The sequence below is a fragment of the Triplophysa dalaica genome, chromosome 4 (assembly GCF_015846415.1).
Source record: "Triplophysa dalaica isolate WHDGS20190420 chromosome 4, ASM1584641v1, whole genome shotgun sequence".
In the NCBI taxonomy this organism is placed as follows: Eukaryota; Metazoa; Chordata; class Actinopteri; order Cypriniformes; family Nemacheilidae; genus Triplophysa; species Triplophysa dalaica.
The window spans coordinates 13,866,740-13,938,828 of NC_079545.1; the positions used below are offsets into that span (position 1 = coordinate 13,866,740).

At 37.5% G+C, this 72,089-nt stretch overlaps 5 protein-coding genes across 8 annotated transcripts in view; 4 read left to right on the plus strand and 1 right to left on the minus strand.

Annotated features, from left to right (window-relative positions):
• Positions 1–2,840: 2,840 nt before the first annotated feature.
• hk2 (hexokinase 2) lies at positions 2,841–41,368 on the minus strand. The gene is made up of 18 exons (XM_056745435.1): positions 41,150–41,368; positions 32,196–32,358; positions 28,272–28,420; positions 26,203–26,322; positions 26,014–26,109; positions 22,749–22,848; positions 17,721–17,904; positions 15,592–15,753; positions 14,876–15,109; positions 12,329–12,633; positions 11,824–11,972; positions 11,313–11,432; positions 11,127–11,222; positions 9,301–9,400; positions 8,829–9,012; positions 7,572–7,727; positions 5,895–6,131; positions 2,841–5,338 (listed from the first exon to the last, which is right to left on the minus strand). Exons 1-18 carry the CDS (start codon positions 41,210–41,212, stop codon positions 5,197–5,199), a joined length of 2,760 nt encoding a protein of 919 aa, XP_056601413.1. The 5' UTR covers positions 41,213–41,368; the 3' UTR covers positions 2,841–5,196.
• Positions 41,369–44,878: 3,510 nt separating this feature from the next.
• On the plus strand, positions 44,879–47,672 carry figla (folliculogenesis specific bHLH transcription factor). Its single transcript, XM_056746801.1, has 4 exons — positions 44,879–45,097; positions 46,872–47,021; positions 47,182–47,271; positions 47,402–47,672. The coding sequence occupies exons 1-4, from the start codon at positions 44,900–44,902 to the stop codon at positions 47,588–47,590; spliced, it is 627 nt and encodes a 208-aa protein (XP_056602779.1). The 5' UTR covers positions 44,879–44,899; the 3' UTR covers positions 47,591–47,672.
• A 1,342-nt stretch (positions 47,673–49,014) lies between these two features.
• On the plus strand, positions 49,015–64,955 carry add2 (adducin 2 (beta)). Of its 4 annotated transcripts, XM_056746038.1 has the most exons (16): positions 49,015–49,429; positions 52,678–52,925; positions 54,495–54,636; positions 55,222–55,373; positions 56,178–56,258; positions 57,078–57,227; positions 58,060–58,203; positions 58,300–58,398; positions 58,962–59,138; positions 59,230–59,469; positions 60,327–60,443; positions 60,765–60,851; positions 61,687–61,819; positions 62,932–62,997; positions 63,703–63,736; positions 63,930–64,045. In XM_056746038.1, coding segments are annotated over exons 2-16 (1,773 nt in total). In that variant the 5' UTR covers positions 49,015–49,429; positions 52,678–52,775; the 3' UTR covers positions 63,931–64,045. The 4 variants fall into 4 exon arrangements, with proteins under 4 accessions (XP_056602016.1, XP_056602013.1, XP_056602015.1 ...); XM_056746035.1 differs by lacking the exon at positions 63,703–63,736 and having other exon boundaries at positions 49,016–49,429; positions 63,930–64,955; XM_056746037.1 differs by lacking the exons at positions 62,932–62,997; positions 63,703–63,736 and having other exon boundaries at positions 49,017–49,429; positions 63,930–64,955.
• A 1,375-nt stretch (positions 64,956–66,330) lies between these two features.
• snrnp27 (small nuclear ribonucleoprotein 27 (U4/U6.U5)) lies at positions 66,331–69,238 on the plus strand. The gene is made up of 6 exons (XM_056746040.1): positions 66,331–66,492; positions 66,916–67,042; positions 67,351–67,451; positions 68,053–68,132; positions 68,585–68,649; positions 68,959–69,238. Exons 1-6 carry the CDS (start codon positions 66,456–66,458, stop codon positions 69,011–69,013), a joined length of 465 nt encoding a protein of 154 aa, XP_056602018.1. The 5' UTR covers positions 66,331–66,455; the 3' UTR covers positions 69,014–69,238.
• Positions 69,239–69,863: 625 nt separating this feature from the next.
• mxd1 (MAX dimerization protein 1) overlaps positions 69,864–72,089 on the plus strand; it is a 21,405-nt gene continuing 19,179 nt past the window's right edge. The window contains exons 1-2 of the mRNA XM_056747178.1: positions 69,864–70,992; positions 71,666–71,765. Of these exons, the coding sequence (XP_056603156.1) occupies positions 70,926–70,992; positions 71,666–71,765 (167 nt within the window). The 5' untranslated portion in view covers positions 69,864–70,925. The remainder of the gene's footprint in view (positions 70,993–71,665; positions 71,766–72,089) is intronic.

Consider the following 72,089-nt stretch of genomic DNA (forward strand, 5'->3'; position numbering starts at 1 on the left):
TAGGATAAAAGCGTCTGCCAAATGCGTAAATGTATATGTCACTATATGTGTGTGTTTGCTACTAAAAAAAGAGAATCTTCGTCTATGCAAATTACGTTGCATTCTCTTCAAATAACTTCTGGGAGCAATTGCATGATGGCTGATTTGGCCATTCCTAAGATGTCCTCATATACATCGTTTTTAAACAAAAGCCACAGCTTCGTTTTCATCACTGAATGCTTTTCACATGCGCATCTGATGATTTTGCATTCTTCTACATCGCACTCCCCTCAAACACAGAGAGATATAATTAAACGTAGTCATTTCGAGCCCAAAGATTTTCTTGTCGAATGGAGATGAGATCCTGTTCATATAATCCCAGTCACCAGCACTCAGTTTTTCAGCTCAGTATTCCGTGAAATAATCAGGATTTTTGTCAGATATTCACTGAAGCCTGCCCCCGGGGTCAAATTCAATGAAACTGGCTCCATTTCCCCTGTGTTTCCTCATTATGCCGGGGTTCCAGTTGTCATTTTTCTTTTAGATCCTTGAGTCTCTGTTCTTTATCTCCCAAAGGATTGGAGTCATAGCCATAAGAACTTGGTGTGACTGTGTGTGTGTGTGTATCAGAGAAAGTGAAACGTTTATAAAACATTGAAACTTACACAGATGACATTTAGGGATCATAAACCCAAAAATGACAACTCTGTCATTATTTTCTCACTCTCTTGACATTCCAAACCTGTATGACTTTCTTCTGCACAAAACAAAAGAAGATATTTTGAAGAACGTTCGTAACCGAACAATGGCGGTACCTATTGATTTGCATTGGTTTTGTGTCCGGTCAATGGGTATGCAGACTGTGTGCAGTTGTTTGGTTTCCAGCATTCTTCGAAGTATCTCCTGTTGTGTTCTGCTGAGGAAAGAAAGTCATAAAAGTTTTAAATGACAAATTCATTTTGGGGTGAACTATCCCTTTATCATCGCTTGCCCAAACCAGGCACAGATTTTCACTTACATCATGAAAGACAACTCTCTCTTTTCTCTCCATCACTCACATGATCGTATTATTTGGAGCGCCTCTTCGAATTAAACAAATAGCTCACCAAATGTGTTTACGAAACAAACAATTTTGATTCTTCTCACCCAGAGCTATTGTCAGGCTTGAAAGACAGCCCACGAGAAGTGTATTCATTATGTGTCATTCTGGCCAAATGAGTTGTAAAATTTCCATCCAGATCTATTTACATCAGTCATGTTTGTATACATTTCCCAATAATAATTGTGCATTAGCGCATTAAAAAGTGCAGTTTCTTTCACTGAATCACAGTAGCCTGAAGTATAGAAGAGGCTGCAGATAAACAAACAGGAATTTTTTCAATGGATGGACTGTCTGAGAGATGTCAAGGATACCCAGCGTTCCGTTTCAAAGGAACCTATCACCAATTCAGCATGACACTGAATTCACAACAGATGGGGGTCTGTGTAGCCAGTCAAAGTAAAAAACTACACTGGAGTGCCATTATTTGTCTTTGTGATTAAAGCAAGGAAATATACAGAACTTTCTTTCATGTGTCAAAAGGCCGCTGGACATCCATTCAATTGGACATGGGGGCGCTGCTGGTTACATCAAACAATTCATTTGAAGCCTCACCTTTACATGCTTGACATTCAGTTCTACAGTTTATCAAGAAAGGATAAATCACATCCTGATGGCTGAAAAAATCAGATCTACCACCTGGAGGGTGTGACACAACATGTGATGTAATTAGCAGTATGATCTTGCAATGACAAGATCCACAAACCCCTGAAAGCTAGTGTAGGCAATCTGGGGTTTGAAGGTTGTTTTCTTGGCGCATTCAAAAGCAGACTCGTTCTGTTAAGTTCTTCCCTTTAAAGCGGACAGCATATTGTTTATTTTGGCACAGTCAAAACCCTACTTCAAAGTCGAGCTATTGAGAAGTTCCTTTTACCTTCACAGTTTTTCACAGCTCTATTCAGGGCTGGGCAGTATTTTTGATACGTGTGTGTAAAATACATATTTTAAATACAAAATAGTATTTTGTCATTTGTATTTGATTGGATTGATGAAAATGGCTTCACTCAGCACGTGCATAAAGCCATGTCGAAATTAATAAAACAATATAAATGAAATTATATATATACATATAATATATAATAAAATAATAGGTAGAGGAAGACATATCAGAAATTATATTTAGATGTGTGAGACATAAAAATATTATGCCTTGTGGGGCGCGAGGCCCTGTGTGGTCGCACACCTGGAACAGCCCTTACGACGGCTTTGCCTAGGAATATGACAAAATGATTTGCCCTTTGCCCCCCTCCCCTTTTCTGGCATCCTGGCGCACAGCAGATCCCTGTTCAATTTGCAAAGTCTAAACAGCCTGGTTTTTAATTATTGTTCGATCACTGTCGATATCAATGCAACAGCCGGTCTAGCGCTCTCCTGAATACCTGCCAAAATGACGGAGTTCAGATTGTGTGACGTCAACCTCCAGAGTGCATAGTTGGTGTGTGGTGAGCACACGGTTGCCGTTACACTGTGGCTGCCGTTGCATTATCCAGGTGGATCTTGCACACTGGTGGTGGTTGAGGAGAGTACTTACGGACACATCTGACTGGATTAAAATAAAGACTCTTCACATAAAGTTATTATACGACCTTAAAGTGATACTTTTAATGACATTTCTGTGATGTGTTCAAATTTATTTTGAAGCTCAAGCCTTGTGGATCAATAAAAAAAACTCACACTTAAGCTTATGTCCATACTTGGTCATAAAAATATTATATATACATATTTTTTCACACTTTCAATAACTATTTTTTTCACACCAATCAGTCATTATCAAACATTTATTTTTTTCAGAGTTTTAACCTAGTTTGTTTACATAATCCCACATATATTATGCCTTAATGGTGAAAACTATAATGTGTTGCTTCTAAATTTATACATCAATATCAAGCTTGCCCTTCACCTTTCAAACATATTAAAACTGAATAATATTGCAAACAAGGGATTAAAAAACATGTTTGAAATCAAAATATTTTCAAATCCTAGTAGGCTACAGTGACTTGAATAGGATGAGTTGGATTTGTGACTTGCATTATATATGATGTCTTTCTTTCAAACTGTATACACACATACTCTCGTTCAGTACACATACAAACCACTCTTTGAAATTGACAGTGCACTAACACATAAAACCAGTAATAGCTGTATCTTTTGTTCAGTTTGCCTGCAGTGCTGTAAACAGCAGAAACAGAAAAAAGAAATGGTCAAATTTAATAAAAATGGACTAAAATGGAGAAAATAGCATAAGAATAATTGGTACACATTTAAAAACATTTAATTTTCTTTAAATGTATTCATTTTTTGTAATTTTGAACCCTTAATTTTTAATCATAGGATTATAGCGCTTAAGGGTTAAAAGCAGTGAATACTCTCCATTCCAATGGAACAAAGTCATAAGAGTTAGACATGAGGGTGAATTAATGATGAATATTTTGTTTTACAAACTATTCTGTCAAGTGCACACTGATAATCACATATCCGTGATGGGTTCAACACTGTTCTGGCACTTTGAATGAAGATATGAAGATCATGAACATGTGCCCCTTAACCGCATAAACATTTTTAAAGCTGTCGTGTAGGCAATCTGATTTGAGCGTGAAAATTCATGAGTTGAACGGTCCATAGAGTGCTTCAATAAGTAGGTGCTCACAGGCACAGAGCTGATGGGAATACTGAATAGCAATTCTTTCATTCATACGTTTAAACCAATTCGCATACAAACTATCAGCAAATAACTGGCAAACAAAAGAAAATCGTTTGTCTCTTCTCTAGCTCCTGCAGTGCTCCGCTAGAAAAATCTCAACCGGAAGAATATCTCTACGTTTTGTGAGGAGAACCAATAATGACATACAAAAATAGATGCCCTGACATTTCAATGGAAGACTCTCTCAAAAGGGGTTTTGCATTACGTTGGAGGTAACCTGCAAGGACAAACGCTATTGTTTTGTGCACTGTACAGACATGTACAAAACAATTCATAAATTAAATCAATCCGACAGACAATTTAATTCAGATTAGTGAGAAAGAGAATGCTATTTTTCTGCATGATTTTGACTGAGTTGCCGACATTGTGTAAGGACAGGGACTCGATACTCTCTTACAAAAAATGGCACACCAACTTCTAAACATGAAATCTCTATGTTGATAAGGTCTGAGTATGCATCAATAAGAAATATCCTACAAGTGCTGCGTCAAAAAATGCGAATCCAAGAGATGTACAGCATCTAACAGTGGTAATTTCAGCTGTCATTTTAAACATAAAAGGGGCCGATGCAATTGAAAAATAATGTCTACCCAAACACAAAGCAACTACGTGACTTCGTTACTATACAGATTTATTTCATGGTTTTGGATTGTATACATTTTTTTTGTATACATTATTCGGTACAAAATTCTGTGACAGGAATAACCGAAACGCAACACATCAGGTTATTTTTGCTACCAAGGCTTTTTTTAGATCAGGACGCTGTATAACCTGTTCAGCATCAGACACTAGACTAGATACAATTAGATTTAACAGTAGAGACAGTGTACTATAAATCAGGCTTCATACTATTTTTAAGATTAAAGTTAATTATACCCTGGGAACAATGAGTTTAGGACACAAGAGTTAATTGTACCATTCACGGTTCTCATGTCAATAAAATCTTTTATGCTTTTTTCAGACAGATTCTTCACTCTCCATACCCCCCACCAGCAAAATCATTTTACCCACAAAGGGAAATTGTGTCATTTCTTCAAAACCCATATTAATCCAAACACCAATTCAGTCTACAGTATGTGGAGAAATTATGAGGACTGTTGACATTCCTTTTTAAATACAATTAAAATTGAACAAGAACTCAGAGATGGTCAGTCACAAACATTTCTTTTAACATTTAATTTGGTTTTTGACAGAAAAACTTTGTCATATGTGTTTGGAACAGCATGAAGGTGAATATGACAGAATTCCTTTTTTTGGGTGAAATATCCCTTTAAATCCTTGTGATTACGGATCCGAAACTTGACAGACAAAAACAAATAAATAAAATACATTCTTCTATAAACAGGAGTGTTGTCTGGAAGAACAGTTTTGTGACAATATTCTGTTATGTTTGATCTTTTCGTCACATTTTTCATCACTACTTTGCAGCATCTCTCAATCGGCAAGCCACCGCTGTGATGAGAGCGGCACCTTTGCCACTGCCGTCCTCCGATTGGACGAGAGTAACTTCACAGTTGGGCGCCAGGTCTCTCAAAGTCTCTCGCATGATGCTGGAAAAGCTGATGAGACAAAATTCAGCAGTGATGCACTGAATGAAGAAATCGATGCGAATGAACTGAAAGGCTATAAAACTGGTCACGTTTTACGATTGTAAATTGAAAATGACAACTCTGCCCTTTAAGTGTTAGAGTCACTGATCTAGTACTGTCCATGTAAAGAGAAGATATCCGTCATTTAATTCAATAAAACATGAAAAGGGGGCTTCTTGGGCTATTGTATAAAGATTGTTTCTCTCCATAAAGCTTTCGGCTCTTGATAAAAAAAATCAATAGATCAAAATCTTTCATGACAATGCTGTTGGAAAGGCACTTGTGAATGTTAAGCAATATTTACACTAATAATACTCCACACGAGTTCAAACACATGAGAGATCATCACATGTGTGATAAAATTGACATTTTGGCATCTCAACCATGTTAAAGAAGAATACAGACATTTGAATTGTTTATAGCTAGCTTCTTTTTCAACCAAGCTTTGTGTTACATTACAGTTTTATGAAATCTACCATTTGCACACACAAAGAGATTCAAAGAGACTCATTTCCACTCTACTCACTGCGGGTGGAGTTTGTAGAGCGTGCCGTCCACTCCCACTGTGATTTTCAGCTGATCGAGGTTACGGTTCAGGCGTATCTTGTCCACCACGCCGGCCAGACCGGCTCCGCACAACTGGGCGGCACGTTTGGACACCACACTGCACACCTCCTTCACCAAAATACTGTCGTCACACGTGCTGGTGATCAAGCCCAGGTGCTGCAGGATGGAGCGAACCTGTCGCAGAGCCAAACGGTCACTGACGAAAAAAACTTCAGTTATTCATCCATCACAAACTGTGCTGTACATGTCCTCCCACACAACACAACAAGCTAGAAATGAATTGCTAACCATAACGAAACATCATAACTGTATGGATTAACTTTAAATAGCAATAAATAATGCAAACATTGGGCCTTATTTATCAAACGTAGAAACAAGCAGATCCGTGCGCAGAAATTGTCTTATGACAGGGTTTCCATGTGATTCCTCAAACATTCGTAAGCCACCAATCTCTGCGCACAAATGATCATACCTTGATAAATGTGGCGGCTGAAATCGGTCGTAATTTACATATCACGCCCCTATAAAGTCAAGGTGTAGACGCCTCGCCCCTAGAATTTCCAACATGGAGAAACGTAATCCGGGCAAAAAGAGGAACTTTTCCGATTTATAAATTCAAGTTTAACCTTTAAACGCCATAAAAATGATGTCAAAGTTATACAGCTTTCTTCATTTAAGTGAAGGAAAAATGGTCTGTGATGGAGGAGACAGATGCATGTTACTAAGCAGAATAAAGGTTTAAAATCTAATGCTGCTATTCTTACATTTCACGCTGCTTGATTCAAGCACACACAGTATAATGTTTGCTTCATTTCTTTTTTCTCTTTCAGGTCTTTCAGAGGCAGGACTAATTGTCTTCAGCTCCTACAAACCGGCTTACAACCTGCCACACAAAGCCAGGCAACCTCGAGCTGTGACCCTCTTCCACCCCCTCGAACATCGCAGACCGCACAAATAAAAAAACATTAATGCATGCGTGTTTTCTATTTTCATTAAAATGCATATTTTAACATGACAAAGAAGCTGTCATCTTGCAAAAACTTACCCATTTCTTAATGTATTTTTTGAGGTTTTTAAATGTTTTACTATAATTGTGGATTTTAATTATGGTAAGATATCTTAGAAGTGGCCTAAAAGCTCATATTAGTTTTTTTACACCAAGAACACGTTAACCTTGTAATTCCAATTAATAATAAAACAATTAAATGTTCATCAGGCTTTTTTTAAAATTTGTAATACTAAACAAAAAAAAACTAATCTTTCTATTTGTCATTATTCCTTTTCAGTTATCAAAAGGGTAAACCGTACATAAACCTTCACCCCATCTCAAAACTTGCGTACACCAACAGAAACCTGTTGTGAGATTTCATCGTATTAACCGTTCGCGGCCATATTGAGAAATGCAAAGTTTTGCAAGGAAACGACTGTACGCATAGTTTTCGGTCCAATGTTTCAAAATCAATGCATTACATTATGTCCTTTGAAACAATGTAATTATGTGCCAAAGCGCCTGAGGCGTATATAATGATAAACAACGTGCTCAGCATCTGAATATCATCTCTCTAGATCTGAAGGGACCTCGAGGACTCAACAACAACGCCTGCAGGTGGAATCCGCTGCAGGACTGTTCACACACCTTTCGATCTGTGACAGAAACTTGGTCTCGAAGATACCGCGGGTCTTGAGCCTCTCTGAGAGTTTTCCGCGGAACAGCAGACCTTTAGATGTGAAGTCCAGGAGAACGTTCCGAACCACCTCTCCCAGATACATGCCACTGATCATCTTTTCATACCTGAAGGCATCAAAAAAAGCGAGCGGATGAGTTCATCAATAATTTAAAAACACATCTTTCATTTTTATTACACTGACACTGGAGCACCTAGATGTCGTTTTAGATCCCTCCTTCAAATGAAATCTATAGCATTTCTGCAAGTACTTTGTAGTGATTTTTCAAACTTCGAAACAACCAATTTAATTTAAGTTGTCCTTGCAACCTGTGTGGGTTTATAATACCACCTACGGTTTTGTTTACATGCTTAACTCCAAATATAAACAACTGTAGGAGCCAAACATCCATTATAAATCATTAAATCTAGTTTTACAGAGAGCCAATTAAATTAAAATAAACAAGTTAAAAAAATGACAAGAACTGTGATATTAAAATCAGCTTTTGACCAACTAATTAAAATCTTAAAGTACCTGAAGCCCACCCACTCAAACGTCCACTCATACTGCAAAACTCAAAACCATGAAAACAACACACTTTATGTATCCATATTCCACGAACAGGACACTCCATATTTCGGCATACAAGTGCTTTACTAAGGCATAGTAAAGAAAAATATATAGTTTATTTCAAACTCCTCAAAAAATAAATAGGTGAAAAAACGGAATATAAAACGCAGCGCTTGAAGGGAAAGTTCAGCTAAAAATAAACCTAATTTGCTCCTTGACATTTTGTTCAAGATCCAAATGATGTTCATTATGAAAATTGTCCTGAACATCAGAGAATGCACAAATTAACAATTGTTTTCTCACACTTGATTGTGGCAATGGTTGAGGCACATCTGAGATCCTCGTGGAGCTGCAGGTGTCAGATAAATGCCGCCATTACGGTTGAAACAAACGCCAGGTATTACAAGATATTTTTGCAGGCATAGCCGAAATGTTTTTAGGTCTCAGGTCTTTAAATGCAATATATATCAGTAATGGCACTTGAAAATTGAATTCTAGAGGTAATGGGATCCCAGTGAGTCACCTGAAGACTCTGTTAATGTGGTCAGCAGTCTAGCCGCTGTTGCAACCGTCTAACGGTCTTTGTGCTGAACACAAAGACTTAAATCACAGATTAAATACTCCTGCATGCGGAATGAAGTCTGCGATTAAGTCTTACCGCTGTTTGCCTGGGTTAGCGGACTGCTCATCCACAGCTTGATCGAACTCTGTGGAGAAATCATCCAGCTCCCCACAGTCTCCAAACGCTCCCCACTCCATATTCACACACATTCGGCCCTCGTCTCCGTCCACTAGCTCAACGTTAGACATCTCCTCCATGTAGCATGCATTGGTGCCTGTCCCTATAGCACACAGACAGAGATGTATTGATTCATACTATACATACATTGGACCAAATGTGTATTGAGAAATGCTAACATCAAATGATCCTACAGGTCCCGTTACTCGATTGTTAGAGTATTGCATTAGTAGCGCCAAGGTCACGGATTAGATTCCCAGGGAACACACATACTGTGTAGCGGAAATGAGCTCTAATCTAACTGTAATAATAAGCTTCTGGTTAGGGCTGAAGGACAATGTGCATGACAATGGCTTTCCGGCCTGAAGCTAAAAAGTCCTGAGGCACCTACCCACAATGAGCCCAACTTCACACTGCGGGTCTTCATAGCCACACGTCATCATAGTGCCCACAGTGTCATTCACCACTGCAACCACATCCAGATCAAACTCCTGTGAGAGACAAGAGAGAGATTTAAAACCTCTTTATTCAAAACACAAAATTAAATAAATTGTGTTTTTTGTATTTATTATTTATTAACTTGACCCTTAACACTTTCACAGATCCCAGAACAGAGCATACAACATCTTTGAAACACCATATGATAATGAATTCCGCTACACCAGTGGTTCTCAAACTGTGGTACGTGTACCACTAGTGTTACTTGAAGAGACCCCCGGTGGTAAGTGAGGTGACGCGATATATTAACTATAATATATATTCAGTAAAACTATATATAAGCTTACATTTAGTGTTTTACATACAATTCAAATGTTTAATAGGCCTACATTATTGATAAATACGGAATACATCTCATCCTATGTGCAATTTTTAAATTGTTGATTTATTTTAAATTATAGATGAATTGTTGTTGTTTATTTATCATTGGTGGACGTAACTCAGGCGCATGACAGGCGGCTCAAACACAGAGTGGGAGCAGAAAGGCACTATTGTGTGTCTCTCTCACTTTCTCTCTTCCGATGAGCTGCGTGCAAATTAAGTATCTTATGTATTTCTGTACTTGAAGCACTGTTTAAAGCTGTTGTTATTGCTGTAAAGTGCTCATTTAACACGCGTCTGCTACTCAAGGTTAAATATACGAAGCACGCGTTGCGATGTATTTTTAACACGTCACTTTGACAAGAGATTCTGCAGTAAAGTGTGAGTCTTTGTTTGTTAGATACAGCTGTTCCCTTGATGTTAAAGTATACATTTATTTAATTATTTTCTGTGCCAAATATTCTTTCCACATTGTTTGTAGGCTTTCTGCAATCCGCAACAATGTTAAGAAATCCCCCCTTAAGAGTCCCTGAGAGTTTACGGAGCCCAGTTGACAGTATACTACAGAAAAGTGTTTTGTGTCAACTATTACTGCTGACTAACTTGAAAACTTGGAAAAAACATGTTCTTTAGTTTGAAAACAGCTGTTAAATAAAAGTGTATGTGTTATTAATAATACATTAGAATTGGAGGACGACGTATAAAGAGAAAGATTCATGGCTCAACTATTAATGGAAGAGTTTATTCTTGTGATTTTCTATAGCGGTCATTAGGTGGTACTTGGAACAACTCATTTTATTAAAGGTGGTACTTAGTTGGAGAACCACTGCTCTACACTATAAAAATGTGTCTGGTTTTCATCATTCTAATCAAAACAGTGTTTTCATCAGAATCTAAAGACTTTTCTGTCTTCTTTCTGCTTGGGCCTAATAAACATTTATTTTCCACTTTTGACTGTATCTGAAGCCAAGAACATATGAGAATGACAGGCAGAAAGATAGACAGAAAGACAAGCAGATATACAGGCAGGCAGACAATCATACAAAATGAGACAAAAACGGACAAAGAGAACAAGAAAAAGACAGACAGGCAGAGAGCAAGACAGAAAGAGAGACATACAGAAAGAAAAGAAAGAGATGGAAAAAGAGACAAAAAGAGAGACACAAAGAGAGACAGACAAAAAGCAAGCAAGAAAGAAAGATAGATGGGTTTTATGCAGAGCAAAGAGGCTGAGCGAATCCACCTTTCAATCTGCACATCATCTGTGTGACTGAACATCTTCTTAATTACATCTTGCTATAAAAGCCTCAGTAATTGTGGCTATTAAGTGCAGAAACTGTTATCACAGCACTTCTGTGCTTGCGGCAGAAACTTTGAGCGGTGGGTGGCAGTGCTGACCTCACTGCGATGGATGGCATCTTTAAGCAGTGTGGCCACGTCCTCTCCCTCACAGCCTGAGGCCTTAAATCCCTTCGTCCACTTTATCAGAATACCCTGCGAGACAGAAATGAGGGTTGCTACAGTATCGAAACACAGAAAAACAATTGTTCTCAACTTGTGCATTTGTGTGTGTTTCAAACTGACCTGGTCAAGTCGAGTCTGATGACAGGGGAAAGAAAAGGTGAAGCCGAGAGGCAGGGACGCTCCCTTCATACCCATGTACTCCATGAAGTCAGCTATACAGTGCACGATATGATCAAATAACTGTGGAGAACCATTCACACAAACACTCAGGTGAGGACAACAGATCATTCATTTCTGGACAACCACCTGCATTCAAGACAGGTCAATGTTTAGAAATAAGGATAGAGCCTGGAAATAGGACTACAACAAGTATGCGGTTCAATTGTGTGATTCTCCTTTGACATGTAGCTGGATTGTTCTGCTTGAGTGCAGTGACCACTTTCAAATAAATTGCAAACAGGTGAGAGCACTTCAGCCTCAATAGCACAAATATATTTTTTCTCAAAAGGTTGCACAGTAACATCTTGTAATGTGACACACACTTTCATGTACACTTTAACAAAATTCAAGTTTGCTTCTGGTGTCACATTGAATGGGTTTAATTGAGGTGGAGGACGTTTGGAGAGCGTACCTCTTCCCCGGTGCCCTGCGTGATGTCCTGAGGGATGGTGTAGATTTTATTATGCATCTCGACGGTTCGTCTCTTCCCTCTTCGAACGCGCACCAAGAGCACCCTGAAGTTTGTGCCGCCAAGATCCAGTGCCAAGAAGTCTCCGTGCTCTGCAGAGCAAGCACAATGGATTCAGAGAGTGTAAAGAGTATCTCTCTGGATGAGATACACACAACCATCATCTTTTTCAATTCCAGTTTGACTACTATTTCTGTCTATCTTCTGACAAGTTCCAAAAATTGTAATTCATGTCTGTTTAATTTGGTCTGTTCTTTAAACCATGCTATCATATGGCAATTACTGAGAAATAACATAAATGTATCTTGGCATTCAAAAAAGTTGTAAAATGCAAATGCAGAACACAGAATTACATTTACATTTAGCAGATGCTTTTATCCAGAGTGACAACGATAAATAAACAATGATTTTTTTCTAAAAGTACAAATTGTGTGTTGCTCAATCGGACCTGTCCCATCCGGTGTGGAGCGAACGAAAGTTGGCAGCATTTTGACAGTGGCCGTGGCGTGCGTTTCTTTTGCCAGACCGAGGTCCATCTCTTTCTCCATTTTTCTTTTTACTTCCAGGAGCTGATTCCGGCTGAGCCGCAGGGTGTCCAGAATACGCTGGCGCTCCGCGTGCTGCTTCGCCAACCGATACGCCACAGCGGTTACCATGGCAGCGCCCTTGCCGCTGCCATCCTCGGAGCGCATGAAACGCACGTCACAGTCAGGTACCAACATCCTCACCATCTTATGCATACGCCGAGCAAACCTGCAGGGAGAGAGAAAGAGGGTGCTAAAAAAGGGACCACAAAAATATACTTAAATCAGAATCAGAGAGAGCTTTATTGCCAAGTGTGCTTGGACACACAAGGAACTTGTCTTTGTGACAGAAGCTTCCAGTGCACATACAGATTAAAAAAGAGACAGAGCACTGGTAACAAAATGTTTTTAAAAAAATATGCGAGAGACAATACACATTTGATAGAAGGGACAATATTACACAAACGGACAATAGGCAGTATATTGAATGCACAAATGTGCTACAGTATATACAAATTATACAAGTTATCCAGGGGAATTTGGATAGTTGAGTATTATATCAATAACATGCGTTTAATAAATGTGAGGATATATGTTTTTATTGCACAGTAGAACATTGAACTGTTCATGAGGTAGATGGCCTATGGGAAGAAACTTTTCCTATGTCTGGCTGTTTTGGTGCTCTGTAGCGCTGACCGTACATATTTTTTTATTCAAATTATTTATTCACTGGAAAAAAAATGTTTTTGTACTTTTTATAGTAAGCACATATTAAAAGAATAATGACATTCTTTCAAACATAATAACAAGTAATTAAAGAGAGTCCATAAATAATCTACAGTTGTGGACAAAATTGATATCCAACTTTAAAAAATTGGCATTTTTATTTAAACCTTTTTTTATGAAAAGAAATGTGTATGCTTGCGCCGTATTTGTGCTTTGAGTGATTTTACTTGATTCTGATTGGCAGAAAGGTGTGCATTAAAACCGTTTAATGCACAGGTAATTCCAGTTAGTTTGTAGGGATGGGCATTTAAAGTAAAAATAATATTCGTAGATCCATGAGAACTATTCGAAAATGATTCGAAATTCGCACCCCTCCCCCACATGGACGCATTTACAGTAATTCACACACACACACACACTAACGGAGAGAGAGAGAGAACATTTCCGCTTCAAATCCGTATGACGACACACTGCTTTATGTATTATGGAATAGGCAATCTTACATCAAGCAATACATTAAGATAACGCGCTGAAACATTAATATATTAACAACCGAATGACGGCACTTATTAACAGTACGTCGATCAGCATCGACCGCTCATAATGCTAGAACATTACCTTGTAAAATATGAGCATGCACATTTAAACCAACTAAAAAACAGTGTGATTAATCAGGAAAATATATTAAAGCCATAAAGATTTTAGACCAGACTTAACACGCGTTAAAACATATTAACCGAGTGACGTCATTTATTAACAGTCCGGAACGACTTCATGCATTAATAGTTCATAAGGCTTCAGTTTCTATTGTCATGAAAAAGTTTCTCCAGTCTGGCAGTGATGGTTTAGACGAACAGTAAACTCGGACTGTTCAAACTCCATAAGATTTTTAAAACCCTCTCCTCCGACAAAGCCGATCTGAATCATATCCTTAGCGATCATCATAGTATTTAAAGCTGTTATTTGCTCCGCCCGTCTGGCATTCAAATGTTCTGACCATAAACTAGCAACTGATTGCTGACCTGTGGATGGACCTGCTGGGTGCTTCGCCCTCAGATGACTGTGCATCGTAGTTGTTGATCCATGATAAGCCAGCTTTACATTGCAGAGTTTGCACTGCACTTTATTCTCATTCATTTTATTAAAGGACCCCCACACAGAACACATTTTTGACATCGTCTCAATTTACCGTATCTGTTATGCCACGCGGGTCTACAGTGTGCGTAACTTAGTTTACAATTGTTGTGAGAAAATGTTTTCCTTTACTGTCTCTTGATTGACAGCCTTTAGGTTTAAGGTGCGTCGTTATTGGTAGCGCCACCCTTTTGTTACAAGAACGCGTTACACGTGAAAACACGGCAAGTTTTCGCACACACTATTGGAAATTCGATAATTAAATATACTATTCGATTATTCGAAATTCGTGACTCATCCCCATTAGTTTGATCAATGTTTAAAATGATCTGACGAAAATAACTGTCATTTTTACATGTCTGATCAAAGCTTTACTATAAGCATCGATAACAGATTTAACTTGGCAAATGTCCATGGTACAAGTGGGATTATCAACGGCTAGCCGTGCATTAAAAGATTTTAATGCACTTCGTGGAGGCAACCATTGTGCACTAAATCTCTTAATGCAAGGCTAGCCTTACATTACCTTTAGTACCTGAAAAATTAGTCTGTAAAAAACTGTAAAGAGAGAAACACTTCAGACGGGACAACGGCATAGCTGTAGAACTCACAGTGGATGGTTTTTGTAGACGGATCCGTCCACTCCGATGGTGGTGCGCAGCCTCTCAGCAGCTTTATTGTCTCGGATCTGTCTCAACACAGCCGTCAGCGTAGCGGCACAAAGGTGAGCGGCACGCGTGGACACGATCTGACACACTCGCTGCGTGGCGACGCAATCTTCAGGCGTCGGGTCCAAACCCAGACTTCTCAGCACCTGGTCGGTGCTCACCAGGCCCTCATTATTCCTGCAGAAGACAAAAAGTTTAAAGTTTGCATTTACAGTATATTGCGTAGAGGTCACCTAGAGAGGCCAGACGTTTGAAACACAATAGTTGTGCATCCTTGATCTGATGAGAATTTACTGTTTAAGACATCTTTGTGTTTTAAAACATTTATTATGTCCAAGGGACATAAAAGCTACAATTCCTATTGTTTATGAAATATTGCAGTGTTTATTTTATGTATTTATAGTATTAAAAATAACTACAGATTTTTTTTTAAAAGAGGCATTTTCATCTGCAATCTTAGACATTCTGTACCGAACTCTAAATTGTACATACACACCTCATAATGAGCCCATTGTTGAAAGAACTGAAGATACAGTAAATGTATTTTTAATAGGTCAAGAACGCAAATGAAAGATGTAATTATTTCAGAATCCGTTTTTCAGAATTATTTTCAGAAACCGTTTCCAAAAAAAGTCAGAACACACAAAAAGAGTACAAACTTCTCATGTTCAATGGCAGAGATGAACGAGGTCTGGAAATGTCCTGTGGTGAGCAGGTCTGGCGTTGTGTGACCCTGGAACAACAGTCCGTCTTTGGCCATCTTCAACAGGATGAGTCTAACCAGCTCTCCCATGTACAATCCACTGATCATCTTCTCAAATCTGCATAAAAAAATCCACATTTACTGATCCTGCACTTGAGCAACGTGTGAGATCCCCCAAAATCATCATTTTACTCTTGAACAATACATTAAAACCCTGGTTGCATGATTGTACCAGCAATCAGAAGGGTAGGAGAACTGTGAAAAACATGTGCGTATGCATGGATAAAGCAGCCTTATAAAGAATTCTTTATATCAAGTGCTGTGCTATTGAATGACAACTAAAGCCAGCATTTCATACGTTACTATTGCTCACACTTTGGTATTTTTATTGTAGAGCAGTAAGAAACCACCCGGAACCTAGCAAGCACTTACAGTAGCAACACCCAAGCAAACACTTAATAACACATATTAAGACATGTTCACCCCATGAATGAAAACCATAACGATGATTATATGTGAACCTGGACCACCTCATCTCTACTGCACCGATTTTTCTCAGGAGGTCTGCTGTATGGGTCCAAGTTTCACAAGCATACAGAAAGATGGACATTAAGAGTGTTCTCATTTGTAGCAATAGTCAACAATACATTGTATGGGTCAAAATTATAGATTTTTCTTTTATGCATAAAATCATTTGGATTTTAGGTAAAGTTCAAGTTCCATGAAAATATTTCATAAAAGTCCTACCATAATTATATATCAAAACCTAAGGTGATGCAACAAAATCGCGGATAAAAATGGCATCAATGAAAAGCTTATTTATTTTGCTTTCCGATGATGTATAAATGGCAATTTCAAAAAAATTATAATCCTTGTGACTGGTTTTGTGGTCCAGGGTCACATATTCATGTCCACACCAGCGGACTATAATGTTGGGTATATTTATTCCAAGCCTGCGAGGGGCAGTTTTACATTTTATATGTGTGAGCCCCTAAAAGGAGTAGTTAACTTAAAAATGGTCAATATTTACACACCCTTGTGTCATTCAAAGCCCCAATGAGTTTGTTTGATCTTGTGAATTTTGTTTTTGAGTGTTTTTGGTTTATTACTTACAATGGGAATGGATTATGACCACCTCCTCAAGCTTCAAAATCACACAACCTAAAGAACTCCATGTGACTCATGGGAAAACAGATTTTGCCATGATTATCATTTCTCTGTATTTTTATTTTTGTGGTGTTTACTTCTCTTATTCTCTTAAATTTGGAACAACTCTAAAAATTCATTTTCATAGTTCTCTGTGTGAACAGGCCTTGACTCTCAGGGAAATAGTCTAAAAATCGATAACACATCAGAGAGCAAGAATGACCAAAAACGACTGACAGCTTGTGCCAGCACATACTAAAGTACGGTCTGGACTTACCAAAGACACGTAGTGAAAACTCTGCACTGAATATGCGTGGCTAACCTTATGCATTTGTGAGGAGAGTATTAAAATGAATCATGCAACACGATTTACACATTTTTGCGCTCCTCAATTTACTGGTTTTTGCAACATTATTTAACGGTCTAAACCGTATGCTAATTTGCCCTGTTCTTTTTAGATTTTGTTGGTTATTATGAACGTAACAATCCAACTGCAATCCACCACTGTGGCCATTTAAAAAGCTCAGCCGGGCGCAGTTGTACTTAAGTCACAGAATATCTCTATCTATCCTTTTTATAAGCTTTCAACCCCCTAATTATCAGCAAAATAAAAGTGCCTACGAAAGGTCAGGAGCAACAACATTGGACCTGTGTGCTTCTCTTAGAAATCAGAGTTCATGTATCATTAGTGGCGCACAACTTTGCGTTATGACTGTTTGTCTAGCAGGAAGCATTAACATCTGGTCTTCTTAACACTTTCAAACGTAGAACACTTAATTGGCCTGAGACATATCACCATGGTTATGCCATCACTGTAAGTCTTTAGCAGTCGCCAAGTTGTACACAACCCTCTAGAAACAAGGCATGGCTGGCTTTCGGTCTCCGCACAAGACATGTCGATAATGGCAAAAAGTGTCAGCAGCAGGATCTGTAACTCACAGCTGTTTGCCTGGGTTGAGGGAGCCTGCATCAATCTCCCGGTCGAAATCGGTTCGGATATCATTAAGCGCCCCGTCGTCTCCGAACGCCCCCCACTCCATGTTCACGCACATACGACCCTCGTCTCCATCCACCATCTCCATGTGTCGCATTTCCTCCATGTAGCAAGCGTTGGTGCCCGTACCTACAAAACACAAAGAATTAGACTTGCTGCGTGACATGGCGCATAAGGAGCATCAAACTCATTTTGGGTTGAGGGGTCAGAGCGGAAAGAACACACCCTCTTATCCTTGAAAGGAAGGCCTGTAGCGACGCGTCATCATAATTTCGTCAATGTGATATTTTTGTGTCGACGCTTCGCAGCAGCTCACCACACACACGTGGGAGACCAAAACATGGGTATGGGAATACTTCAAATTTAGTCCCAAACGTAAAGGTGTCATTATTTGGGCTTTTGGTCAAATGGAGTTGGCATACCACCCCAGAACAACAGCAATGTTGGAGAATCTGAAACGGAGGCACCCCATTGTCACTTGTGAAGGAGACAATAACAGGTAAGTAATTAACGTTGCATAAATTAATTACATGTTTGTGTAGTGTACTTGAGCTCTGCGCACTTCGGTGGTGCTAGCTAACTATCTTAACTATCTGTGCAGTTTGTTCGTGCTAGGCAGCTACTGGCACCTAGACAGCTGTGTTTAGCTAACGTTAGTTATCGTTTAATGTTGGCTTGAATGGAAGCTAGCTTACGGCTGCAGAACACTGCTATCTACAGTAGCTGACGTTAGCTAACGTGAACGTGAACGTTAGCTACAAACCTAGCATGAACAAACTGCACAGAGAGCAAAGATACGTTGGTTAATTGACTAGCCTAGCACCACCAGAATGCACAGCTGCTAGATAGCCACGTTAGCATTCAAATAAACTAATCATAGCATAGCCCTACAATGAGGTTAAGAGTAGATTTAAAATACCCCACAGTCATAGCTGTTGTTCTAATATGCATTGCTTTCGATTAATCGTTTAATAAATAATCGTTTACTCCCAGCCCTATTGAAAGGTTTTTAAAGCTGTTGGTAATATAGTAAATTATGTTTAATTAGACATTGGTTCCTCATATCTGTGGCACCAAAAGTACATTCATATGCAAGAATACAAAAATTAGACTGAAGTAAATATATTATTAATGACCGGCTGCATGCTAAATTACCCAGAAATGACAGGATCGAATCATACCTATTAAGCTCAGACAGATTTCAAAAATTTCATTTAATTTAAGAAATAGTTTGCCCAAAAATGAAAATTCTCTCATAATTGAATCATCCTCAGGCCATCCCAGATGTGCTTTCTTCACAGTTACACACCATCATGTTCTTTTTTTATATAGGGCTCAACATGAAGCAGCTCAAAAAACACCACATCATCATTACACAGCAGGTTAAAACAATCTCCTCTAGAGCAAAACAAAAGGATCAAGTACCATGTCAATACACTTTTCACTGAACTGACACACACGGCTGTATGATCTGGGAGGAAACTGAAATGTTTCACAGTTACGCTGGGTGTGAACTTATTTTTCTGCATTGCATATCTAAACTCCCTCTTCCATAGACTGTAGAAGGGAAATTACAAGTAAATATCTAGTGGGATGCAACATTGTAGGAGTATGTTCTGAAAAATATCTTCCCTCATAATCTTACAACATAGTTCCCACACCTAATGGTCGATACATTTCAGAAAATTACCTCACAGGATATAATAGGACATTTCATAAACTATTTTAAAGAGACTGGACTCACAAATTGCAATTTAGAGCAAATTAACTATTTCAGAGCTGAGTTAGTCGGAAATTTTAATTTCCATAACTTATCTAGGCTCTAGGATATCATCACATCAAAATTCTCTAATATTCCATCAGAATGTCCCCTACAGAGACCTAATCAAAGTTGAAAATGGATGGGTCAGGATTGTAAAGAAGTTCAGCTTTCCTCCATGCTCTCACAAAAGACTTTATTCCGCCTGCCGCCCCGTTGATTTAAAAAAAGTCCTGAGCGCTGCATGTCACTGTATTGATTTGTAGTGGGATGCCGGTCAAACGGTCATCAAACATGGTCAAACTCATTTCCAGAGGACAGAACAGAAAGGAAAACAGGAGTTATTTAAATTAGAAGGGTCTAAGAACATAGTTTAGAGATAACAGTAGTAAATTGTGTATAAAATCCGTTTTGGGCATTGGCCGGTTGCTGACTTCTGATATTGTAAACATGTATTTAAAACAATCAATTACAAAGAGTGCATCGACTGGGATTGACCGAAGCGGAGTAGTAATTCCTAATGAAATAATGGCACCTTGTTCATGATTGAGGTTTCAAATAGGTGGAACTCTGTACATACACAACAAGTGATCGCATTAATACTGTAGCTTGTTGCCAGCATACCCATCAACACTCCCGGTTCTCCAGACATCCCTGTAAACTATGAAACGTGGATCGAACCCATGGACGCTCTTTGTGGCTCTCCCCCTGGAGACAGAAGGTTTGAAAACGAACTAACGCCACTCCCCGAATGCGTTCTTGAATGAACTGACGGGGACTTACCCAGAACACTCATCATCGGTCTTCGGATTCTGGTAACCAAATGTTAACAGGTATGGTTATCGCAACCTGGTCTCATAGGAAAAGCGTAACCCTTTATACACTTTTTGCCGTGACACAAAATACTTCCGATCAGGTACACATTGCTACAGTTTTGAAACATAAAAGTCCACTGCTAAAGAGAAGAACTGTATTCGTCCACTAGAGAATGCGTGTCAGTGTCACAATTTGCTATCCTGAACGATTTTATAAATACTTCAATAATGCAGTATATACAAACTGGGAACATGTTAATTTAGTTGATGCCATAAAATATCATACTGTAGGCTACTGTAAGGTATCCGTGCTTGGAGCATTAGAGACTAGCGATTAGCAACAGGCTAATGTACAAAATAGATTTTACTTTATGTAGACAAGGCACTATTCTTAATCCAGAAATTTGGTGCCGAAATCTTTCTAATTTAAATAATTCATGTTTTTTTGTTCTCGGTCCTGTGGAAATTTGTGAACTGATGTATTTTCTGTGTTTGATGGCAGACTGATCACCATCCCGGTACACAACATTAATGCAGTGTAATGCAGCCCTCAAGACTTCTATTCCTCTCAACCTTGTTTTGAAATCAACATAGCGGCAGCTGAATAAGGTCTATACGTCTTGATAAAATATTAAGCACGCGTACACCACAGGAAGATGATCAACAGGTAGAACAAACCAGAGATGGACAGTTCTTCAGTACAGTTTAAAAGCATCTGTTCTTTAGTGTTTTGACTTTGAAAAAAATACCGATTTACTACATTTTATCATATTCCAATACATTTTAATAAAAAAAAAATATTTAATGTTGAAGAACAAGTAAGAAAATATATATTTTTAATGTATTTCAATATTAAAGGTAAAAAAACAAGTAACAATATAGATTTATTAAATGTTGCGGAGTAAAAGTACGATATACTTTATTATATTGAAAACAAGTATATTCATCAGAATAGAAATCTGTACCATTCACATTTGAAACAAAATACATTAAATGTTTAAGATGTTAAATTATATTCAAATTGTCCGCAGCTTCAGTACCCAAACAACTGTCTTATATAACTAAATAAGTTAAAGTTACGTGTTCTGTAAATATTTTTTTTCTATTCACATGACAGTGTTTAAAGACGGTTTCATCTTAACAACATGAACAAACGTTACTCCACATGTGCACTTTTGTGACCCCAACTGAACTTCCAGTACACATTCACAAACAATAGAGTGCCTGTAAATTATTTCTGATAACAATCCAAAGACACCGAGAGGAACCATTACTTGGCTAATCTTGTCTCTCCAATATTTTGAATTTAGACTCCGATACCAAGCTCAACCGCTAGATGTCAATGTACCATACGGTTTGTATAAATGCGACCTAACTACAGGACCCATTCAACAAATTGTTAATTTAGCATAGTTATTATGTATAGTAAAATAATAATACGAATAAACATAACTTCAATTAATAGTTATATTATTAGACACAGTTAAACACAAACAGGAGGTTAACTGGGGGTCAGGCACAAGCGCGTCCGAGGAAACGGTCTATACAAATGTCTAATTTATCATTTAGTTTGGGGAATAATATGAAGTATGGTGACATCGTCCTGTGCTTGTTTCCATTATAGCACTCATTCGATTCAGACGTGCTGATGTTAAATAGGTTTATTCTGTTCTGTTTGGTTCAAATGTACTTTTATGTTTATTTTTTGCAAAGCGCCTCAAGCACCGTCTGAAAGCCCCAAAAATATGTAAACATTATTATAAGTAGTAGCAGTTCAGATAATTGCATGAAATTGAAGGTCAAGTGATCTATAGATGCATGACCCATAAAAGGGTTAAAAGGGCTTTATGTTGAGTCTTGATCTCACTGGAGTTTACATTATGAATCAAATTGCATCATTTCTATATTTAACACTTGAACCATTATAATGCATATTTAAACTTTACCATCCCTACATCACCTCGGTGCGCGAGACCTGCATTATTTCACATGACAAAGAATAAACTTAGCCCAAAGTAATTATCAGCTAATATGTGAGAGACATAAAATTACCTACAGTTTAGAAAGTGTAATAACTCGGGGGGGCTGCACGACACACAGAGTTGGTGAACATCTAAGGGGCTTTTATTCAACCCTCTGTAATCATCTGAACACCCATTTTCAAAAATGAATTAATACAATTAATATTCAACAAACCATGACAAAACCATTTTTTATGCCATGACAAAAGCCCTTAACTGTATGCTCCAGTGTTCACTTAACCAATAACCTTAACAAATGAGATAACAAAAAGGCTTGGGTTAAATAAAGCACCTTTCACTGACAACAGCGCTAAAAGTCATGGCTGCCGTTTATCAGGGATCTTAGCTACAGTGTGAGAATGCATTAAACTGACTCACCGACAATGAGGCCAATCTCGCAATGATGGTCGTCATAGCCACACGTCATCATGGTGCCAACAGTGTCATTAACCACAGCAACAATGTCAATGTCAAAGTCCTGAGGAGAGAGCAAAATGTTCACAAGGGCAATTTAAGTAATCATAGCAGTAAGCTGCAAGTTACCATGTATTGCTACATGGTATCAATGACTTGGCCGTGATGGCCGTGACTTTATCACGGCCATCAATGTCCAAAAATGCTGCCCTTAACTTAAGTACTTAAGTTGCCTTGACTATGGGAATCCTTTTGTTTAAATATGAACAAATATATACAATGAGGAAGAAAAAAAAAACTTTGATAATTAAAACAAAATCAATTGCGAGATTGCAAATAAACTAATATTTTTCTTAACAATTTTCCGTTTTGTCTTGAATTCGCTGCAAGATTTTTCAGTTGCGCTTTTCGAGTTTTCAATTTTTTTTTTTGTAAAGTTTTCGTTCGCGTTTCTGGCACAAATCTCACGTGTGGGCAGGATTTATGGCCACTTTACTCTCATTAGTTAGTGAGATTTGGATTGACAGCTCACTGACCAGGAAGTCGATACTGCAGCAGATTTGAGATTATCAGTTAATGTGCGATACATTTGCCTTAAATAGTTTCTAGTTTGCTTGCGGTTTTCTGTATTGTATTGTTTGTCCTTAAGGTACTTTCTTATTTTATTAGTGTATTAGCAGGGTTGCCAACTTTCACACACTTAAACGCTTCCTGGCTCTATCATGCCATAACAACAAGCCAACGTTGAGTAAATACAGGATAGCTAGCCGTATTTACATGAAACTTTACATGGGTTTAGAGGGCCGTAAAGATAGCAGTTTATAATTTATAATTACAATGATATCAGGAAAACGAGATGCCTAGTGAGTTTTTAGGAGATATACAATAAAGTGTAATGCATCCAGTTCATATTTATAATTTTATAGATTATAATCGTGGTGGAATTTTATGTATTGTTTCTATCTTTAAATGCTTGTTTAAATTTTAACAAGTCTCTATTCTGCTTTTCTTTAACCTGTTTTATATAGGTGTGTAAATACATAATGAAATAGTTGTTTGCAAGTGGCAGCCTAAATTAATAAAACATTCTAAAGGCCTCTAATTGTGTCACCTTATGTATTTGTTTTATTGTAGCGTTTAAATGCCATTTGAATGTATTTGTACTGTTTTATGAGGTGTACTTTCTGTGAATGTAAAGAAAAGGGTATAATACTGTTCATTCACAATGAGTTTAAAAAGAAAGATACAGTACTTGCAGTACTTGAACTTTGCTATTTAAAAGGAGACATACAAGAGCAACATCGTCATACTTCTCCTCAGCTGGACACAAGTCACCCTCAGGTACATTTATGTAACTGACATAATAAAATCGCTAAAAGTTTTAATCTCTGTACAGTAACTATGCAGCAATGTTTTTGTTGTTCATTCCTTTTTAAGAAAATAATTTAAATAATCCATAAAATAATACCTGATAAAAAAAGCACACAATGAACGAGCCAAGTAAAGAATTGCTACTGTACAGGAAAAAGACTTTTAGCAATTTTTTTGTTATCTGAATTACATTCATTTACCTGAGGGTGAGAAGGACGATGATGATAAAGTTACTTCAAATACTTCAACAACTTCAAATACCAATTACTAATATACTAACTAAATAAGAAAGTAGTTTTAAGTACAAACAGTAAAGATAACAGCATGCAGATCGTTCTCTAAAAGGACAGCATTAATTATGCACTGCAATGCACATTATAATTCATTGTAATGTCTCGTGAATAATTGTAACTACAGTTAATGCTTTAAAACACTTATCAATTCATGTGACAACATTACTGGTGTGCATCTTGAGACAAAACAAGGGCACAGATATATTTAAAGATACTAGGAGTTTCCAGTTGAAGGGATAGTTCGCTCAAAAATGAAAATTCATTTTTCAAAGTCATCATATACTCACCCTTGGGTTGTTCCAAACCAGTACAAATTTCTTTGTTCTGCTAAACAAACAGGAAGATATTTGGAACCAATATAACCAAACAGATCTCATCCCCCAATTACTGCCATTGTATAGAGTCGGTCACTCGTGAAGACCTCAAGAAGTCTTTAAACCAATCAAAACAGCGCCAGCAATTCCTAAATTACATGCGCAAGCACAGATCTAATAAACACTCCTTTTATACTACCAAATCACTTGATTTTGGGGTCGTATACCGTTTTCACTTCATGTTTGTGGTTTGGCTCGATACCTGTGGTTCGTGTTGCATACATATTTTAATCGAACCACGCCACCTTTTCAGCGGTCTCGGCTCGCTTGTTTGTTGAGCACCAGGGTTCGGGTGGCAGTGTTCACACTTACACAAATCTACCTTATGGGAGTGTACATTTTTAATCACACTATTAAACTTAAGTCGTTTTTATATGCAATACCTAAAAATAGAGTTAAAAAGAATGCTGAAGAGAAAGGAGAAATATTATTTACAAAACAAAACACTTAGGGGTCGATCAGACAGAAAGTGCTTTTTGATGTTAGACGCGACTCTTTTGAATTGTTTTCAGTTGGCAAGGAGCGTTTGTGTGCTACTTATGCGTGCCGGGCGCCTACCGTTTTTGCTGGCTGGTGCACCTCGCATTTTTGAAGATCGCTCTGAGCGCCTGGCTCTGAAAAACTCAACTCTGAGCAGAAAGGCGCTTGACGTCATGCGCCTTTTTCCCCATTTTCCAATCGAATGAAACGAGAGGAGAAACTTCTGTTGGCTGGCTGACGCAGGATAACCGAGCAAGGTCAGAGCAAGCACCCTCTGCTTGTGCCTTTTTAAAGTTTCTGATAATATGATAGCAACTAGAGCACTCGCACTTTAATCCTTGACTGACAGGATAGCCGGTTTGTTACCTAGCAACAAAAAAAATTGCATCAAAGAGTCAACCAAAAGAGCAGCCCGGCAGTGCACCTCGTGTTTTCGAACATGAAAACTGTTTTCTGTCTGATCGACCACTTACCCAGCACTAATGAAAATTGACCATGGATTAACTCTAGCAACAATGTTTTTGTTTTGTTTTATTTGTAGGAAAATAACTGTAGACAAAAATTGGCCATGTTTTTGCTAGTTACCAAAGTTTAACCATACAATTATTCAAAATACAAATCATTTTCAATATGCCAAAAACATTTTCTTCACTATGATTTATTCTCCTAAGGGTAGGTGACATCAGAATGTAAAAAGATGACGCATCATACCCCTCTCTTGTTAATGGCTTTTCGCAGAAGACCTACGACATCTCTTCCTTCCACTCCGCTTGCCTTGAAGCCTTTGGTCCACGACACCAGATAACTCTGTACAAACACGAACGCAAACAGAGTTACATGTTTACTTAAAAGCTCCTCGTTTTAGCCTTCTGTTTCATTTGTTTTTCATTCACATCTCACCTCATCCAGTTTGGTCTGCTGGCAGGGAAATGAAAAGGTAAAGCCAAGAGGAAGCTTCTTGTCTTTGATGCCCATTTTTTCGAGGAAATTGGCCAAGCATTCAGCGATGTGGTCGAAAAGCTGGAAGAGAAAAATAACAGGATTCATTCCGAGACAGACTTAATTGCATCCTTCCATTCACGAGTCCTTTCGCTCAAAAATCACCTGTGCCGAGACCTCTAAATGGGACTCATAATTGTAAAAGCCTAAATGAAACAAAAGGAAGTAGATAAAGCTTTTTAAGGGTGCCTAAATAGTGTTTTTTTCAAAGGTAAATATAAAGAATATTAAACCGAGTACGCAGGGTATAGTCAGAGATCATTTAATTAACCGGTTTTTTTTTGTTGTATTGAACAAAACAGTGAACAAATGGTTTACTCTAGCTGGTGGTTATTAAAACTCTTGAGTGAACACAACCAAAACCAGCCAAAAAGAGATGTGAAAATCCAATCCATAGAGGATAGTGGTTTTGTGTCCTCAGGCCAGGCAGGGAGAGGGGAAGCAGCTGTGCAAAAACAGGAAGAGACACAGACCAGCCCAGCCGAGTCACTGCCATCTCTAGACCATGAGGGAAGCGAGTCTCATGTTGGAATTACGCATCCATGATGCCAAGAGGCATGAAGTAGCGTGTAACTCATCACATGCTGCCAGCTGGGTTGCATCTGTACCTTTCACACTTTGGTCACATCCCAACAATATAGAACTCTTATAGCCAGGGGTGGTCAAGAAGCTGTCATCCAAAATAAGCACATTTGACATTTAGGCGTTTGACAGATGCTTTTAACCAAAAGCAAAACTGCAGATAAGGTAAATTTGGAGTCTAGGAAGAACAATCACTGTCCTCTCAGTAGCTTATTTTTTCTCATGTTTTAATATAATTATTCATTTTCTTTTATGTTGTTTCTGCAAAGTCACACTTTTCTACTGGCATTTATACATTTAATGAACCTCGTGATGAAGAGTCTCTGTTAGATCCCAAGTTGCTTTGAATACATTAAATTCTAAATGACTTAACGCAAAAGACTTTGGGTAATAGAGTGTCTGTTAAATGAACTGAAAATAAACAAAGAATTTACCAAAAGTCTATTCTTTTTTTACATTTTAAGGTGATGTTTATTATGTTCATTGATTATTGATTTTTTTAGCGTTTTTTTTGTGAAAATTAAACGGGTGTAAATAAGACTTTAAAAGTTGTAAAAGGCCACTTGTGTTTAACAGAACTGTGTGAAAAGTGAAAAAAAAGGAGTAAAAGGAAGCATCCGAGTGTGTTTCAATGATAAAAAAAGACTAGAAAGTGTGCATAGAGACAGTTAAAACTAATAACATCACACACAATACCCACTCATGACACCTACACCTTCAAATGTTCCGACTAAAAACAGCTCATTTTAGACAGATTATGTGAGAACAGAAGCTTCAAGGATATTCTGCCAAATTCATTAAGATAAAAACAAGACGCATTTATGTAAAAGTATGCGTCAAAGTTTTAAAAAGAGTTAGTCTGCTGTGCAAGTGAAGAAATTCTGATTATACATTAGAGTTATATTTCTAAATCTTAAACTGCAGTCTGAACAGCAAACGATGTCTTCTGCGTTATAGTTAAACACATGGGCGGAGACAGTAAGAAACGCACAAAGGCAAATAAGAATAAAAAAGACAAGCTTAAATGCGCAAACACATAATCAGAGTAATGTGCCGTATTCATGGATTCGATTTTTCCAATCAAGCGGGTCATTCAGTAACCAGCAGACAACACAGTACACCATACCCACAATACAGAGCACTCACTTGACATTTAATATCCGAATGAAGCACATATATATTGGTTTTGCACAATATGAAAATTGTAACCTGATTTATTGTCAACGATAAGAAATTGTGAAGGATGCCTGACATGCAATGTGATGTACTACACCAATGTGGATGCATACTAAATTTGTGTGTTTAGCAAACGCTGCTATCGTTTCACTTAGTAGTAGGCACACAGAGTAGTAAGGTAGTGTGAACCCAGACCCACACATAGTCTTCACCTCTGTTCCACTGCCCCTCATGATGTTCTCTGGAATGGCATATATCTGGTTCTCCATCTCCACCTTTTGCTTTCCATTACTTGACACCTTCACAAGCAGAACCCGGAAGTTGGTTCCACCCAGGTCAAGGGCCAGGAAGTCACCCGTTTCTGCAAATAAATTTAAAAAAAGTCTATTTGACAGCAGAACATTATTTGAAAGAACGGTTGATTGTGGTTTGCATTTCAGACACACGCATGTGCGAAAGAACTTTTATACAGTCCAACTGGATGAATAAATGGTGTTTTCCTTCTCAAATACAGTTGAGGTCAAACATTAACATCCCCTTGCAGAATCTGGAAAATGCTGAAAATTACGGGAAAAAGTCAGGTTGGTCTGAAAATGTTTTTTGGTGTAAATGTTTTATTTAATTACCTGTAAAACATATATGTCTTTTTATAGCTTCGGAAAGACATTACTAAATGAAGAAATAAGATATAATCAAAAACAAAAACAATTGACCCAGTTGTCATGTTCACATGCTCATACCCAACTGACTTTAAATCAAATATACAGAAATGCCTGGAAACCTGTAAGATTTTCCTAAAGATCATTGGACAATTTGTGACTCAGGAGTCCTGACAAACAAGAAACCCTTAAACAACTATGACAAAATATAAAAACAGTCATTGATTGTTTTGTTAACATTGTGCAGTATTAAGAATCAGGGCGATGTGAACTTTTGACCTCGGCTATTTTTAGAATTCTGTTATTATTCTTTAATGTGACTTTATGTGTAAACGTTTCTTTCGTGCAGGGCAAGACTAAATTAAAATATTTTCCAAAAATGTTTTGCATTTTCCAGATTTTGCATTTGTAAAATCAACTGTAACTTCGTTTTAAACTTTAAAATATGTCTGCTCCCCTATTATAATGTCATATTATAACACATTCCATTGTGCATATTTACTTTGTATCAAGAAATTACTTTGATTTTTTTGACACACACTTTGATGTTCAGAAAAAGTCTCATAGGTCAACATTGCATTGATCAACCAAAAAGGGGGTAAGCGGCTAGTCACGTCAAAGCGCTCATGCGGCAAGCATCATCACACATTTCAACGTAAGTATCACCTCGGCTCACCCAAAGTGAAACTTTATTAAAACTATTAACAGCTTTACAAAGCAATCTGACTTCTGAAATACGTGGTGAGAACAAGCTTTTTTTTATGCATGCACAGATCCCTGCACGAGCACTCCGATTGAGAGAGAAAGTGCTGGACCGGAGTAGACCACAAAACTACAGACTGAACGAAGGTCACAAGAATATTTGATACGTTAAGTAGTTATGGGAAGATTACTTCCCATTTTTTTTCACTTGCACAGTGCCGAGTTAACCACCCCTACTAATTTACATTCCAAGGAATAGAAAAATCTCTTATGGTTGACATTTTATTCTGCGCTATTGGATTATTCCGTCATACCGGCCAGCTCTAGTGGTAACTCACTTTCGGTCTGTCATAAAAGTACAGAAGATGTGAAGTGCATTTGTCTAGCACACGGCTAGTGGCTCTTCTGCCCCCCTGCTGTGGCTCTCTGCAGTCTTTATTAGGCTCTGTTTATGCCTGGTAACAAGATGTGTTTTGGTCGATCGGATTAGAACAGTACGTAAGAGGCACATACACGTTTACACATGCTGCTGTAATCCGTTTTTTTGTCCATTTTGACCACTTTTGTCCCGATTTCCTGAAGAAATATCTGAAAAGCATATACATTACACCAGGGTGTATTGCTGGCTAAATGTATTTGCTTGTATAGACGAAATAAGTGGATGCAATGTACATTGAGCGTGACCAGAGATGACAGAAAAAACATACAGAGAGCACCGGTTTTATTTCTGCTTTGACAGATATGACGCAGCACCGAACACTGTGTTAGAAATGGAATGGTATGAAAACATTCAGCTTAGTACGTTTTTCGTCATTAAACCAAACTTTCAGGTCTATACCCGGCATAGTTCAAATACAAATCACACTATATTGCCACCCAGTGGTGCAACTGGGTAACTATTACCTTACATGCAACCTGTGTTTAAAGAAATTTAAAGGTTATATATATTTTTCGGCTCCAGACAAATTTTATTTGGTGGGAGAAGGCCAAAAATGCCTCTTTTGGTAACAAAGGTTGCCCCTCCTGATCTACTATGTAAACAGCCCCAAAGCTACCTCAAATTCACAAAAAACAACACTTTTAATCCCTTAAATTCACGCTTTCAGCCGAACGCACATCCTTCCAAAATACACTTCCTTCGAATCATATACGTTTTCACAGGTTTTGACATGCGCATTACAACATATTGCAATACCTCTCTGGGACTCCAGGGGTCAGGTTTTCTTCTACTAACTTGACACGATGCCCCCAAGAAATGGAATGCGAATGTGATGACGAAATTCGCACTGCACGGTGTCCCTCGCTTACGCCTGAAAAGGGAACTGTACTTCAGGCTTTAAACTCTTGACTCGAACTTCACAGATTCCTCAGAAACCCTATAAACACTGCAATCTATTTCTTCAGAGCATCAACAAGCAACTGTGTAAATTCTGAAGAAATGATGAGGCGGTCACAAAGAACTATAACGACAACTAGTTGAGCAAACAAACATCTCAAGAACTACAACGTGACATTTAAAAGAAATCTCCGAGCAAGCCAGTGCGGCCAACTTTCATCTGGACACGCATTCGCCCTTAACTTGCAGATCGGTGCGGTTCCCTTGGCAACACTTCCCAGCAGCTGTCTGTCTTTGGTTCACACCCACATGACCGCTGCAATGATTTCTCTCCATGTGAAGGCATTCATTCCTGAAACACGCCTACAGTTAGCTTTCACAACCTGACTGAGGAAGGCAAACGCCCTCTGACACTACACCTGCTGATTCCCTTGTTTCAGTCACATAAACACAAGGAATCAAGGCAAAACACAAACAAACACATCAAGAATGGTGATAATACCACACCTGAAGAGCTAGATCAATCATTTTTCACCTCACAACTACAGACAGACATGCAGGGACACAGAACAAAGTGTCTTCAAACAGCATGCAAGCTTATGTGTGTAAAGGTAAAAGACAATGCTTTACATCATCCATGGCTACACAGAAAAAATACACACATTATTTATATTCTATACGTCGCCCGCTCTTTGCCTGACTTTTGTGTTTCCTTATTATTTGAAAGATTTTTCACACAAAAAAGTTTACCTACAATGGGCAAAGAAACACACCATTGTAATGTATTACATAATTGTGACCCAAAAATAAGAATTCTGTCAACACTTTTTCATGTCATTGAAACCCTTTCTATGTCTCTTGAAATTCTGAGAAATGTGTGTTTTGTGTCCAGAGATCAATGGGTTCAAATTTTGTTACCTTGTCAAAAAAGGTTTGTGTTCTGATGAAAGAGAAAACAGGTCGGAATGACATGATGGTAAATAATTTAAATGATAAAGTATTTTTGTTTTGGGGTGAAATATCCCTTTAAGCAAACAATTGCAAACATATGGTCTTAAATCAAACGGTAGTTTAAAACAATTCAAAAGAGTAGTTGAATATTTTCTTGTTGTCACGCTTATTGAAAAACGTACACAATTAACGTGTTAATATGTGGCTACTCTGCTTCCGGACTTGTGTGTAAATTATCACCTTGGACCAGTTGTTTCAATTTCAAAAATATATTTTAAAAAAAGTTTAATAATATAACAGATGATTCTCAGCATTTGTCAAATTTGAGAACCTTTAACTATTTTGCATGTGATTTGAGAAAATCCATTTGCAGATAAATATGAAAGTGAATTAAGTCAAATTGTATTAGTTTTAGATTAACTGTAGTTCATGCTAATTCTCTAAATGTTTAAATCTAATCGGTTTGTTGAGAGATGAATTTAAGTAACCTGTTCCATCAGGTGTGGAGCGGACAAAAGTGGGCAGCATCTTGACGGCAGCAGTTGGGTTAGTGTCTCTGCCAAGACCTTTGTCCATTTCTTTCCTGAAGCGTCTGGAAAAGTCCATCAGGTTCTCTTCAGACAACCGCATGTGGTACAGGTACTTGTCCACCTGGGAAGAAGAGATGACTGGTCAACATCTTATTCTTTAATACTTTTTGTGTGTTTGTGTATATAACAAAATAATAATCCTAAAATCTGATAAAACCTTTTCACTCTTCTATTATATGACGCATTTAAAGTAAGGTCAAACCTCAATATTGCTTTGATTTGTATCTGTGCAAACATCATTTATTATAAGGCTAAAAAGCTCGAATGCATTTGCCTCTCACTTATAAGAGCATTAAACTGTAATTTAACGGTTGTCCCTGACAACCAATTTCCTACCCTGTGCTTCTGTGATCCATCTCAGTCTCTTTCTCCTTAACTTGTCAAATAATTTCTTCAACATCAATATTTCATGTCCAGTTATTTATGAAGCACAGTACACATATAAAGGACAAGGTAATATTCAGCCAGACAGTCAATTTTACACAATAAAACCCCTGATAACCATTTCTGTTTATTTGGCAAATAATGTTCTGATGACTCACCTTATATGTCGAGTTATGACACAGGTAATGTTCAGAATAGTAAAATACTGCACAGGGTGTACATTTTCTGTATGCATGAAATGCACACATGACCTATTTCGTGATGCACATAGCCAGCATCCAAATCCCTTATGGGGGTCCTGGACGTCTGGATCCCCACAACAATTAAATTCGAGGCACTGATTGTATTTGTAAAATCACTTTGCCTTAAACATGAAAGTAGTATTGAGAAATAAAGACAGCCAGTCAAGGATTAAATAAGTACTCTTTTGTGAATGAAGCAAACATGTTTCAGAAAACAGACTAACATCCATAATACTGAATTAAACAAATTCACGTGAGCTTTAAAGACAAAATCCTCAAACCCTTCACAAGCAAATAATAAGTGACTACAATGAATGTCTCTGGGATTAAAAATAAACAAATGAAAAGATAACAACGGGTAAATTAACTTTGCTTTCCTTTATAGAAGATAAAATTATATTTTACTTCTCACCAATCACTGAATTTTATACACAGGATTGTGGGAGATCAAAGCAGCAAAGAATATGTTTACATTTCTTTTAAAAACAAAACAAACCTCTTAGATACTAATGCACATCCAGATTCCATACAATCTGCATACTTTGTATACTGTTCTGACTGCTAAGGCAGCTTTCGTGCACAATATTTTTTAAAACCAGCATTCTACTTTTTGAAGCATTTAGCATCCTGCATTCTTTTGTCCAAATAAAGTTTCGGAGGTATACAGTATCCATTGCAATGTGCAATGTGTCAAAGACGGAAAATGGTTTAAGCATAAAAACAATAAGTGTATTACTGCTTTAATTTGTTGTTTTTTGTTTAATTAAGTTTTCCGTTTAAATTAATTCCATTTTAGTGTTTGTTTTTCAGAGCAAAACATTTATTTCATACATTTTTCCTGATCTACAGAAGACGCCCACTAAAATGTCATCCAGTGTAACAAACTTGGCCATATTTTCAACAAAAATAAATTTATGACATATTAAAAGACTAACTACTTTGTTGTAATTTTACTTTTTTAATTTAATTTGCCACCATACTAGGTGTTCTCCATTAGTCAATAAGATTATTTTACTCATTTAAAGCACAATATAATGTAATATGCTCCCTTATTCTTTTATATATTTTAAAATGTACAAGTCAGAAAAGGCATGTTTGATTTTTCTACATAAATTTTGTATTACACTGAATGGCAATTTAACATTTTTTCAACCAAATTTTGACATTTTACTCTCCAAAAACTTAGTCGAAACCATAAATAAGACATTTTACATGTATTTACTGTGCTTTCTATGGACATAAAATCACTTTTGTACATTTCTTTTGAAAGGGACATCTTAACGTCTTTGATCCGTATCCTAGCATTTATTCTGAACACATCTATGAAAACAAAGGCCCGAGTGTTTATAAACAGGTCACAAAAATTCATTTAGCATTATAAAATAATAACAAAACAGAAAGAGAAGCTCGAATTGGCATGTGTACACAATGCATTCAGTAAGGGGTGGGTCTGACGCAGTCTTTCACAAAGTCCTTCAGATCGAGTACGAATGCCAGAGGTAGTAACATGAGACCGTCGGCCAGCTGAAGCTCTTTTTACAAGAAAGGGAAGTTGGAATGTCCCGTCCCACATTGCAATGAAAGGTCATATGGTGATTTCATAAAAAGCTCCTGAAAGACGTTGAGAAAAGACCTGCTTTAGACAACTTCCTTACAGATGACGCAAAAAAAATGGGCCAGATTTACTAAACGGCTAAAAAGCCCAGATGGGAGTGTCAATTTCTGTATGTGACTTACTACCAAGGCGTCCACCAAAGAACAAATGCGCAATATCTTATTCCCATAATGACTAACACAATCTACCATGAGCATCGCAAATTAGAGCACGATTTAAGACTTGCTTTTTTTAAGGCATTAAATAAAGCCGCAAATACTAATAGAAAGATGCGCGCAATCTCAAGTGTATCGTATTAATTTAAATACTCAAAAAACAGCTGTGTCCACTCCTTTTCAGTGCCAATTTTCACTCCGGCGCAATCTGGTAGGGTAAAATCCCTGCCATCTCCATCTATACCCTGTATATAATATGTGACCTGTAAACCGTAATCCAGCAATGATGGTAGGTGTTCCATTTGTGACACATGATGAACGCTGTAACAAGTTCAAGAAATGGGAAAGGAGGCGATCACCGACGAACGTTCAACAGCTTTTAATAAAAAATAAACAAACCACAAAACGAAAGTAAAATGCCGGCAGCTCCTGCACAGTCGACTGCCGGCCACACAAACATAATAAAACATAACATAAAATCTAGGCCTGGTCCTCTCTTGTCGTACACTCAGGTCGCTTATCCTTTTATGCTTCCGATGCGATACCCGTGCAACACAGCTGACACTCATTATCATCACTCGCATCATTCCCTCAGGGCTCTTGTCCCGCCTTGCTGGTTACAAACGTGTTTGATCCAAACTCAGCAGACTACAATATCTGATCAATCACATGACGCTAGGCTAGGGGATAGGAGGGGATTAGTAGTGTTTTTACACCTTCTATGTACAAGGCAAGGCAAGGCAAGGCAAGTTTATTTATATAGCACATTTCATACACAAGTGCAATTCAAAGTGCTTTACATAAAATGATTGACAGAAAGAAATAAAATGTATCTTTAAAGTGCAAATGATTTAAGATCACAAAAACTTTAGATTTTTAAGAAACAGTAAAATAGCAATAAAATTGATTAAAAAAATAAGAGCAAAATAAAAATAAATTAGAAATAAAAGTGCAGTTGATGTTAACCAGCACAGTGCTCAGGTTGTGAATGCACAGCTAAACAAGTGTGTTTTTAATCTGGATTTAAAAGTATCTACTGTTGATGAACATCTGATGTCTTTGGAAGCAGATTCCAGCTACGGGTGGCATAATGGCTAAAAGTACATAAACTTGTTGTTGGACACTCCATAGACCAAAGTAGGTCTATGGAGTCTAGGAGATGGTGGTCTTGTGGGTTAAACCACTGAACTGATAAATCAAAGGGTTGCTGGTTCGATCCTTGAGCAAGACACTTTACTCCATGTTGCTCCAGGGGGATTGTCCCTGTAATAAGTGCACTGTAAGTCGCTTTGGATAAAAGTGTCTGCCAAATGACAAAAAAAAAAAAAAAAAAAGTAGGACCATAAAACATGCTCATATGCTACTTTAAGTCATTTTATCAATTAATACACTAGTCAACATTTGAAGTGGCTCAAAAAAGAAAATCAAAAGTGTCCTAAGACAAGATGAAAGATTTTGATTCACTTCAAACTTTGACTAGTGTATATATGAAACATGAAAATTAATGTCTGTTCGTTTATCTCTTTTGTGCACTCGGACTGCTAATATTAATTTAAGCGTTTTTAGTTTATACACCCTAGCTTGTGTGTTATTTAAACCAGTAATATATATTTTACCAGTATCGGTATAGGCATGATACCAAACTCATGTACTCGTACTCGTAATGACACACCGATTCCAATGACCGACACCCCATGTGACATACATAGAGCCGTATGATTTCCGCAACTCTGAAAACGCGGACAGAATCAAGGAATCCAAGCATAAAAACAGAATTTGCTGTACAACACAGAATGGCACGGAATCTGGCAAATGTATTATTTCCTAACAAGAAATTAGCGCTGAACCGCTAATGTAACAGCTAACAAAATATTCAGATAATGTTTAAATATGTATTCTGCTTGTTTTTGCGTGACTGTGTGTGAAAGAGTTGTGCGGTTGCATGTACTGAACCTGAATGCATTGTGCTTGTGAAGCTTTCAGAGCCAGCGTTTCACTGCACGAGGACAGGAACACATACACAAACACCATTTGCGGCGATCCATCAAAATAAAAGTCTGGTTAACTTGAACAAGTTATAATACACTCACATTTTACCACACCACTCCCCTTGAATTTGTTATAATTTGACCAAAGAGTACATTGTTTACTTTAACAAACTGAAGTAAATGTGCTAGAGAAATTGTGCTACTTTTCATAAAAAATGTAACTTAATTTAAAAATAGTACTTAAATTTAAGTAGACCTAAAAACAAAGAAAAAAAACTACCAGTAAGATACTGGTTTAGTAACATAATTGTACATTATACAGGCATCGATTATAGGTATCGGTACCGGCGAGTAGCAGAAAAAAAAAAAAATATGCACTCGTACTCGTCTTTAAAAAATGGTATCTGTGTATCCCTAATTTAAACGTGATCGTGTCACTGTATTACATTATATAAATTTTAACAAGACAGACATAAAGAATAAGGCCCGATTGACATTTTGCGTCTTTTTTCAGACCTGATGAAAAAATCTAAACTTTTCAGAAAGCCGCAAATTTCACCCGTCTACCATTATTGTTTCCTACTATGGGAGTCAATAGGAGGCAAGATCTGTCTGGTTATAAGCACTCTTCCAAATATCTTTCTCGGAATAACTCGAAGGTGAGGAAATGATGACAGAATTTTCCTTTATGGGTGAAGTATCCCTTTAAGCTCGTTTACATTATTTAAACAAAGCCATTTAATCCAGACACTCTTGTTAGACTTGGTTACTGCTGTAACAGGAACATCGTTTTCCCTGCGTAGAAACTATGTATGCGGAAACCCGGAAGCATGTAAAAAAAGGCCTATTGGCTTTCGCTCCCAAAAGTCGCTCCTCGTTGTCATAAAGTTAAACATTTCTTAACTTTGTATTACACTTTTAATACAATTTTCCAAAAGATGGTTTTGGTCATTTAAAGGCGCAGTTTTTGATTTACAGCGGCCACTAGCGATGTATTATAGATTTGCAACGAATCTCTCAGTCCAAACAGGACGGTGGCCGGCCACCACAGTAAAAAAAGATGTCGTCAGCTGGGACAGTTTGTCTTCTCATGCTGATGCAGGGAAGAGATCAAGTGGGCATTACAAAGACTGTAGAGCGATGTCTTATTTATTACATAAAATAAAAGGTCTGAGGATTTTAAGTATAAAAAGAAGGATAAAAGACAGGACCTGCGTTAATATTATAAACTTCCCAGCAGAGGCACGTTAGGACCCGTCGTACCAAGGCTTTTAGCAGAGATACTCATAGATATCTATGCAGAAACTTTCTAGCAGAGAGACGCTGGAGAGAAAGATTGTCTAAAAATCATCCCCCTGGGAGGTTGCTTCGATTCAGATCAGTATGCGTGTAACATTTGTTTTCCTGTTTGTTAGAACCAAGATATGTTGTTTTTGTTGTACAAAATGCTGTTAGATGGAGGCAAATTCAATGTATGTAGGGCCGCACTGTATGTAGATAGAAATAGCTTATTCAAAGGTATTACAAACATAACGGTTCATTACGTAAAGTCTTTATACACATCTGAAGAAATAGTTTAGTGCATTACATTGCATTGCATGTCTGTCAATAGATCATCCTAAAAACCCTGTATTGTTCCTTTAAGGTAGATGATACCAATTGTCGAACTGGCCCCTGGTCATTATGAGCGGTCTTTTTATGGCCAGAGCTCCACAACTTTTGAAAGTTTTAAAAGTTCTTTCTTTTACTGAAAAAACTGAACCGAGTGTAAATAATGACAGAAATTTCTGGGTCAGCCAATCCGTGCAAATCTTACCTTGTAATTTTAGTTTGATATTGGTTCAATTCTGCTTTAGGACATCGCCCTGGGGAATACCATGAAGAACACAAATTCCGAAACAATGGTCACACACACACAGCATTCACACAAATATTTCACCTCAGCAGAGGAAATGGCTTGTTCTCCTTGTTCGACTCTCAACAACCCTGATAGGTGAAGCCCATTAGACTGCTTCTAAAATGATATTTACCACCACAGGTTGACAAACACATTACACGGCTGCCTGCAGCCTGACATAAGAAGGAAGGCCAAGATCACACTGTAAATGAATTAGCTATGCACTCATACATACATTAACACATCACATAACCACAGTAAACCAGCCTTCACGCATTGCGATCGGCACTTTCAATGTGAAGATTTTTTTTAAGTCGTCATGAAAGTGAAACTGTGATGGACTTATATATGTGATATGATGAATATGTAATATAACATATTTCTAAAGTGGGTTATCAAACAAGAAAAGAAAATGTTAGATAGGGTTTGATTTTAGCCATTCGAAATTGCGTATGTGGAAAAGTGGGTGTTGCAAAGAAGGGTGATATAAGCACGATCAAGTTACTTAAGAGCGAATTTAAGTATATACTGCATGTAAATATTAACATATGTATGACTTGTGTCAACATGTGTAACAAAAGAGCAGGACTGTAAGTACAGACTGATAGTCACCTTGAACTCTTAGTCCCTTCTCCTTGCTAAAATGTCTCAGCGGGTCCCAGAAATCAGGAACTCGCTGTATGCAAAACTAAATGGTGTGAAGACGCAGCTATGTTACGTAAAGGACGTCTCCATTTAAGATTTGGACTAACTAAAAAAAGAACACCGTATCAGTGGACTAAATATAATGGAGACACAACCCTGTTAAATCTCAGATCAAAAAATATCACAAATACATGAGGGTGGCCTCTGTATTGACTTCAGGTAGTGAAGGCCTCTTCTACTACACTAAGGCCTCGGGTTCTATGGACCGGGTGTCATTTGTATTTAGACGGAGTTCATGTCAATTTCAAAACAAGCAACTTGTCGCTTAGCCATTTAACCCCAAAGCATGACAGGCGAAACAACACTTCTACATGGAAGGAACTGCTTTCATTTACACAAGATGTTTCAGGACTCATGAACTTGTGACAAGTGTGTTAAAGTAACAGGAAATGAGGAAAGTCAGAGGGCACGAACTGTGAATCTGATGGGATCCGACTTGAATTTTTACTGCCTGATGTACAGACTGTGCTAGATATACAACAGAGACGCAATGTGGCAACGTAAATTAGCAGGACATATAGATGTCTAAATAAGTCACTATTAATAGACAGACCACATTTAAAAGTTCAACTTGCAGAAAGGGCTCTCAAACACCATTTGCCCTAAATCTTTGTACAGCGTGCAAAGAATCTTCTGTGAAAACATAAAATATAATCTTGATATCTTTAATGTTGAAAGAGTAAGGTCACATTGAAGGCCACATTTCCAACATTTCTTTGTGTAAAATAATAAAACAATGTCAATAAAATCATTAATTTCAGTATTATTTGAAGATTGGAATAGTGCATCTCAAAATCAAATAATCTATTATTTACAGTTATCATTTCTTTATTTTTATCATTTCATGGCTATGACTGATTTGAGGTACATATACTGTATCCTACACACATTTTTTTTTTTTATTCAAATGATATTTCTCAGAAATGTATTTTTTGTATACATTCTTAAAAACGTTTAACCAAATCAAAATCAAGTCAAAATAAACGAATAATTTATTAACAAATGAATAATTTAGAAATGAAAGCAGGTGATAGGAGCACTTGTTCTATCATCTTTCATATAATAGCACTTAGTCTGAAATTTTGTGACGTTGTTATTCCTTTATCAACTTTATGCCAAAACAGAATAAGGTCACAGAGGTCACTGTACAGAGAATTAATATCGGAATTTTGCCGTCATTTAGAAGACGCACACAGGGTGTGATGCGCGTCACTGTGTCTCAGGTTACCTGAGCAACTTTCATTCATTTAAAGCTACGTCGTGGCAGGAAGCGACATATTTCACTTGAACTTGCCCAGTTAGTTAGTTAGCTAGAACAATATCGCTTTTATTTATTCCTATTGACTAAGTTTATACACAACACATCGACGGCCAAACTGTTAAATGATACGTTATATATACTATAAATATGTAGACATGCTTTCATTAGATCGTTGTTATGTTTAAAGAGCTCTCCTGCGCAGTTAGTGGACTTGTAAATCTCCCTACTTAAAAAAATGCGGAAACAGGCTGCTCGCAAACTGACGTAAGTGAACTTCATCGAAACAAACCCAAAAACCAGTTTGTGGAATTCTGCATGGTTACTCAATATATTTCACTATATTAAACAGCTCCACGTCCCGTCTACACAATTACTCTGGTATCAGCGTGATTATAGTCGTAGTTATCTTGAATAATGTATTCGACCTTTTGAAGACCGACACGTGTGTCGATAAAGGATGAGAGCGGCATTGGATCGCATACTACAAACGTGTTAAACTATTGACAAATAATGATCTCCGTTCATACGGAGGGAGATGCTGTAGGATAAAATCAATGAAATCTTGATAAGCCGGCTATTAGGACGAGCCCGGTTGGAGTACTTACTTTCTGAATGTGGTCATGTTGTAGCTCGGTGAAGTAGTACGCCAGTAAATGGGAGGCGATCATCGTCTTTTGTGAACTTCAGCCTCTCTTAACTTAAGAAGTTTGATCTGAACTGATACTAGGTCACTTTGGGTGAGTGCTCATGTTCTTCAAGTTTCTCAAAACTCTTTCTTTAACTCGCGTTGTCCCACGCAATGATGATCAAAAGTGATGTCACGAATAATCCACCCCCTTCGTAGCAGTAATTTGAGCGTTTTGCGTCATTTGCATCTTTTGCCGGCGATTGGACGCAAAGACGGGTGTGTACTGCCTCCAAACTAAAGGCAGGGCTGCGATTTAAACGGAAAATGAAGTTAAACTGACTTAAACTTAAAATATCTAGTTGTATTGTACATATAAGTCGGTTCAATATAATTAAGTTCAAATGACTCCTAAAGCTAATTTCAATTAATTAAAACAATTAAAAACCTTTTAAGCTTAAGTTTTTAGGATGTTTTACAGTGTATGAGCATTTTAATAAGATAACTGTATATCATTTGAGGGACTTAATAAACATGCAATGAAACTGGCAAACATTTCTACAGTGTTAATGTATTCAACCATATCTCTAAAATGGTGCTTATTAATCTACTCATCCGCATATTTAATTGCAGTGTATTGCACTTATTATAGCACTTATTATATTAAAGCTACCTATGTCCAAAATGTGAGCTGATACAAGTTAAGCATGATTTAGCTTCGTTTTTCTGGATTTTTTGGTCATTTAGAGGAGCTGTTTCTCGATTTCAAATATACCTCTTCTGATCTTATTATAGTGTAATGTGTGTTATGTGTAAGATGCTTGGACTTCATAAGGTCAAATTGTGTACATTCCTCTGAGAGTTATTTACACTTTGAATTTTCACTTGATCATTTTCATAACCTGAGACATTACACAATACCAGACATGGCTTTCTCAGTGTTCATTGGTGTTGTGTAAATGAACTTTTCTTCAGGCTTCATGTGTTCAATAACGTTTCTGTTTAAACACGCAGTACGTGGTTAAAATAGCTGCTGTGCCACCACGCATACTAATTTGGTTTAATACAATAATAAATTCACACAAAATCTTTATACAGTTTTGCTTATCAGATTAAGACGGGTGGAGTTCTTGACGTCCTACGGGCAAATTGATGTAGGGTAGCAGCTGATCGGATTCCAAACCTACGATGGTGCCTCCATTGTTCCCAGAAATCTGTGAAGACACCTACGGTTTGTCCAATGAACAATTGAAAGACACAGACATGCTTCTTGTGCCAGGATGTCAGCAGGTCGTCGGTCAAGTTATTCATTTCATCATTTAAATCTGTCGTTCATCTGTTCATGCAGGGTTTAATTTCAAATATATCTTCCAAAAACTTTTCATTCATTCGCAGCTGATAAATTTGTAAACTGCTTTACACAGTATAACTGTTAAATTAAACAGAAAGCCTCTGGCCTATTAAGTTTTGTTCAATGTAGTTTGCAATGCTTAACAGAAAGTGTAGCCAAATTACCAGTTCTTTGTCAACTTAAAAATTCATAGGGGCCTACTTACTATAATTGACTAAATAAAAAGCCAGGCATATGAAGAAAATGAAGAATTTCAGAAAATAAAACATTGATCTCATTGATTTTAATTATGGAGATGTTTTCTCTTCTCTTGTTTTTGTTTGCAGAATTGCTGCCCAGCAGACACAATTACAGACATTCTCGTTAACTCGACAACAACCTCATTAATTCAAATGAAGACTCTTACAGTGCCAATTTTTATTTGAATAGATTTAGGACTATACATAATACATTTGGGACTATGAATAATATATGAACATCACAGAATATGGGACAGGCTCAAATATTTTATTCATCCTATTACACCAGGTGAAGATACAGTACTTGAAGGACAAATCCATGATGCATCATTGGATTATATATATTATAAAGCTAGGTAGTTTAATGTCAGGTGTTGGAGTTCTCAGATGCGGCTGCCGCTGTTTTATGACTGTCAAGTAGAGGAACAGGAAAGGAATGACACTTATGTTTACATAGTATGGTTTACACTTTTAACCATGCTGAATGTTCAAATACACACATGTTTGTTTTGTTATCTTCATGGGGAAGTGCATATAGTTTTTATACTTAACCATAATGCCATTACAGTATTGTCTATCCCCTAACCACACCTTAAACTTAACCGTCACAAAAAGATTTTTGCATTTGTACATTTTCAAAAAAGTAACCAATCAGAAGCTTTTCATAAGCAGTATGAGGTTGTAGCTACTCAAGTATGATTTCTTTTTTTAGAATCAGAGTGCATCATGTAAGTGTTTCAACAGGAGGATAAATGTCACTTATTAAACATTATAAAGCATGATTTCTGAGAAGAAAGAGGCTGATAAGCATCATTACGTTTCTGGAGCAGTTGCACAAGTTCAGACCAAAGGTCAATAATGATAGTATTTTTTGTGACATTATCGATTCACATAATTTCACTGGTGAAGTAATCAGTAGAAATGTTTAATGTGTGAAACAAAGTTCATGCAAATGTAACCTGATGCATCCATGCCTGATTTTTCTGTCAGTAAAATTAAAACTGTATTGGGGTTGACAAATAAACCATACATGGTCTGACAGCAAACATTTAGAAAACAAACAGTTCGTAATATGTTATTTAATACTATTCATATTTAAATGTATAATATAAAATATCATAAGAGAGATTTATCTTCATTGTTAGTTTTTTCAAAATTGTTGCTGTTACACCATATTGTTAACTGTTAACAAGGTTTACAGTTCCCAGTTTTATACAGGTTTTTAATTCATACCATTACTTATTTATTTAATAATTATTTAACACCACTGTATGCTTAAAATACTATTAATTGATGTATAAAATATTGGGATGGAGACCTGTGTGGCTCTTTCTCCTGTATAACACAATAGATAGACTATATGCTTAGTATTTTTGTGTCCATCTTTTGGGGAGGAAATGTTGTTTGGTTACCAACATTCTTTAAAATGTCTTCTTTTGTGTTCTTCATAAGAAAAAAGTAATGCAGGGTTGGATGATATGAAGGTGAATAAATGATGCACAAAGGGGTGTTGTCACAATGGAAGGCTGTCATTCTAAATTAAGCCATACTTCCACCCTACACTACAAAAGAAGTATGAAACACAGAGCAACTGAGACACCGACAAGAAAAGGGTAGTAGAAAATGACATGACAGTTCTTTGCCAATAGCAATTGTAATGCATTTAATGACATGTGACACCCTGTGACAATTCCTCTATTTCACAACCAGATCTTCCCAACAATTGACTTTTAACATTTCTGATTACTATGAGCAGAATTGAAGCTTCACTTTAAATCACAAAACTCAAAGTTCTTCATCATTTAGAAGGGAAACACATCGTTGTTGTTCCATCTAGCGGTCAAGATTTAAAATGCACCTCATCCACACAGGTGCTTTTTCTGTCGCGTATCATTGGATCGTTACTGAAAAGGCGGGGCTTGACTCACAGGTGAAATTAGTTTGAATTAGATGTCTATAATCACGTGATTTATTCGCTTCCAGTAGAATTATACATTCTACAATAGATACCGTTGCATGGTTTGGTTTCCCCCGCATATCTTTGCTTGCCCTTGTTACATTAGAGTATACAATGCAAAATTATCTCATTTATTCATTTAGATATTAAAGAATTAAAATGACCACTAGAAAGTTCAGGGCAATGGTGGGTCTAATGAAGGTCCCAGAGCGCGAGCTCATGGGTGATATTTTATTGCGCGAGAGTGCTGAACCATCACTCCCAGTGCACGTGAGTATCGGCAAATATGTCAAATTGGAAGACGGACACTACATCGACACTGAAGACAGAGATAAATCTGTTAAAAGACGACAGCTTGCCAACGCAAAAGAGAGATTGCGGGTGAGTGTTTAGGCGGGTTAGTATATCCATTTACGCGGAGGTTTGTGCATTAATGACCTCTTACAGACACTGAAGGGTTGACTTAAATAAAATTAACCGTTGTTTAAACAAAAAAGCAGGGTTTTACTACAGTTGAAATGAAAAAACACATGCTGTTACTTTAGTGAATCCATTGTTACTGAAACTATTGATAGAACTTTGATTATTAAAACCGCTGGGTATGATATTATGGCATGTTTTCTGCTGCTGATAAGGTCAAAGGTCTCATTCATAATTTCTCATGCCTCTAGCACTTGTATTCCTGGAAAGTTCTCCTTCATGTATTTAATTATCACTTCTGTTTCTTGGAAAGCCTAGTTCCTAGAAACTAGAATAGAAATCTAGTTTAATAACACTGCCCGGATAGCTGCTGTGCTCAATCATATTGTAAGGTAATTTCACAAGACTATTTGGGTACAGGTAATTGTTTCAAATGTGAAGTCCACATTCTTTCTGAATGGTGGATCTGAGAGGTGCAGATGTGCAATTATGACAATAGGTTATATGATTTTTAGTAAACCGACAAGGTGATGTCATCAGTGTTGATCTGTCACATAAGGGGTTCTTTAGACTATACATGTCAGATTATTTTCACTTTCATGCAGAATTCAACCTTAATTGTGAAAATGCACTCTTAAAAATGCAGGTGCCTCATGATGCTCTTTTGTCTAAAAGGTTCCATAAAGAACCTTTAACATCCGAAGAACCTTTCAGTTTCACAAAATGTTCTTTGTGGTAACAAAAGGTTCTTCAGATTCTAAAATGTAAGAAAGAGATGCTTCGTTGTGGAACCAAAAATGGTTATTTTATGGCTTTGCTGTGAATAACCTTTTAAGCAACTTTATTTTTAGATGTGGGCTAATATTTTGGGATAGGAGTAGTTTTTTTTAAACTTTACATTAATTGTTTAAAAGGGTCATATGGCCACACCACCCCCACAAATCTACTTAAGTTAGTGGTATGATTTGACTAAGTCCTCCCAAATGTATACGCAAGTAAGATGGGCGTACCTTTCAGTAAAATTGCTTTGGAACGTGATGTTCCGAATCTGGTAAGAGGCGTTACATTTATGTCACACGCTTGTAGTATTCGACAAATCACTACGCACTGGTTCACTGGCCAATCAAAGCACACCTCGCTTTTCAAAGCGATGAGCTTTGTGAAAAATCCATGCGTTTCAAAGAGGCAGGGCAAAAAGAAGGTAACATGCAAGGTATGTGGAAAATACAGCGTTTTTGAATCTTAAATTGTGTTTTGAACCTTAAACACATGGAATTACATCTAAAAAAAAAAACAATAATATTTGTTTTATCTGTGTCAAATGACCCCTTTAATTTATTGATGTCTCGCACTCGTAAGACTGACACTACTAAAGGAGACATGTTAAGTAATGTCTTGTTTGTTATTTAACGAAAATGAATAATGTGGCTGTGCTACAAATATTATTAAAATCAATACAATACAATAAAAAGTTTCTGTCACATTTGACACTCTGTTGCTCTGTTTTTGTTTAAAGCTGATGGAGTATGTATACTACAAAAAACTCCTTTTGAAATACTTGACAATAAGAAAAGCTCCATAAATTTTATTTAAACTGATTGGGGCATTATTAATTTCTCCATTTACATAGAAATGAACATGGGAAAACACAGGCTAAAGTCTAATTACTTATAAAAAGCTCATTTAAATATGCTTCTGTAATGTTGACGGTTAATGTATCTATCGCTTCCCTCAGGTGAGAAGCCTGAACAGCATGTTCTCGTATCTCCGGCGTATCGTGCCGGTGATGCCACAGGACCGAAAGCCCAGCAAAGTAGACATGCTTAAAGCTGCAACTGAGTACATTCGACTTTTAACAGCCGTTCTCAATCACACATCGTCCAGTGTAAGTCAGCGGGGGCGACAGTGTCGTCTTTTTTGATCTGAATTAAACTTGTACTCAGAAAAATAAGTAAGATCCCTTTTGCCCTAGATGGTGTTAAAAAAAACATGCTTTCAATATATATATATAATACAGCAAATGTCTTGATGCTTGTTCTTCGCAGGGTAGTGGGCATACTGATGTTTTCCTAGAAACTGGAATAAACTATTCAAACATAGAGACTGACTGCTCTGATCTATGGACCATGGAAGATGTGAGATGTGTTCAAATGTGAACCTGGCCTTTACATTCATTTACACGGAAATGCTTGCATTCTGATGTTACCAATGTAAATTGGTTATAAGCTTTTCATGCAATTAATGTTCCAATCGTCTTTATCTCAGGCTCTGGAGTCAATGTCAAATCCCTTTCTGTCTGCGGATGTGAGTGTGACTCCCCCACTGGTTACCACGGCGACCGGATCAGAAGATGATGTGGATCTCAACAACATGACGGTGCAGTGTGTCGTGCCAATGTACATTGTGCAGGTTGGCTCAGACCAAACTGTGGTAACAGGACAACTTTCCTCGTAGAAACTTGTACATTGAATTAAGCTTTTATTTCTGTTGTTTGTGCATTTAAGATGAAGCTACAGCCTTCTGATGCTTCTATTTATTATTATAGAATATTTGTCCCCTATTATGAGCACTGAGGGTTGGCAGTTGAGTTGCACTATAAATAATTTTTTGTCTATTCAGCAGATATTTAAACTGTCTTAAACTATTAAAAAGAGAGCTGTATAAAGTTTATTTTTGAGGCTCTACAGCACATTTATATTATGATTTATGCAAATAAGTAATAAATAATAAATTGTGTTTGTTGGTGGTGTTCATTTTTTACAAATAGTGAGGAAACTGGTCTATTCTTCACTATTTTAACCTCATACCTTGATTTAAAGGGGTAGTGCACCCATAAATGAAAATCTTGTCATGAATTACTCGCTAGTTGTTCCAAACCTGTATAAATTTATTTGTTCTGATGAACACAGAGAAGTATATTTAAACAACTGCTTGTAACCAAACAGTTCTTGGACCCCATTGACTACCAAAGTAGGAAAAATTATAATTGAGTCAAAAGGGATCCAAATCTATTTGCTGTCCTACATTCTTCAAAATATCTTATTTGTTCAACAGAGAGTACCTTTTCCTATTCTAGTCAATGGGGTCCAAGAACTTTTGTAAGCTATCTTCCAAATATCTTATTCATCAGAACAGAGAAATGTATGCAGATCTGGAGCAACTCGAAGGTGAGTAGCCTTAATGATGTCATAATTTTTATTTTAGGGTGAATTGTCTCTAAGCAACCATGAGAAATTTTTACATCGGTTTGCGTTCTCTGAGGCTCTCTGAAGCTTTTTATTCAATTAAAACTATAGATCTATATTTTTACAAAGATTGCCAATTTACAAATCTGGGTGCATTCAGCATTTAATGTTAGAAAAGTACAGATGAGTCAAATGTATACTTGCTGTAAAGTTTTGATTTAAAATTTCTGCATTTTTATGGGTCTTTACTGTGCTAATATTCTAGATCACTGATCTCCAACGTGGTGCCCGCATGAACTCTGTAAGGTGCTCACCAAGCATGGGGTTCAACAGTTATGCACAGGACAGTTGATGAATCTGTGACTATACCGATCAACCAAGTGCTACATCGTCATGAAATGTTATAGTTACTATCTTATGTTTTAAGGTTTGATGTATTCAAGTGCAGAAAATGTGAAGAAACTCAATTTGATCCTGTGCGCTGAAAAGTAATGCATTACATCTTTAAAGTCTGAAAGTATTTTATCAACAAGTAGCCCCTCTAGATGATTTTATCTCTTCAGGTAGTCCTCGCTTACAAAAAGGTTGGAGACCTCTGGCCTGTTCTATTTAATGTTTTGATAAAGTTTCTCCTTGCAATATAATAAAATCACCAGCAGGTGAAGCCAGTGCAACGTTTCAGCAATCCGCATCTGCATCGTTCTGTGGCCAAAAGCATCCAATAAATCAACTGATGCGATAATTCCACTGCATTCAGTGCAAGATAGTAATTAACGTTACGTTTTCGTTTAGTGGACGTTTGCTCGTATTTAATAACACCGGCGGGTAAACTGGTAGCGTCTATAAGAAATCCGAACAGAAGCTGAATGTTCAATGTATAGTAAAGAAGGGAGGTCATGAAACTGCCAGGCGTGGTCGTGGGCTGGTCTTGCCTGCTATAAAACGTCAAAAACGAGGGGATGCGGAGGTCCAAGAAAACACACAGCTGAAAAAAACCATTCATATTGGAAAGAGAGACTAAGCATCGATTGCGTTGTGTTTGGACACATTGCGTTGCAGTGTTACGTTTTTACTACGCGTATAAAGGACAAAGACGAAATGTTGTGAGGTGAGCATCTCTCGATTTATTTGTTTTTCGTTAACATTTACAGAGTTTAGTTCATGTTAATATTTCAACAGACCCAAGATCGTATTTACTCACTAGTGGATGTGAATGAATGTATTTTGGACTTCGCGCATTTATTATGTTCATTGTGACATTGCTGCTTATGAGAATGTGCAGTGCCATGATGATCATCAGGATCATCATTGCATGAATAGGCTATAGCTACTACAGGATTTATTGTTTCAACATTATTAATTGCGTTAATAGTTCATTCAATAAATGTATTTTCGCACTGCAGAAAATAGAACAGAATGCATTTCTCTACTCCATTGGTATTTTGTTGAGATGCATTCGTGTCTTCTGAACTGTTTTGTTGCGTTTAACCAATCAGAGGCCCTGGGGCCTTGTTTTCATTGAAGCGTTCATGATTCTGCGAGTAACATTTTGACATAATACATAAACTTTCACATGAAGCTATTGTTTGATCATGATGTGTGTTATTGTTTTTCCCTCCCATTAACGCTTTAAAAGCACGGTCGCGGTGTTTGTTTATACAGGGATGTACTTCGATTTAATATTTAGTACTTAGCAAAATGACATGCGTTCCTAAAAAAATCTGAACGGGTAATCTCAGTGTGGGATCCTCTCGTCACTGATGCCCGGAGGCTGAGCCCCACCGAGCCGCTGGTGCTGATGCTGCGGTCGCGGCGTTGTTGCTAGGCAGCCGCGCTAACGTGGTCAATGCTGTTACAAAAGAAAGGCGCTTTTTAATAACACCGTGTCGACTGAAAAGTATCTATTTCTTTAAAAGACGCACATGTTTCGTTATCATTGTGAATGACTTTAGTATATCTCCCCCTTCTCACATCGGTGAAAGGGATGTTGTTTTCCTGTAAAAGAAGTGGGCGTGACACAAGAGAATTTCCCCCAGCAGATGAGCCCTGGGGAGAGGGCGGCACAACCCTGTCTGTTCAATCCTCAGCCATCCAAATTGTGATCATATAATAACCTGACCCTTTTAAATTAGGGTCACCCGCTGCTGTTCTCTTGAATTGTCTCTTCAGAATTAAGTATAACAGGGGTGTCAAAGTATGCTTGCGTAATCATTTGAGGATTAACATTTATCATTATCTAAAAGAATAATTGTCATGGACAACAGCATTCAACATCTTTATTCTGGTAATTTTATTGTGTAAAATAAGACATAAACTTTCAGTCTGATAAAATATAGTATCAATGTAACCACTGAGGCATGTAAATACATGATGTCCAAAACTATAATGTTGCAAACTATTAATCCTTTAAATGCCTTATAAGTGGCATAAATCTCACCTAAGACTAGAACATGTTGAAACTTTTGGCAACTAAGCTATGGATATAGGCATTTCTGGGCAAAATTTTATTGAAGTTATATTTTTATATTTTATTTCAGAGAAAAGCACTTACTGTATGATGGAGATTATTGATTGATGATTGTTACCATATGTGTTTTTAAAGCATGTTTGAGTTTTTTTGCCTGCGTCATCTAGTTCTCAGTGCATGATGCAGTAGAGAATGCATTCACAACTGCATGTGAACTTAATAGGAAAACCCATTTAAAATCAATCAAGCATTACTTTCACCATTATGCATTCCCTTTACATCCTTCATTCCTTCTCTCTTTCCATACTACTTAAAAGCATAAGGATCTCTCAGTGGGGAAGAGAGCCTTCATCTGGTCAGGGAAGCTCAGAGCGATCGATACGTAACAGACGCATGTACATGTTTTTGGTGTCATCTTTTTTCATCTCTCCCCAAAACGACATCAAAAACTTGCTGTAGCAAAAGACAAGGCTGTCTTTGAGATTACAGTTCGAGTTACAGACAGGCATCGATGTGATGTACACTGGGAGTGGATCACTGTAATAGCAGAGGGACTTGATTAAATTGGATCCACTAGAGTAGAAAGCTCTGTTTGAAACTGATCCTAGGAAAGGCACAGGGCGGTGCCTGTTGGGTGTCTGGATCCAGAGAGGCCTCAGTCATTATAAAGTCTCCCCCGGGAGAAGGCCTCTGAGCGGGGGTCCCAGAGCACCTGAGCCCCTGTTAGATGACCAAACACAAAGATACTGTGACTGCAAGTGCTTTAACTTCATTGGATGCATTTATGGGATTGCTAAAATATTTTTAGATGCAGATTCGACAAATACATGATTGCAAATAGTTGATAAAATATATATATATTTTTAGTGTAAATTCTATAAAATGAGTTTAGAGATTAATACTTCTAAGGGTTATGAAAACTTGAAGTAATAATTTATCCAAAAATGCAAATTCTGTCATCATTTAATCACATTCATGTCATTTCAAACCTTTATAACATACTTTCTTCTGCGGAACACAAAAGACATTTATTGGTAGAAAATTGGTAACCGAACAGTGGCGGCACCAATACACTTCTATTGCATGAACACAAAACCAATGCAAGTCAATGGAAGACATCGCTGTTAGGTTAACTATATGCTTTGAAATATCGAATTTTTGGTTTTTCAGAAGAAAGTACATCTCTTTAAAGGTCCAGTGAATGAAAACTAGCGGCATCTAGTGGTGAGGTGGGGAATTGAGGCCGACGGTTATCAGTCTGCTTGAACATGCAACATTTAAAAAATGCCACAGAGCCACATTATGTAAACTTTTTTGTAAGCCAACCAACGAAAGACTTCTGCACATTAAACTTATTAAACTATTTTAGCAAATTGCAAAAAAATAAGAAAATGGAAATTATTAATGGAAAATGTATTTTGTGTCATGCATCATGGGATATTAATATGCTCCAGCTATTAGAGCAAAGTCCAGTTGTCAGTACAAATCTTGTTATTTCAAAAATGGATCTTCCTTAATCGAACATGCAAAGGAATCGATCACTTTACTAATGCACGTAAAGAACTGTGGATGTGTTTTTAAGTCTGTAATTGCAGTGCCCTATATAATCCTGTTAAGGGCACTTAAACTGAGTGTTTGGAGATAGGTGACAGTTAGTGCAGACCATCACATGACTCTGGGTGTGGTGTGTATAATTTCTTATCTTGTGTGTGCAGATCGGCCTGTGTGCATTTGTATGTGTGTGTGTTATTCATGTGTATATCCTCACATTTACAAATTTCAAGGGGATTTATCCCCCTAATGTGAATAATGATATCTTAATAAAACTGTGTTTGTCCACAACTGACTAATTTACATTTTTTTTTGTGTGTTTTTGTGTCCCCATCTAGCCATCTCGCCAATTTCTGTGTTGCCTATCCTTTCTTTTTGCTCTCTTTTCCTTGCATCTTTACTCTCTCTCTCTCTCTTTCACACTGGGAAAAAGAAGATGAGTACCTCCCCCACCCCTAAAGGGACGCCCGTGCAGCACAGTCCTGTGGACGGCGAGTGTTTGGAGATGGAAATGCTCCAGTCTCCCCAGCAGTCAACGTCATCCTGTGGCCTCAAGAAACGTGTTTCCAGTCTCCTGCAAAGTCCTGTGAGTGACAAGCCATACAGTTCAACTATAAATAAAGTCCATATCTGAGCTAAGGGTCTGTAAAATAGACCGGGAAGACGAGAACGCGACATTACACTTTTTTGCAAACAATTTGATGCACTATATATTAATGAATCAAAACTGACAATATAAAGCAGTTGGTTCATGTATTAAGTAAAAAAAGTTATATTTGCAACTCAAAATACACAAGTAGTTTGAGAGTGGAGTGGGAATTTTTTGGATATGATTGAGTCATTTCCAATGCATTATTGGAGTGTGCTGTTTTTTATTGCTTTGACTTTGCACTAAGAGGATTTTAGAATTTTAAGTTGTATCGATTGGTTTGGGGAATTTGGCTGATTAAAAAAAAAACATTTGTTTGTCGGTTATTGAAAGACTTAATGCAGAAAATTGCTTTTCATGGGGATTTTTTTTATAAATGGTGAAACTAATTGTGTGAGTGAGTATTTCAAGTGGCTTCTATAAGCCCTCAGAAAGGTCTTAGAAATGGCATATCTCTCATTCGCAGAAGATCCACTTTCATTTTCTTCCTATTCTTCACTTGTTCTGTGCACTCTTTCATGTCCTATGCTATGTCCAGTCCTTCTGTCCTCTCTCCCCTGCCCCCTCAATAGGTTCCCAAAGATATGATTATCTGACGAGCTCAGATATAATCTGCTCTGAATCACCACTGACAGATGCAGCTGAAGAGAGCAGAGAGCGAGAAACGAGATAGTGCCATGTGTTTTAGGTCTTGGTGCAAAACAAATAAGCAGAAATGTTTTAAATGACAGAAATGAAGAGGTCAGCATGAGGCCCTATTGTGGATAGCTTTTCCCCTGCTTGCTTCGTATGTTTAAAAATGTGTTGTGTTGTTTTGTATCTGTTCTGTGATAAGCAACATTTTCTCTTTTATTTTGATCTGACCTTTAAAGGGATATTGCCTTTGTTTGAAGATAATTACAGTTGTTCTGTTTTGTTTTTGTAATCAAGAAAAAAGAAATGTAAGATTAGTCTTCGAAATGTTATATTTACATATACATTTTTGATACTCTGGGTATTTCAGATCTTATAATAATTCAATAAAAAAAAATGTATATAGCGCTTTTCACAAAGCCGCTTTACAGGAGAAAATAAGAAAATCAAAAAACACAGCACAGTGTATACAGAACAAGCAAGATCATTCTAGTAAATTATATCTAATAAATGCAATCTCCCGGGGGTTTATTAAGCATAATACACGCAGTTACAGATGCTACATGCAATGTACATTTTGAAGGAAAATTTGAGTTGCAGGACCTTACAGTACCCAGTTTCAATATCTAACATTATACTTGTAATAAGGCATCAGTTGTCAAAAGCATTCATCCCTTGGTTGAGTAAATGGGTTGGGTTAAATATGCACAACCCAATAGCTGGTTTAAATGTCCATATTTACCCAAACTGAGATTGAAACAACCCAGCATTTTTAGGGCGTATATATAAACAAGACTTATATGATGTGTTTAACCTAACTTTGTCACTTGCGTGCATTGGGTAGGTAAATGTTTCGATATGTGTGTGTTTTAGTCCTTCAAAGAGGAGCTGGATATGTTGATTCAGGAGCAGATGAAGAAGGAAGGCACTTCTTCCAGTCTGTGGGCTCTTCGACAGATCGCTGACTACATGGCTGCTCATGGATCGCCTGCCGCTCTGCCTGTCACCCAATCCAGTGCGTAACACACAGGATTAATTCCATATCTGATCTGGCATACTATGGGATAAACATCTGGGTTGGTAAAATCCTTAAGGGATGAACCATAAATGTTTATTGTTAGAGACACTCCAGGGTTGCAACAGGGTGTTCAAGTATTAACATTAGTTTTTTTTTATTCCCTGGATGACAGGCTTTTAGTATTTTTATTTCCAATATTCTGTCATATTTTATTATCATCATATTTTTTATACAAAAAAGACGCTTTTACACGGTTCACATGAATTCCCCTTTTTAAAGTGTCATTAATTATTATTGATATATTATTTAGACACTCCTTATGTGTACATAAATGTGCAATGGAGTATTTAAAGAGCATTGTACTACTTTCACTTTATTATACAGAATATTGAAACCTTTCATAACATATATTGACACAGTTCACCCTTAGGCGGCTGAGACAGAGTTTAGTTTGCATTTCACATTGAAACGGTGAATTTAATTCAGTGGACTTAAGCTCCGTCTAAAAAACTTTATGCAGATTCATTCATGAGTAGCACATTTTTTGACACTCTTGTGTTGTTGTTACTAATGCCTGTGAAGCCGTTACCATGGTGACCCCTATTAATGATCTGCACGGATGGGAGCCGAGCTCCATGGTGAAGGGTGAGAGACTGATGCGCTGTAAGCTAGCTAGTGTACATCGCCTGCTGGATCTATACGGCTGGGCCCAGATTGCCAACACATGTCTCACAGTAAGATAAATCTTCTCTCCCTCTGTGTGTGTATAAATGTTTTATTTTTCAATGAAAGGCCTCGCTGCTTCTTTCCTAAATATGAGTTGGTTAACTTGTACTATATGCATGTGTCTGTTTAAGCTTTTTATAACTCATGGTCATGATAATCTAATTGTTTTTTTCATACAGTGTATTTTAAACGATCACACATGGCTGCCACCCCTGTATTAAGATGAATAAAGGAGGTCCCAATGATACAAATTCTGCCATCATTTATTCAGCCTCGTGTCATTCAAAACCTGTATGTGACTCTTTCTACTATATAACACAAAAGAATACATTTTGAGAAATGTCTCAGTGGTTTTGTGCGAATACAATGGAAGTCAGTTGTTTGGTTACAAAAGTTCATCAAAATGTTTTATTTTCCGTTCTGCAGAAGAAAGAAAGTCATACAGGTTTGGAATGAGATTAGAGAGCATAAATGATGAAATATTTTTTATTTCTGGGTGAACTACACCTTTAAGTGTCTAAATATTTTTTTTGCGCACACTGCACCTGCAGTATCTGCATTTGGATGCGTATGTTTTCAATAAGCCACCTAACTGTGCATAAAGATCATGATTGGTAACCAGAAAGTTGCTGGTTTGATTCCCCAAAGTTGAAGCCACGAGCTGTCATCATTGTGTTCTTGAGTCATTTAACTTCAGCTCGCTATTGTTCCTGTAATAAATGGAAGTTCTGTACTGTACTGTTTCGCTTTGGATAAAAGCATCTCCTAAATGACTACTTAGCCTCTCTCTCACTTTCTCTCTCTCGCCACAGATACGCGTTAGTAAGGAGCAGGAGCACTTCCTGGTGCTGCCGCACGGTCTGGCCTTCGGGGAGGTGACTGCCTCCAGTCTGGTGAGCTTTTACACACTCTTTGCACACATTACGAATGGGTTCCTCTCATGAGATAACAGCTGATGAAGCACTTTCCGTTGTTTTTTGTGCAAAAGCATTCAAATGAAGGTCAAATTAACAATGATGTGACGTGGAAGATTTCAGTGATTTCAGGATTATAATGGACACATATCGTGCTTTATAAGAGCCTTATATCAAAAACGAATAATGCATTGCAAGAAAGATATTTTTCATGTCTCTGCTCAATGTGTTGTGTCTGATAAATATTGTACAAGATTAAATACATTAACAGACTACATTAAAGGGTTAAAGGAGAAATTTAAATGAATTAATTACATATTGTAATAGTTAAGGCATTTATATTTAAGATGAGCACAGTGCATGATGGGGGATGGTTAAATTATACAGTGATTTCTAATTAAAGAAATCTGTCCTTTAATTTCACATTTTTATGATTGAAAGGTTAAAATGTCCAACATGAAATTTTAATAACAAAGAATCACTGAATCTTAATCATCAGTTTTTAACCCCCCCCCCCATAAACACAATTTTCCTTCCTGTATTGACGTTCCTTGTGGAAACAAGATGCGAACATCAATATTTTTCTCCATTTTCTCTGAAGAGAATGATGTGTCTGCTAAAAGTCTATTTGGTCAATATTAAAAAATGCACTCGAATATAGATGACTATATGCTATATGCTAGACTTTACATGTATGCTTAATTGTGCTAAACACCACCCAACTGTTATGGTGATTTTATGAGGTCAGCATGGATGTTTTGCAGGTTCTGTTTTACAGCTTCTGTGTGTGATGTACAGGTAAAGGTGAATATTCTTGGTGAGGTGGTCGAGAGAGGCAGCACAACACTAGGAGTGGATGTGTCTGCGTTCAGCCTGCATTCTGCGATCTACTCTGCAAGACCAGATGTCCGATGTCTGGTGCATCTTCACACTCCGGCCACCGCTGCAGTATGTCCCTCTATCAACTTAACGCTTTATTTGTTTTCTTAAATTTAAGTGGAGGAATGAAAGCTTTGGTTTATATGAAGTATGCACTGATTGTTTCAAGTATTTAGTTTTGATACCCACTGTTAAAGAGGAAATAAATAGTTTCTGCCAATCTCATAGTAATCTTGAGTACATCTACAATCTTGAGGAACTACAGCACGAGCACACAATACATCATCGCATTGATTCACTATAAGGTCATGTTGTTTACGCCGATTGCCAACAAAACACAGACATATGACTTAGTTTGACATCGCGTGTGGTTCATGTCTGGCAGGTGGCTGGTTGATGCATGGACGGGCTCTTTCGCCCGCTGGAAGACGCGTGGGCTTGCTTTTCTGGGAAAATTGTCCAATAAGGGTTTACGAAAACCCATGTTCGAAAAAAACTTGACGAAACCTGTTTGAACCCTGGCGGAGTGAATCGAGCACAGAAATACTACGTCATACGTTCATCTTGTTTTTCGACAAGATGACTATGTTAAACTTGACAAGCCAGCACGTTTAACAGTCTAAAGAAGTCAGAATGCATGAAATAGCACGTTACCTCATCTTTGATAAAACTAGTACACTACATTCTAGAAATTGCTCTTTTTATATTAAATTATAACTTAACCACATAAATCCGTTGCAAAAATATTCATATTATTAGTATTATTATTATGACTTTTCATTATTAGTAAACAAAAAGATTTCTAAGGCTACAATTGTACATTTTAGAACATATGAAGAGAGTTTAGCGAAGAAAAACTAAAATTGCACTGATCCTTACACAGCACATTTTACCTTCATAGGTATCAGCCATGAAGTGTGGCCTCCTACCGCTATCCCATGAGGCCTTGCTGGTGGGTGATGTTGCTTATTATGACTATAATGGTGTAATGGAGGAAGAAGAAGACCGAGTTGAACTTCAGAAGAGCCTGGGGCCTACATGCAAGGTTATATCATAAAAAGTTATGTTATTGGCTGATTAAAACTTGAAAAAACGTAAATATTTTCATATTGCAACAAATGTGTTTGTTGTTGTTTTACAGGTGTTGGTTTTAAGGAACCATGGTATTGTGGCTCTGGGGGAAACGGTGGAAGAGGCCTTTTACACAATTTACCACATTCACAACGCCTGTCAAATACAGGTAGGCAAAGCATGAATCTACCACTGAAGAACAATAAAATACTGAAGAGTACATCATTAGACAGAATGATTGTTAGAAAAGAGACAGAATATTTATGTAATTGAGATTGAGAGAGTCCGTAAAATAGAGAGAGAGAGAAAAAAACAATATTGTGAAAAGAGATCCAGTAAATGAAGGTCAAGCAGTTCATTTTGGTCTGCTGGGGTACAACTGAACAATGCTGCTATTGTGTAGCTATTTTTAGATGTGTGTCATATTACTCCTACTTTTTCTGCATTATATACTGTATGTAACGAATATCAGGATGACATACTGCATTTGCCAAAATAAGCACTTTATAACATGGCTTACTGTGTGAAATTCTGTTCCCACAATGCAGTCCACTCATTGGCTTATTGTACTTCCAAATGTTGAGATTTTGCAAACTGGATCATTAATGCCAAATAATGTTTTGTACTTCCAAACTGGATCCCAAATGCTAAATTGAACGCTTTGGATTAAATCATCTGTGAAATGTCAAATTCTATGAAAGGCTAAGTTGCAATGTTCCCCTCCTCTGTCAGGTGGCAGCACTGTGCAGCGCCGGAGGGGAGCAAAACCTCATCATGCTGGACCGCAGCATTCACAGGCCCTCTGTTACTGGCACTGTGGGCTGGGCCGGATCCACCTTCGGCCCGATGCACAAAAGCAGGCTGGGAGAACATGAGTTTGAAGCATTAATGAGGACGTTGGACAATCTGGTTAGTCTATGCTTCTATGTAATTGGACTGACTTGAATACAATTTTATTACCAGCCCGACCTAACAGGTTTGTTCTCCAAACGTTCTCTAGGGTTACCGTACCGGATATGCCTACCGTTTCCCAGTTCTGCTGGAACGCTCTAAAACCAGAAGAGAGGTTGAGGTTCCTGCTACAGTCACGTCGTTTTCCTTCCACGAAGATGGTGTTCATCCACACCCCCGTTTCCAGCCCCACGCGCAGAGACAACAGCAGAAGACTAGATGGCTCAACACCCCAAATACCTATCAGAAAGTCAACCAGGACCAGGCCAGCCCGGGACATCGGACAACGGTAATAGATTCAAACTCATCAACAACTTCCAAAAAGCCCACTTAATGGAACAGTCCACCCAAAATATTTATCTTTTGTCATCATTTACTCTCCCTCAAGATGTTCCAGACAATTATTGGCCACCATTGACCGCGATAGTAGGACAAATAGCTTTATACACTTCTTTGTTCTGTTGAACACAAAATAAAATGTTTTGAAGAATGTTGGAAGACAGTTCTGGGTCACAGGGATTACCATTGTAATTTCTCCAACTATGGTAGTCAGTGGTGGCCAAGAACTGATCGGTTGCAAACATTCTTCCAAATATATTTCTCCTAGTTCATCAGAACAAAGACATTTATTCCGTTTTAGAACATATCGTAAATGATGACAGAATTTTTATTTTAGAGGGGACGGTCCCTTTAACAACCTAAAAAACACATCCATATTGCAACGTCCGAGCAATGTAATGCTATTATGGTATTAGGTCAAGACATACGTCACATCACAAAAAAATTATAAAAAATATGTTAAGTATATAATGAAAGATAACATATAGAAAACATCAATAGAAGTAAAAACTACTGTCATACAATGGTGTATGAGTATCTCAGTATCTCTCTCTCTCTCCTAAAATGTTCCACCCACTTTCTTTCTCCTGCTCTGCAATGCAGGGTAGGAAATTCATTGTCATTAACCTCACGGCAGTGTTGGCACTGCCCTCTGCTGGCTGCTTTTATATCAGTCACACATACCTGTTGTATTTCCTAACTTTACAATTTATTTACACTGTCTGGTGTCTGTTTTTATTACCACTCGAAGTTCCTGATTGACAGAGGTAGAAACTGAATTTCTTTTGTGATGTTTATTTTCTTTAGTGGTTAAAATCAGAAGAAATGACCCAGGGAAGTGGAAAAGGAATTAAGATAGAAAATCCTAACCAGTTTGTCCCACTATTCACTAACCCAAAAGAGGTGCTGGAGACTAGAAATAAGGTACAGTGAGCTCTTTTATTACTCACTAGATGAGATGAGATGTCGCAGACAACAGCAGATGGTGTTAATGTTTACAAAGATGAAATCCAAACAAATCATGTTTTTTTTAAGATCTCCCAACTCACAGTTAAAACACATGACGCTTCCCCCCTGACATGTTGCATTAATGATTTTCTTTAAAAGATGCCAAACATTGGCCTTCTGTCTTAATGCACTTAGATTGCACATACAGATTATACTGAGCAATACAATTTATTCGATTTTTATAAGCATGCCGTATGGAATACGAGTGTGGGGAATGATAATGATGTATCTCTTCAGATAAGGGAGCAGAATCGTCAGGACATGAAAACAGCCGGACCACAGTCTCAGGTGTTAGCCAGTGTCATAACAGACAACAGTCCACCGGTAAGAAAACACAACGGCATTAGTCACTACACAACGTGTGTTTGGGCGAGGATTAGATCAGAAATCTTTGCACAGACCCACATCTAATCCGCATGAAATGACTCAGATTACCACAGTATTGCATCACATATTTGGTTTAATTTTATTCAGCTTTCTGCTACCCAAGGGAGTTACTACCAGCTCCATTGAGTAGATTTCACCTCTGAATCAAAATTTCTCCATGTTTTATTCACCCTAAAGGCTTCCTAACTGAATATATTTGTCTTCTCGAAGAATAATGCAGTCGGAGTTATAATACCACGTATCCTTTTACTTCCAAGTGGTAGGATGCGAGTGAATGGGTGTTGATTTTTTGAAGCTCCGAAAAGTGCATGGATCAAAGACGTTAACTTTGATGTCTAGCTCCCGCCATCTCTCGAATACGCATGAGCAAGAGACTTGTTTTTCCGGCAAATGATGGTGACGAAAGCTCCCGCCAGAGTGGATGATATCCTATTAGAAGAAAACGAAAGTCAAAACCCATTTCACCACTTGGAATTAAAATAATATGTGGTATTATAACTCCGACTGCATTATTCTTCAAGAAGAAAAACATATTCAGTTAGGATGCCTATAGGGTAAGTAAAACATGGGGAAATTTTGATTCAGGGGTGAACAACCGCTTTAAACTGTTATAGAATGGTGACAGCAGAAACATCAATAATATATCATTTTAATGCCAGTAATAATGAGAAGAAACAAATCTAATTCATATATTTCTCAAGCCAGATGGCATCCTTTCTACGTCTGTGCTTGTGTTTACTCATATGTGTACTTATGAATTGCGTGTTTTCAGTCTCCAGAGCAAGTGGAGCCCATACCCCAAGTCACAACAGAACCAGAGCCTCCGAATCCTTTCAATGAGCTGACGGATAAGGAGCTGGAGGAGTACCGCAAGGAGGTGCAGCGCAAACAACATGGAGAGGACGGTATGAGCTGACAGTCTCTTAACAAGACTTAGACAGTAGTTCAGTTCCACTTGATCCTTTTAAAACCTATTGACTTATAGGCAAAACATTGTCATTTTATTGATTTGTGCACTGGATGAAAGAAACCAAATTCAATAAGCGCTGCAGTGCCTTATGTGAACAGCTTACGTCCTTTCAGAAATATTGACGGGACGTCACTTTGTTACAGAACACTGAAGTTGTGATTTTAATTTTAAGAAATTAAAAGCCTTTAAGAGCACACTGTTTAGAAAACAATTAATAACAATTAAGTGGGTAAAAAGAGTAGCTAACATGTGAAAGTGTGTATATTATGTTATAAGCATTTTCTGAATTTAGGTGCATCATTTTTTACATATAAATTATACAATTATATTTTATATAAAAAATATGAATTGTAAAATTATGAATAATATATGCATTTTTGTGATTTAATATAGTTTATGAGATGACACAGAATATTTTTGTAAAAATGATTTCAGTAAACACAAAAGCTAAGTTTAAAATGATGAGATGTTGTCACATAACTTTGAAAACAATGAACTCATAGTTCATCTATGTAATTTGTTATCTACCCAAATATGCATGTATTTAAAAATAATTCCGGCAATAAAGTTTCATTTAATTGCAGGATCATTCCAGAAACGTTTTTTAGAATTGAATGTCCCGACAATCATTCCCGTCTACAACACGGATGTCTTATCCTGTTAACCTTTATACACATACACTAAATTTAAAAGCCCCTTCAGGATTGTTCTTAACTGTACATCAGAGTCAGAAATTAAGCAACGTTTGATTAAAATGCCCCATATATTCAAAATGTGGGTTCAAAGAATGTCCCCATGGTCAATTCCTTGATTTTCTATTTTTCCCCAATTCAATACATATTGAATTAAAGATTTTATATTTGAATTAACTAATTCAACTTATATATTTGACATGAAAAAAAACATGGCCACATAAAAACCTGCCACTGAAGATTGATTCCAAAAAGCAGAAAAAAACCCTCCTGTACATAACATCAATTCCTCTCCTCTTTCTGTCCTTGCCCTTCACCTGTTCTCTTTCCTTTCCTTCCCCTGATGTTGTAAAAGGTGAGGAGGTGGTGAATGATACGGGGGCACCCCCGACTACCTCCCCCAATAAGACCCCAGCATCAGGTGAGAGCATGGGGGTGCTACACCTAACACCTGCGCTTGTGAACATCACACCTCTGAAACACCTGCTGTGCTCCCACATGCTGTTTGGTGTGCTTCATCATTCACTGCTGCTTGACAACCCCAGTTACTAACAACACTAATAAGAATTTGTAATTCAAAAAGCTTTTTCCTTTACACTGACCAGTGCAAATTTAATCCTATTTTAATTATAATCGCCTTGAAGGAATCCCTTACCCTATAATATATGGAAATATTGGCATTATTTACTTACCCTCATGTGGTTTCAGATCTTATCAACCCAGAATGTTTCATTTTTTTCATATAACAGTTTATATTGACAACATCTGTCATTAAAGTTGTCCACACAGATCGCTTTTCAGTTTTACGGTTACAGTCATTATGTTTCTTAATAAAAATTGGCTTCTGAAGATTTGTAAGTACAATATGTGGAAAAGCACTGTGTTTGAATTTTCCCTTTGTGTTTTACAGTAAAAAATAACCACGTACAGGTTTGTTTAAGTAAATAATTACGTAAATAATTTTTCCCTTTAAATGGAAGGGTGAAGTAACAAGGGATGTCTGTGTTCATTTTTAATTTTCGCGTTTCTGTTTTTATGTGTGACATTTCAGCTCTGTACTGTGACCTCCATCTGTCTTCACACCTTTGTGCTTCTCTGTGTGTTTCTGTTTAATTATTATTTGTAGGACAATCGTTCGGTACTGAGATCTTGTCTCACTAGTGAGTATATGGAAACTAAAGACATTGCACACAACTTGGAAGAGCATGTTGGGCGAAAACGATCATGTCAAAGCAGCTGCTTCTGTGTCATGGATAAAAGTTCTAAAATTGTGAAAATGAATTGCTTGCTTGGCTTGTTTTTTATTTTACTTTTTTCTTCTCTGATTTGTTAAAATTGTGCTTTTATATACAGATGGACCAACCACAGATGTTGTGCAGGACGATGAAGGTGACGAGAAGAAACTGGAGGAGCTAGAAAAAGAAATGAAGGCTCTAACGACCACTGACACTTCAGAAACCACACCCTCGACGCCGCCCACTGCTCCGTCCAACAAACCTGCGGGCAACACCCCAGAGGGCTCGCCTTCCAAATCCCCCTCAAAGAAAAAGAAGAAATTCAAGGCCCCTTGTTTCCTAAAGAAAAGCAAGAAACAGAAAGAGAAAGTAGAAACTTGAATTCTTACAGAGTTAAGAAGTGTTCTTCACTAACAGTTTCACACACATGCTCAAAAACAAACAGCACTCGAGTGTTTGTAGACTTTCCACCAGACACACTTACTCATCTATTCATTGTGTATTCACTAACTGATGATCACATACCACACAAGTTTTTGATAATGGGTTATGACTTGAAACCTGTTCTTGCTTTACTCTTTGTCCACACTGATGCAAAATTCACAATGCTTCATTGATACATGAAGTACACAACCTGCTCTAGTGACCCCCCCCCCCTGCTGTAAAATGAAATTGCACTTAGCACATGCATTGAAAAAAAAGAATGTGGCATTGAGTAAACATTGATTGTTCATGTCTATCGATTATAATTGTTGCACAGTCATCTTCATCAAGGTGTTAATATAATTACGTGACATAAGTTATGACATAACTGTGTTCTGAGTTGACTAAAAACTGACAAATGCCCAAAATAAGCAAGATAGTGGCTTGTTGCTGCAAAGAGCATCCAACTTTAAATGCACGAATTTATTTCATTTCCATGTATTTTAGTTTTTATGATGATATTTATTTTTTATGTATGCTGGAGACTTCTTTGCAATTTTAGGCCTGATTATTTTTATGACCTGTCTGTTATTTAAATGCTTTAGTGTGTATATCAGCTGGTTTATAAACTTGATTCCATGTCAATATTAGAATGTAAAATGCTAGGATCGGATGTAACAGTCATTAAAGATCACATCCATGTAAACCTGTTTTTAGTCACTGTTATGAAGCTGGGTTTCAAATCAATGTATGATTGTGAAATTAGAGACAGATTTTATTCAATTTAATTCAATTTAACTTTGCAAACACATTTTGCAAAGCTGCGGTTCTGAAACGGAATATTACATGCTGTTGACCATTGTAGACGTCACTACACTAAAAAACCGTCGCCAAAGCAGAAAAAGCGAAATATGCCGTCATTTTATGTTTATACACTAATTAAACAGGGAAGCATTTATATAAAGACTAATGTAAATGCATAATGTATTTGCTTTTTTATTTTGACTAACAAAACAATAGTTTGCTAAAAAAGAACGTAATGTGTGGTAAGAACCAGAGGCGTCGCTAGACCAAGGCCCGATTCACATTTCCGCGCGCATATTCGTTATTTTAAAAGAACATTATTTGTCTGTAATCATTTACATGGATAATAGCTCTAAAAAACTGATATGAAACGTAGTCACTTAATTCAAGCTTGTAAAAGAATTTTTAACGCAATTTAACCGGTCCGAAAACACAAACTCGTGCCGTACTTTCGCGAAGAAATCAATGTACGCGCACGTCAGTGTGTTTCCTTGCGCAGGCGCGCAAGATTATGAAAACTTGACGAAACTAAGGGAAATTTCTAATAACATCGATCATCTTATTCTGACTCGTTCCTTAATATCCACTGTAGAATGGGCATCAGATTTTGTTTGTGGAAGCAGAAAGATGAGTAGGTTAGAGTTGATGATTAACAAACTTACACCCCCAGCCAGTCAGGTCTCAGACATGACAGGAAAATGTCGCATGAAAACCTTCGTCAAGTCAGTAAAATTGCATTGTTGCTTAGAAAAACATCAGTGTTTTGTACTTTCAGAAATGAAATTAATATTTTATTTCCTAGCTCTTGTTTAGAACATAACAAAAAAAGTTGTCAGTAACTATGGCTGAGATAACTTGTGAGCTATTATAGGCAGTACAGTTTATTGCAAAACAGTGAACCATATTTTTTTTTAAATTGAAAATATGTAATTATTCATTGTTATCATTTTGTTATACATGCAGATGTACCACAAACAAATCTCTCTGCTTTCATTATTTCCATACAGTGCATGCAAACATGTTAATAAAGTTGATTTTAAGTAGGCCTATGTTGAAGATACTTAAATATTTTTAAATACATAAATGTTTACCTTCCCCAGTATTGTTGCACTGTAGGGATAGTGGTTTGAGCCAGGTGAATTTTTTACTGTGCATTGTGTTGCACATATCTTGCACACAGCAGGTTTTTAAGAAAAAGGTGATAGAAAAAGTAAATGGAGCACGTGCCCCATTAGAGCTTTAGGTCTAGCAACGCCCTCGGTAGGAACTATTATTTATGATTCAATTGTTTCGTCGGACCTTTAAGAGCGGTGCACAGTCAATAGCGATCGCCAGACGTTTTTATCTGAAAATGTCTAGTTATATTTTGTTGTAGAACTCTTTGAAATAAAACCGTTTAATTTATACTTATCGAATAATGGTGAGGAGTAGGAGCCGAACACCACCACGACGAGGTACGAGTTCAGGGTTTTCTTAAAAAAAAATAACCGTAAAATGTGTTCTGGCTTGCTGTTTGCTAACATCACAACAATCACATTCATCACACGATTCTTTCCTACGGTTTCGCAATTTGTGGTGATCACATTCAATGCAAATGGACAATTTAACATTCAAACACTGGAAGTGTATAACTGGAATGAATTATTTGGCTGACTGGTAATCAGTTTGTTTAACATATCCTGTCGATAAATCCGGTCATAAATAGCTTGGAAGCTGCAAAATGTTTTGAAATGGGCTCTTTTTACTAACGTTAACCAGTGTACACGAAGATCACCTTAGCATGGCATAGTAACATCGTTTCAGCGACCTTTACTCTGCCAATGACTTCAATCTTTTTTTTGGCAAAAAAATGGTAATAATCTTTTATGTTCTTTCAGAGAGACGGCGTTCACGCTCGTCCTCTCGAGATCGCGAGCGCAGGCGCAGGGAGCGCGAGAGGTCTCGATCGCGCGATAGAGACAGACGGAGGTCACGCTCGCGCTCCCCCCACAGACGCAGGTCCAGGTGAGTTTGAAATATAACCGACTTTTGTAGTTCTATAATAGGTGCAAATTATGGCCTACAAAATATTACAACAAAGATGTTAAGAATAGGCATCAGTAATGAAAAGGTCATAGGTTCGACACCCAGGGAACGCATTATTTACTAATAAAACAAAATAGATTGAATGCGCTGTAAGCTGCTTTGTTTTAGATAAAAGCTTCTGCCAAATGAATAAATGCAAGATCCGGTGTGTAAAAGTGTGAGACTGTGACTAATGCTAGCTGTTCATAACCTTCCCTTTAAGCTTTGTGTCTGTTTTGTTTTTGCAGATCTCCACGGCGACACCGCTCCTCCTCCTTATCGCCATTGCGGCAGAAGGATGACAGGAAGGACTCTAAGGAGAAGCATGCCAAGGTCCATCAGATATCAGGTCATTATGTCAGTCTTTTTACCCCACAATAAGGTCCAAAACGAAATTTGCATTGGCATCTAAAATTCAAGGGAATTTAGTCAACTTGTCAACTAGATTAGATTAGATTAGATTCAACTTTATTGTCATTACACATATACAAGTACAGTGTAACGAAATGTAGTTTAGGTCTAACCAGAAGTGCAATTAGCAAGTGCAGGATATACAGTGTGAATAAATACAGAATACAATATTAGGAAAATACTATACAATGGCCATGTACTATGAAAATGTGACAGTCGGTATGTACTATGAACAATATAGACAGAAGGCTATATACTGTGAACTAATATCCAAATAGCCTACTCTTGTAGGTATTGTACACTTTCTGAAATTGTGTCAATAGATAATGCAGTATTTGAATCAAAGTTAAAAAGTTGATGGCAATAATCACAAAATATTAGTGGTTTAGTACCCTGTATTATCGAAAGGGCATTACACTACAGCACGAAAATAGTCGTAAATCCTGTATCTTGACTTTAAGTTAAAATTCTACATTGGTTATTATACCATGCAACTAGTTCTTGATTTTTAATGCTGTCTCATCTGTTTGTTCATGCAGCTGAGGATATGGAAGGGAAAACAGAGGAAGAAATAGAGATGATGAAAACGATGGGGTTTGGATCCTTTGACACATCAAAGGTAAGGTCTCCCTTTCTTTACTCATAAAGGGTGTTAGAGTTTACACTTCAAGAATGACTTTCTTAGGAAAAAGTCCAGAGCAGAACATAGTTTTTTTTATTCATGTTTGTTATGAAACTTTATATTTAGAGGGAAATAACTAGAACTATTTTTGATAGGTTACATATTTTGAGCAATACAAGATTTACTTGTTTCGTTCTGTGTTATGTGCCCTCCAATGGACAACAGTAGCTGCTGTTCCACAAAACCATGGGTGGCAAAGCTCATTCTCAAATTAACCACAAGATGGCACGGCTAGATAAAGTGTACGCCCAAGTTATTCTTATTAAACAAATTAAGATCCCGCACTGTCGTTAATATTATTTACTTGTAAATAAAAACTTGTAGTGAACTGTTATTTGTAATGACACAGGAACATGCTATATTGTAGTGGTTCTCTATTTTTTCAACAGGGAAAGAGGAAAGAAGGTTCAATCGGTGCGTTTGCAGTTAATGTGTCTCAAAAGAGAAAATACAGGTCTGTATTTAAAGTTTCTTTTGGTAAAAGAAACCTAAATGTTTATGCATAATTTCCCCCAAATCACTCAATGTTGAGCTCTGTGTTTTATGCTCCCTGGCTTTCTGTTTTATAAAAACATATATGTGTATACGTCACACATTTCGACATGCAATTCAAAAAGTTAATATCCCAGCAACAGTTAAGCATGTGGCCAATCACCTCTGCAGGTACTGCTCTGCTAAATGACGAACATTCTCATTGGTGGGCAGTGATGTAATGTCTTGGTGCAGGAGGAAGATCAATGATGTAATCATATTTCTCTTGCAGGCAATACATGAACAGGAAAGGTGGTTTCAACAGACCTTTGGATTTCATTGCTTGATCACGAGAAGTGAGGAACCAAGCTTTAAACAACTTTGACTTTTGCGACGAAGCATATATTGCTTTCCCCTCACAGTTTATTTAAATATGTGTTCCAACAGTTTTCCTCTGTTTATTTTTTTCATTTAATGGCTGTTTTTATGTAAGTGTTGATTAAGTTTGCAGCTAATAAACCTGAATCTCATTTTATGAAAACTTTGCAGTACTAAATAAATTCATAACAGTTTATGGATGTTTTTGTCCATTTAATGTGCCGTTTTATTCACTTTTCATTGACATCATTTGAAATTTAATTAATTATTTGACAATTCAAGCTGTCTTGTATTAATTAGTGCTTAATTTGTGTACTTATGAACACATGTATTTTGGCACAACAATCAATGGGAAGAAATGCAAATATAATTGCAATGTTGGATGATTAAATGTACAAATCAAGTGAAGTCATGTTAAGAACCCGCCTGTTCAAGGGAGGTGTGGCTGTTAGGAGTTCCGGCCCGTCTTAAAGGCAACCAATCACAGGAGCTAGCCATGTGACGATCCAACCAATCATCGCATAACAACAATACACGATTTGCATAATAATCCATTTTGGCTCAGGAGCAAATGCCAGAATACCACGGTACAGGTTGTGCTCTCGCTCCAAAATGGCGCTACGGTACTGCTTAGTTGCACCATTCTCTTTTAGCGGAATCGCATTACAAGCATTCATATATTCATGCTTCAGAATTCCCTTCAGCCATTGGTCGGCTCCAGAAACGGTTAGTTAGATTGACAGAAAACACATCCATTCAGAGGCCAGCTTCCTGTATCCTCCCTCCAATCAAATCTTAGCTTCCCCCCAGGAACACTGACAGGAACAGTAACATGACAGCAACTAGCAAACATCTCATCTGACTGACACAACGACGTTATGGTTTTGGTAGCTGCGTGTTTTTTGTCCTATTTTTGTTGAATTTTCCTCTGCTGCACACATTACGTGCAGCTCGAGCTTTTTAATAAGTAGCCAGACCGTTTGTCAAGCTTAGAATAGCGAAACCAGCCGATTGTTTGGACTTTGAGGCAGTCCAATCTCTATTTTCATCGCTTTTTTCCCCAACGACTAATCAACATTTTTTCACGTTTTTCCTTTTTTACTACACGTCAAAGTGTTGCTTGCCACTTCGCCGACGAGGCATATCGAAAATGGCTTTGAATGCTGTTTGTTTTCCAAACGCAACCAGCACAGCAGCATAAAAGCACGAGCTAAAATAACAAAAATATCACCACCAGCTGCTCAAACTCACCTTTTTGTTAAAGCTGGCAACCAACAGATCTGACCGAGCGGTCTGTCAGTCTAGTATTTTGGTCTGTTTTTTTTCACGATGCACGTTGGTCTCTAGAGCTTAAGTATCAGAGTCTAAAAATTGACTTCTCTGTTTGACAGCTCGTCTTTAAACGTATTTAGACTTTCCTGACTGTCACCATTTACATGCTTCCAGAAAGAGTTGCCTTGATTTTGCAAACCTGGATTGTTTTTTGGTTTTGCATGAGTGTTTTTCCACGGTCGTGTTGCTCGAGTTCTCATTTTCTTCACATTTGATGTGCAGTTTCTCGTCTAACATGAGCAGGACTAGTTAATCTAGTGATTTTTGGCAGCTGAGGGACATTTTTATTCGTTTTTCTCATCCAGACTTTTTGAAATCATCGTTAGAAAACAGACGTGTTTATTTACACATTTTTGGTTCTCTCAGATATCAACCACCCCCATATCTAAACATTTCCCTCGCTGCCTGACATTGTTATTTTATAAACTCGTCTGGTTGGATTTTTTTATTCTCCAAAAGCTAAAGGACGGAAAAAACACGAAGCAACGAAAGGCTGCTGGTGCTTGTTTTTTCCCCTTCTGACCCGGATTGTCATTTTTATCGCGGAAAATGTCGGCTATTGAAAAACTGCAGATGTTGATCGAAGCAGCTGAATATCTCGATCGAAGAGAAAGAGGTAAAGTAACCTATGTATGTCTATGCGATATAAGGACGCACGTTGGCATGCAAATGAATCCCAACACTGTTGCCATGGCGCTTGCCTGCTAATAACAAATAAAGTGGGGGGTTTAACCAGCAAATGCCTGTTTATTAGACGCGAATGCATGATATATTCGCTTATTGTGGCACTTGGGCAAGATCAAAGCATGGAGAAGTGGCCACTTCAGTTGTCTGAGACTGTGTGCTGACCAGCCACCATACGTTTGACGTTGCAGGGGACTCTTATGTGTTGTAAAGGCTCTCTGGGGATAAAATGCTGCATATTTGTGTCATAGATCTGTTTTAATGGTGCTCGGTGACGTGTTTGTGTTCATGTAAAATTGAAATCCATTTTTCTTGCACTGCTGTTGGTGTATTGTGCAGGGTTTCCTGGTGCAACCCCCCCTCCCTGTATGTGTTGTGGTTCGGCTGGCTAGTGGGTTTACTCCAGTTCAGATGACATCATTGAGCCACGAGCAAAACATTTTTCAATAAAATGGTCCATTTGAATATGTAGCATGATAGTTTATTTGGTTCATTTCTCTAACTTCTGCAAAATTGGCCAATATGTGTGATCAGTGTCTTTTGATTTTCAGATTTTCTCCTGTGTGGTCTAATAGGCTTTTAAATGTCTCTGTTTGATTTTGCAGAAGCGGAACATGGCTACGCCTCAATGTTACCGTTCACCAGCAGCAAAGATAGGGACGGCTCGAAGCGAAAAATCAAAAGCAAGAAAAATTGCAGTAGCAGGTACATCCACCATTACAACAATGCATTCCTGACTGATCTGTTAGTCTGCTCTTGTCATGTACGTACAGTCGTCTCTGTGCCATTGACCCATGTAGGTTTACCGACTTCACATGTCGTAGCATCAGCGTATCCACATACACCCTCTTACGTCCTCGGTTGACACGGAACGCGTGTGACTTCTAAATCAGCAGACCTGAACGTTTCTGTCACTTATGCGTGCATGAAAGGAACGTACTCACTGATTCATCCTCGTGCAGATCGACATGGAGAGAGACGTTCTCTTGCTTCTCTCCCTGTGACGCTCACCACCCACGTCCCACAGTC

Coding starts and splice junctions, on each gene's coding strand:
- add2 (XM_056746035.1), top strand. CDS start 52,776: ATGAGTACCTCCCCCACCCCTAAAGGGACGCCCGTGCAGCACAGTCCT. Junction 59,470..60,326: donor GCCCGGGACATCGGACAACG/GTAATAGATTCA, acceptor TATTTTCTTTAG/TGGTTAAAATCAGAAGAAAT. Junction 62,998..63,929: donor CAATAAGACCCCAGCATCAG/GTGAGAGCATGG, acceptor TTTTATATACAG/ATGGACCAACCACAGATGTT.
- figla (XM_056746801.1), top strand. CDS start 44,900: ATGGTGGGTCTAATGAAGGTCCCAGAGCGCGAGCTCATGGGTGATATT. Junction 45,098..46,871: donor ACGCAAAAGAGAGATTGCGG/GTGAGTGTTTAG, acceptor CGCTTCCCTCAG/GTGAGAAGCCTGAACAGCAT. Junction 47,272..47,401: donor ATCTATGGACCATGGAAGAT/GTGAGATGTGTT, acceptor TCTTTATCTCAG/GCTCTGGAGTCAATGTCAAA.
- snrnp27 (XM_056746040.1), top strand. CDS start 66,456: ATGGTGAGGAGTAGGAGCCGAACACCACCACGACGAG. Junction 66,493..66,915: donor CCGAACACCACCACGACGAG/GTACGAGTTCAG, acceptor ATGTTCTTTCAG/AGAGACGGCGTTCACGCTCG. Junction 68,650..68,958: donor TCTCAAAAGAGAAAATACAG/GTCTGTATTTAA, acceptor TTTCTCTTGCAG/GCAATACATGAACAGGAAAG.
- hk2 (XM_056745435.1), bottom strand. CDS start 41,212: ATGATCGCCTCCCATTTACTGGCGTACTACTTCACCGAGCTACAACAT. Junction 32,359..41,149: donor AACATGACCACATTCAGAAA/GTAAGTACTCCA, acceptor TCTTCTTCCCAG/GTGGACAAGTACCTGTACCA. Junction 26,110..26,202: donor AGCAGACCAAACTGGATGAG/GTGAGATGTGAA, acceptor GTGTTTGTACAG/AGTTATCTGGTGTCGTGGAC.